The sequence below is a fragment of the Equus asinus genome, chromosome 10, assembly GCF_041296235.1.
Source record: "Equus asinus isolate D_3611 breed Donkey chromosome 10, EquAss-T2T_v2, whole genome shotgun sequence".
Lineage (NCBI taxonomy): Eukaryota > Metazoa > Chordata > Mammalia > Perissodactyla > Equidae > Equus > Equus asinus.
In genome coordinates this window covers 103220344-103292432 of record NC_091799.1, presented here as the reverse complement: position 1 = coordinate 103292432, position 72089 = coordinate 103220344, and positions in this window count along the sequence as shown.

Here is a 72089-nt window from a genome sequence, read left to right as displayed (position 1 = left end):
CTACCTTCCGTGCCTGGGGACTGATGTACACAGCCATGCAGAAGGCTCTTGGTAAGACTTTGTCTGGAGGTGGCACTTCCCTCCCTGCTCTTGGCCTCAAAGAGCTGGACTGTGGACAGGTGGGCATAGGTCGCCAGTCCAGGCCTCACTGCCAGCTCTATGGGACAATGTACAACCCTTGCTGGTTTGGGACATGTGCCATTCTTTTTCTCTGTTTTACCAAAAATTCTGCTTGAAGGTGAGGTTGAAACAAATTTGTAGGTCAACCCCCACCTCTATCCAATAAAGATATTTATTTATGAGTGAATATTCAATGGAACATTCATATGGAAATATGTAAGGCATACTTTAAAGGGAAGCTAGCACTTCTGAAATAAACAACTTTTTAAAAAACATAATGAGAATACGTAATAAATAAGCATTAATTTGTGCAAACCCAGAAGCAACTCACATCAGATTAGTATACACTTTCTTTTTCAACCTGTAGGATATGATATCTGTCTATTAAGACATAATTTAACCAGAGCAGGGTTTCTCCAAAAGGAATCTGGTGCAGCCAAGGAGAACTTCTCTGGGCATTCAGTAAAATCCAAGCTCCTGTGACAAGTAGGTAGTTTTGACCATGAGGAATTTGTATGATGCTTGCATAGACCTGGGCTTGAACCCTGGTTGTGCCACTTATTGGCTTTGTGACCTTGAACAAGTCAACGATTTTTCTATTCTTGGATTTTCTCATCTAAAAATGGGGATAATCACATGGCTTACCTCACAGAGACGTCGTGAGAATTGAATGAGTGAGTATATGAAAAGCGTTTAGAACAGTGCTTGGCGTACAGTGAGCACTTGATTAGTGTGAGCAATGATCCGTTTTCTTCTTCCTCTTCTTCTTTTTCGCCATATTATTCCATGTTTTGGCAGGGATGGAAGAACAATGAAATGGATTATACGAAACATGCTATAATCCCATTTAGATGCAAGTATCAGTGTATTCATTTTTATTGCTGAGTATTCCATTGCAGGCATGTGTTATAATTTGTTCATCCATTCACCAGTTGCAAGATATTTGAGTTGTTTTCATTTTGGGCAATTATGAATCAAGCCACCTACTTCAGGGTTTATACAATGACTAACCAAGAACGTAAGTTTCTCTGTGAAAAAAATCACCATGAGCTGTTGACCTTGACCCTGACATAACCATTCCCTTGGTCTGTGTTTTCCAACCCAGCAGACCCTCCATGACCTTCAGCTCTGCTCCAACATCCACACCGTGTTCTCATTATCTAATATGTGATGTTTTATCAGAAATTTAAGAAGTGATCCAGCTTGATTGCCTTCCATAGTTTCTTTATATTCATCTAAATGGAAATAAGGACAAAAAGGAAAAGGGGGAATTCGACTATGTCATGACAATGTCACAATTTTCTGGCTAATAATGAATATTTACTCTTAAGATTTCTGTTCTCCTGCTTCCTTTTCTCACTTTGCTAAAATTCAGTCCCTGTGTGGGTTATCAAGTGACTTTCTAATTTTCGTTTGTAATTTTAAAATTCTTTAATGTTCTCCACTTTTGTATAACCACACTGTTTTGTGAATATTTTATTAAGAGGTTCCCTTTCAAACCTATTTTGCAAAGAAATGCTTTAGCTTTCTCATTAATATTAATAGACTTTTGGTTGCAAAAGCCATCTATTGTATATCTAATTGCCAGTCTCTATGTATAGACTTAGAGATTTTAGCCTTATTAAAACATTCACTACAAAATTTTAGGTCTTTTCCTAACTTTTTACTCATGACTGTTGCACTAGCCCTACACACGATTCTATTTCCGCGGCCCAATGCTTGGGCCCACGGTGAGTCTGCGGTATTTTATTTCATTTTTTTATTATTTATTTATTTATTTTTTAAAGATTGGCACCTGAGCTAACATCTGTTGGCAATCTTTTTGTTTTCTTCTTCTTTTTCTGCCAAAAGCGCTCCGGTACATAGCTGTGTATTCTAGTTGTAGGTCCTTCTGGTTGCGCTGTGTGGGATGCCACCTCAGCGTGGCCTGATGAGCAGTGCCATGTCCATGCCCGGGATCTGAACGGACAAAACCCTGGGCCACCAAAGTGGAGCGTGCAAACTTAACCACTCAGCCATGGGGCCGGCCCCTGCAATATTTTTAAAAATGTACTGAATGAACTTCTGGTGCTTATTCTGACCACAAAAGAGGAGATGATCAGATGAGGTGATCTGGTGAGGCGGGGGAACGATCATTATAGGGGCCCTCTGCCTCTTTTAACTCTCATCTTTTTACACGATAGATGCCAACAAACTTTACTGGGCTTTCTTTCACATTTGCCAAGATCCTCAGGGCAATCCAGCATCATTTTGAGGCATCCTTATATTCTCCCTCATAGGTAATATTTGCCATATGCACGCTTCCAGCTTATAAGGAATGTAGGTAGCTCAAGCCAATTTAAAGAATAGCTCATGGGAAGAATTTGAGCCTCTGCTAGTATGCACAAGCCACAGTTACCCAAGTGCTCTGTGGATCTCCGGCTAGCTCATCTCCTAAGGGTTACAGCTTCCCTCTGGGCTCCTGGGAGCCGATGGCCAACGGGGTAGCTCTCCAAAGGATGTCAATCTCTTGAGTGCTTTTATTTAATTGGGAACCCCACCTCTCTACCTCACACTGTGCTGTAAGGAACGGTGTTCTCCACTGAGCTGGCTCCTGGGGCCAGCCCACAGGCTGGCAATGTTTATTGAACTGAATTAATTTAAGCTTCTTATTAAAAGGAACCAGCACAGAAGCTTTGGAATATGTTAAATTCATTCCTTTTTTTCAATTTGCTGAGTAGCCTTTATTCCTAGCATCACTCCGGTTTCTCTAACAATGGTTTCAAAACAGAATATCCTCATGAGATCCTGTGATCTTTAGTTCCTTTCTTTCACTGTACCACAGAGGAATCACTTCTCTCCATTCTTCCCAAACCTGCTTCTTTCTCGGAAATGAACCCTTTCGCTTGAAATTTCCTACCTGTACTCTGTCCCTAGCCTGATGAATTAACTGTACTTTTCAAGACGTTTCTTTGCTCATTGACACTCAAATGTGAGAATATGTGTTCTTTTGGATACAAGAATTAAAAGAAAACTCTCAAGTGCTTTTAAAATTAAATTTAAAATTAAATCATCTACTAAGGCAGTATTTACATACAGTAACATTCACCCTCTTCAAACAACAGTTCCGTCCCCCAGCTTCTACAAGCGCGGTCACGTAACCACCAGTGAAACTGAGATATGGAGCAGTGCCATCGCCCTGAAAGCTTTCCTCATGCCGTTTTATAGTCAACCCCTCCACTCTGCCCTTGCCTTTCACAATCACGGATCTTTTTCTTTCCCTCTAGTTTTGCCTTTTACATCATATACATTGAAATTCGTATAAATTGAGTTATACAGTATGTTGCTATTTCTAAGTCCTTCTATTGGCTAGATTACAGCGGCACAATGTTTCCACGAGATTTTCCTGTTTGGTTTTCGTACTTGGGTACAGATGCTGGGCATTGTTCCCAATAGGACTGCATGCCATTCTATTCAGCTCTTCTTTTGATGGACATCACAGTATTTGATTTGTTCCCATTACAATCATTGCTCCAGCCAGCACCTTTGTGCACATTCTTACACACAAGGGTGAGAATTTCTCATCAGTATATTTTTTCATGCCCTGTAGTTCAGACCTTTCTGCTTCATTTTGTTGGGAATGTCTTGTAAGCAGCATATGGCTTTTTTTTTTTAAAGCCAGTCTGATCACCACTCTTCCAGTGGGGAATTTCAATCCTGTCACATGTTGAAGCAGATGCTGTTGCTGCCACTGCCACATCCCCTCTGCTCACCTGCTTCCTCCTGAGCTGAAGGATGTCCCTGCAGGCTGACGTCTTCACCTCATGTCACTGTCATCCCTCCTCTCTCCTTGAGGGCTTTCTCAGAGACGGTGGAAATGTGCTCTGACACAGAGAGGCTCCATGCTGAAATGATGACAACTAGAGCCACAGGGAGGCAACCATAGTGGATGGGGTGGTTCATGAGTGCCTCCCTGGACGATGGGTGATTCTGCTGCTGGTTTCTCACGGCTTCAGAGGGTCCTCATTGGGACAGAGTGCGAACCAGCTCATCAGCGCATCTTTACTGGGTTTCTTGCTTTCCCTCTTTCTCACATATGCTGTGGAATCATCTCCCAAATGACCACTGCGCCTGCTTTGGAGGGGTCCACGCAAAGACTATTCTATTATGAATATTATCCCCTTATTTTTGTGTTTTCTGTTTACCTTGCTTTTTACAGTCTTCCTCTGTTTCTCTCTTTTGTGAGGTTGATCTAGTTTTTTTTTGTTCACGGTTTTCTTCTGGCTTGGGAACTATAGATTACATTTCTATTCCTTCAATGGTTACGTTAACCTTTTACAATATATATACGAAAATATAAAATTTTCTGACAAAGTATAAATTTATTCTCATTTGTTTTGTCCTCCTCAAAAAGGAAAGAACTTTGGTATGTTTTAACTTTTCCTCTCCCGCTTCCCTGATTATTTCTCCTCTCATTTCCCTTGTTACTGTTGTCAATATTTTATCCTCCTGATTTTTAAAGGCTCAGTAGTTAAGTTTACCAATCTATTTCATCAATCTTTATGCTCACGATTGTTTCTTGAATACCATTCATTCATCCTAGGTTTACTTTTCTGCTTTTTAAATACATATTTTAATAGTTTTAGACTATTATGTAGAAATGGTCAAGAGGTGGTGGTAAGCTGTCTTATTTTTTTATTCTGAAAATGTCTTTTCTTTCCTTTCACTTTAGAATGATAGCTATTTACCTGATATTTTCTCCTGTGTCGGAGGATATTATTGTCTTCTGACATCCATCATCATCCATTGCCATTCATGAAATATTAGCTTTCAAACTAATTGCTGGTTTCTTTGCAGGTAATCAGTATTTTCAGTTGGGTAGCTTTTAAGATTTTCTTAATATGACTTATGTTTTACATTTACACAGTGATGTGTGTAGAGATTCTCCACGTCTTTTTAATATTTTAAACTTCTTATCTCTTTTGTATAATGGATACATTTCAAAAATATTTTCTAATTCTTCAATTTTAAAAAATTTGTCGTCTAAATGTTTATTCTTCTTACTGGGTATTTTCTAATTCACAAGCTGGTTTGCTTGAATTTCCAGGAATTTTAATTGACTCTTTTTCATAGCTGTTACTGTTTTTTTGTTTCAGAATGTCTACTTTTTTTCATGAATGCTATTTCTTACTTTAATCTCTGAGTATCAAAACTGTCATTATTTTAAAGCCACTTTTTATATTTTTAAATTATTTTTATTTCATCTGGGGTCATTTCATGTCTTGGTGGTTAATTTCATTGGGCATCATTCTCAGCTTTAGTGTTTCTGACTTTTGATTGGGAGGTTCATCTTGATATTCACTCTCCTCTCTCTTCACCTGCCCTGTCCAGTCATTCTGTGGTAGCCTCCACCTTCCTTCCCCAGAGCCCACTGTCCAGGACCAAATGTGGTCCTGATGCTTTGGATATACTTGCTGTAGTCACGAACAGTCTTGGGATGCTAAGACTCAGATTCTACTTGCAAGCCTGAGTCAGCTCCCTCTCTCTTTCCTAGATAGCAGCTCACAGCAGCCCCAGCACATTTGTTCCTGTTTTCATCCTCCCTTCATGGGGAGAGGAGTCTGATCCCAGTCAGCTCAAATTGGGAGCTTGGCTTTGATCCCCAACCACCTAACAGTCTCACCCTCCCAGATGTCTGAATCTGCCCTCAGAGCCAGACAACAGCAGGTGCAGGTCAGCTTCCATTTCTTCTTTGTGTTTCTTTTCCTTTTCTGGAGACAAAGATGTTTGTCCTACTTCTGTACTCAGTTATGTCCTCCTAATCTTCTTGATTACCTGTTCTCTGTCATTTCTATGTGTTGTTGGTGGTAGAGTGATTGGAGATTTGATGTGCAAACTTACCACACCAATTTGGGCTTCGTTTTTTTTTTTTCCCTTCATGAAGAGTTCAAATGTGAACTGAATCACTATTCTCAGGTCACACACTTTAAGTGAGATAAATGAACATTAATGAAAGAATACAGCATCAAAGTATAATCCTAAATTCCTGATTTTAGAATGATGTTTTCAAGGCAGCTGATTTTTCATGATCCCTAATAGGGTGTGGGGAAGTCTCTAGGGACTAATGCAGGCACAGTATTCTTAGAAATTCATGGGTCTGGCTTACTTGCCAAGACACCAAATGGCTTCAGGGGAATTTACACTCTGATTAGTGTAAGACTTTAAAAGATAAATCTGTAACTGCTGCAGAGAAGCAACAAAATTAATGGCTGGCCATCTGGCTTGGTTTTATTAACCTATTTGTTCCAACTGTGCTTGTTGGCTTCTGAAGATAGGGCAGATGAAGATGAACTAGGTAGAAGGAATTTTTAAAGGACTTCTGAGATTTTTCTCCCTCCTTCCTTAAAAGAATTTGTGTAAGACTATGGCATTGTGTGAAGTATTTATTCATTTAGAGACACTGGTTGCATCTATCATGTGCAAGGTGCTGCTGAACACAAGGCAGGAAACACATGAGAGAGCCACAGCCCTTGTGCCCAAGGCCCCAGGAGGCGAGTCTTGACTGAGTGCTGACTGTGCTCCGGGGTTGCTTTCAAATTCTTACCCATGTGTTGGAAATTTTCTAACAGCTAAACAGAAATCTTTCCCAGGCCACGTTTAGGGTTTTCTTTTTATTTCCTTCTTTCCTTCCCTCCTTCCTTCCTTCTTGTCTTTTTCCCATCTTCCTTTCCCCTTTCTTTTTCTTCTCTTTCCTTTCCTTTTCCTTCCTTCCCTCTCTCCCTCCTTCGCTCCTTCCTAAGATACAAGATGTATTCCTGTTATGCCTCCTTCTGGGATGAAGGAATTTAGGAAGGGGCTGCCTACCCAAATGCAGGGTCTTAGGTCTAAGGCAGCAGAGGGGAGCCTGCTGGCACAGTTCAGCATTCCCCATCCTGCTTTATGAGTTGTTTGGCTGGAAAGATGCTCTCCAGGAAGAAGGAATCAACTACTTATAGAGATAAGGAGAGAAATAAGTGAAAGAAGAGGAGGAAAGAAAGGAGACAGAATGGACTCCACCTGCCACTGCTCTCACAGAATTTAAAAATTCTTCCCTTAATCAGCCTGTTGAGGTCTGATATTTGACCTCAAGAGATGGCCATTAACACACCCACTCCACTCTTGGCTTCAATTGCAAGGCAGGTAGTCAGTAGGTTAAAAGCAGGATGGATGAAAGGAGGTGGTCAGCCAGATTTGAGCAGCATTAAGGGTTATGTGGGGAACATGGACCAGGGGCTGTGGGATCAGCCTGTAGATACTAGGGCCATGGGGCTTGAGTGTCCACGGGGCTGGGGTGTCCATGGAGTTTGGGTATCCATGGGGGTGGGGTGAGGGAGGAACTCTGGATTTGCATTTGGAAGAACCAGGTTTGAGTCTTACTTTTTTCACTTACCAGATGCCTGATGAGGCAAGTCAAAACTGTACAATGGATAGAGCTGTCTAACTTATAGCCTGTGTATAGATTAAACACTTCCTGCTGAGTGAAAGACCTCTGCAGAAAGTGGAGATGACTCAGCCATTTGAGGTTGGTCTCACAACAGGGACAGTTTGCATCCAGGCCACCGAATTGGGAAGCTCATTCTGAAGAGTTTTTCATTTCTTTAGGAAATGAGTGGTTTAGGATCTCCTTTTTTGTTCTTCCTGCTTTACTGTTGGGCTCACAGTCACTGATGTGACCTAGAAGAAATACGATGGCACTTAAAGGCTATGTCTTTAGGAGAATGTAAGTCAAGTTTGGAGTTTTCTTTGGATTTTTTCAGCTCTGTTTTTTGTTTTTGTTTTTTCTTTCTGACACTTTTCTTAAGAAGAGGGACAATAATGAAGAAAGGTCAGACAAGGACAGAGAGATGTCATTCGTTCATCAAGTATTTGATTTGGCTTCTACTGTACATTAGGGGTATCATGGTGGGGAGGACACTGACTTCAAAGCAAACAGGATGGTGGGTAAATGTGGAGACCACGAAGTAAGCAGGAAGTTGCAGGTAGGGATGCATGGCATGAAGGACATTGCAGCTGAGGCTTTTCTATTTCTCTACCACCTCCAACGCTGTACTTTGTTCATTTCCCAAGGGACATGAATTTGTGTCACAATAGTAGTGACCACTATCAATATCACTCATAATGTGTGTCCAGCACTGTACATGGATTTTCTCCTTTACGCTTCACTGTAATCCTATAAGGTAGGATCTTCATCATCTCCATCAGAAAACTGAAACATTAGCTCACTTGCAGAAGGTCATGCAGCTAGTGAGGAACTGAGCAAGGATTCAAATCCAAGCTTGTCCCCACAGTCTGTGTGCCTCACAGAGACGAGTTGCACAAATGTGGGTTTTGGAGGGTCTTGAGATCAGTGTGTTGGGTGCATGGGGGTCTTCTGGGATGCTGTGATCGTTGCAAAGGTAGCTGCATCTGCACACAGGGACTCCGATGGGCACCTCCGGAAAGACTTGACTTCAAATGGTATCAGGCTTCCTCCCTGGTCCCCACTCCCGTGCTCCCTGTGGGTATACATATCATACAGTCATTTTTACCATCATGCTTCCTGATACCATGCTGGGATAGGAGCCATTATAGGGAAAAGTCCACCATCTCTCCTTCTGTAGAGTGACCGCTCGTGTGTCTGTGCCTGCTAGGCTGGGCAGTAGCTTTGGGGAACCCAGGGATCACCCGCTTCTCCTCTGAGACATGAACAGATGGGCGAAGAGTTTTCAGTTTTTATTTTGGGCATAGATCTGCATATTTATGTACACTCTTGAATGTGTATGTGTTTACTAAGTTTGCGTCAGCTGCTGTCCTCAGATAACCCCCTCTTGACTGTAATGAGGCCACATTTTGTTTTCTCTGTGAATAAATGAGATCCAAAATTATCCAACATCTGCAGAGTTTGAGCTGACACGATGCTGCCTCCCCCTCTCTTGTCTTTTCCAGAACAAAAACCAATTTGCCACTTATTCTGTTGATTCTACTTTTTGAAATGTCTATAGGGATGCTTTTTCCTAGAGAGCGAATTTCATGGCTTGTGGTATCTCTTCCTCAAGCTTTTTAATGGTTTTGTTAAGAAGGATTGAATTCAATACAACTTAATAAGCAATTACTGGGGCTCTGCTGGGTACCAAGCTCTGAAGATGGAGCATGGAGTCCAGCTGGTAGAAGCTGGACTGGGCTTCTCCAGGCAGCAGGTGCCCTGGGTCCTGCATTTGTCCTGGCCTTCCTGTCCCAGGCCTCACACTCCCATCTCTAGTCACACCGTAGACAAATCCCATAAACTCTCTGGCTTCCAGCTTTGCCTAAAATTAGAGGCAGGCCATGGTGAACCATCTATAAAAAGCCGGGATTCTGGATTTCTTCGTAAATTTTGTGTCGAATTATTTGTGAAATAGATAAAATTTCCTCCTGCCTCTTAATTCAATAGCCTATGGTACTTTCGAATGCGTATAACTACTGTAAAAGGCAGAGCGAAAGTTTGTCAAAAATATGCATGTGATAAGATTCAGAGGTAAATAGTCACTTTTTGTATGAACTAGCTCATAAATTTTCTCTCATAGGTGTTTCAGCTATTGGTTCTATACTATATGGAACCAATATTTATAGTCTGTATATGGACTATAAATGATATGTCAGCCAGTTTCTATGAGTTTGCAGTTAGTATATGGATATATTTAGAAGTTGATTGTTTTATGATTATATCAAACTCAGATGTCAAGTTTCTCTCATTATCCTCTAAGAGAAAGCTCCAGAAATTCATCAGAAGGCATAGCCATTTTCTTGGTACTAAAACTGGGACAGAATTCACACTGTATTTGAAAATAATAAAAAAATTATTTAGACATTTAAGTGAATCATGCCTTGAGAAAACTCAACGTATGAAGTAAAATAATATTAAATGGGTTTATTAAGATAAGAAAATCAGAATTGCCTCAAGATTTTAAGTAGGGCTTCTCCTAAAATATTTAAAGTACCTTTTAAAGCCTTTTTTTGTTTTTATTTGAGATTTTTAAAGGTTTTCCAACATTCCTATTGAGATATAATTGACAAATAAAAATTCTATATCTATCTTATATTAAACTTCACAGGAAAAGAATGCATTTTGTGACAAGAGATCGACCCTGCATTCTACAAAGTTTTACTAAGTCAAGGTAGTCTTCTGCCTTCTGCATTCCAGATCGTTACAGTTGTCCAGGGAACATCTCCATTCTTCTACAAACCCTGTGGAAGCCTGTTGGGGCTTTGTTATATGAGGCCAGCTCTAATTTCTCCAGACCTTTTATTTCCTCAGTGCAGAGAGGGCATTGCTGGCCTTGCCTTCGTTTTCTCAAGCCTCTCTGACGTAGAGGTAACCTGGAGGAACCCATCCCAGGCCCACTGGATCAGGACTCTCCAGCGGAGGATGCAGGAAGCTGAACACATGGCAAGAACCCTAGTGATGCTGATAACCCTAAATTCCAGAAACATAGTTTTAAGACACTCTCTCTGGGCTGTAGGTGAGCTATGTCATGGCAGGCTTACCACCTGGCTTGGTTCAGATTATAGAGTCACTCTAAATTCATGCTGACCCAAAGGGAAGGGTAATAAAATCAGTTAGGACAATTGAGAGCAAACAGAATCCAGGGATTTCAAATGACTCTTAGCTTCCAACTCTGCCTTGAAAACTTGTAGCACCTGCCCGATAGAGTAAAAGATAACATACACAACAATGATGCAAATGGGACATTAGTGCTGGACGCCATTAATGAGCATCTCCAGGCAACATGGAAAATATACTACGTGTAGGGTCTCTAATCCTCTCAAGAACCTCTTATATCCCAGGAAACTGAGGCTGTGGTGGTCTAAATAACTAGTGCACAATTATATACTCGGCATAGGGAGAAGGATGGAGTGAGAATCCTTCTCAGGTTAATTTCAATTTCCACAATATCTTGTTGCTTCTGACACCATAATAAAAAGGCTCCTAATAATATCTTACATTAATAGGTGCTTTATAATTTGCAAGGGAATTTCACAAACACAACCTCATTGAACGTCTAGCAAGATGTCTCTTCTCCAGTCCACAAGAAGTCATGGCCATTCTGCCACTCACGTATTCACAAATGTCATTATCTTCAAGTAGAATCCTCTTCGCCTTTATTTATCCAAATTCTACTCATCCTTTAAGGTCTCATGCAAGTCCCATTTTCTTCACTGCAGCGTTCCACACCCAGTCCTACTTCTGATCTCTGAATCAAGATGGCATTGCTGATAAGTTATCTGCTGTTTAACATAGGGTTTTACTGTGATCTGTGCTGTGTACTTTGTTCTGACTATTTTAATCCATTTCATTCATTCATTTATCTCATCTGACTGTGATCCTTTCTGTATCCTCAGTGATATTCTGGGTTCTTTAACGATGGCCCTCATTTTCGTGATGCATCTGTGTCCTTCCCAGTGCCTGCAACAGCACTGGACAGGTACTTATTTTTTCTGTTTGATAGATGCTCACCAGTGCCAGTCTGCCAAAACAGGGCTTCCCAACCTTTGTGATGGGAATGGCTCCCACATTCCCTTGTTGCCGCTGGAGCCCCAGGCCTCTCAGCTGTTGCTTTCAGCAGACCCAATATGTATGCTAATAGAATGGGCAAATATAATTTTCTGCGGGTGGTATGAAATTAAAAACATTTAAAAAGTTGAGGGGCTGGCCCCGTGGCCGAGTGGTTAAGTTTGCACACTCTGCTGCAGGCGGCCCAGTGTTTCGTTAGTTCGAGTCCTGGGCACGGACATGGCACTGCTCATCAAGCCACACTGAGGCGGTGTCCCACATGCCTCAACTGGAGGGACCCACAACGGAGAATATACAACGATGTACTGGGGGGCTTTGGGGAGAAAAAGGAAAGAAATAAAATCTTTCAAAAAAAAAAAAAAGTTGAGAAGCACTCTGACAGCCAGATGACCAAATGTATCCCTGGTCTTTACTCGAATAAACCATAATTATATACAGAGATTCAGAGGGAGCTTAGGAAGATGATAAATATGTTTTAAGGAGCCACGTCTCTTGTAAAGTGCAAAGTCATGTATGATTGTGTTTGAGAGGTCAATGTGGATAGCAAAACTAGAAAATTCCATAATAAATCAGACTAGCCTCAGAAATGCCTGACGGCTATATTTTCTATTAATGTAGAATTGATTTCTAAGATAACTGTGTAAAGATACTGCTGTCTAAGCATAATGTCAGTACTGACTGTGAACTTAGAAAGAATGTCTCATTACATTAAAATGTTATGCAAATATTTAGAAAGGAAAACACAGCATACTCACAAAGGAATGTTCAACAGTGAAGGGTATTGGTCATTGGCAGTTTTCATATTATATATGTGACTCAGACTCACATGGGTCAAGTGGTTTTGACTGTGTGAGTTTGTGGACATGAGACTGAGATCAATAGTAACTCGGCAGAATGGGGAAGGTACAGGATGAGGCAACTCTGCGGGAGATGAACTGCCCTAGAGAAGCGCCTGAAAGACCGCGATCAAAGTGGACCTAGGGCTGTAGGCCAGGACTGGAGAAATGAATCTACTGCACTCAGGGTCCTGGTACCAGGAGCAGGGCCAAGTTGATGGCTAAGAGAACAGGCTGGCAATCAGGTTTAGATTCATCTGACATGTGTGCTGGATGCTTTAACACACACTAATTCTTAAGTCTTGCAACAACCCTGAAAGGTACATGTTAGCCCAGTTCCAATTTTCTTAGGAGAAATGAAGTCAGGATTGAACATATCCCAGGAACCAAGATCCGTAGTCCCACTGCAGAATAAACTGAATCTGAATAATGTGCCCCAGTCAAAGCATTGCTATGTTTACCAATAGCTGATCCTGGGCATCCATTAATCCTGAGGCAGGACACAGGAATGTTAACACTCATGCCTCCATCTTTGTTGATGGATCTGGATGGTGACTTTCTGATGGCCCCTTTCTCATATCTGGAGCAAGTGTGGGTTCACCCAAAGTCCAATATTCAGAGCATAGGCATAAAAAGTTTCTGGGATAAATTTTGAACTGCTTCAATACTTAATATCTTATGCAGGTCCTCAATTTCTCACACTCCTTTCCCCAAATATGATAGGCATCCTGGGGGATAAAGTGGAAGGACGGATGATGCCCTTTGAAGCTCCTCTTAGAAGCTACTCCTTGCAGGTTCAGTGTAAGAATCTATTAAGGTGTCTTGTATTGGAAATGGCAAGTATTTATGGAACCCAGTGGGGATCGTGAAGGAGAAGGGCCCTGTCTTAGAAGGAATTGACTTACCAGCAGGGAGGCTGGCTCCAGTCCCTCGATGTCAGCCGAGACTCTCTGGGCTTGGTAGGAATTTATTTACACGGACAAAATTGATGTCTTTCTGGCTATGAAGGATCCTGAATCTGTTGCCACTTGTGCAAAATTCTTATACTTAAGGTAGCCTTAGGTAGCTATATCTGGATGCTCTCCCACAAGGATGATTTGAAGGGTATAGATGGTCACAAATTCTTTATTCTTCCTTTAGAGAGGTGGAATGAGTTTCCCCTTCCCTTGAATCTGGGCTGGCCTTGTAACTTGCTTGGTCAATAGAATATACTGACGTGATGTATTGGGACTTCTGAAACTAGGTCATAAGAGATCATGTGGCTTCCATTTCTCTTCTCCTGGAATGCCCACTCTGAGGACTCTCTGTCTGGGGATGGAGCCTGCTTTGAGGAAGCTCAAGAAGTTCCATGGAGAGGTTCATATGGAAAGGAACTGAGCTTCCTGGTTGACAGTCACCTGAGTGAGCATCTTGACATCCAGCACAGTGGAGCCATAAGATAAGCACAGAGAAGCCAACATCTTATTGTGACTGCATGGGAAATTCCAAATAAGGGCCACCTAGCTGACACTTCCTGAATTCCTGACCCACAAAATTGTGGGAAAAACTAAAATGGTTATTTTAAACTACTAAGTTTTGGGGTGGTTGTTATGCAGCAGTAGGTAACTGGAACAGGTGGGGAACTGTGTTATCTTATAGCAGGGGTCACAGGCACACAGTGAGGAATCTGACCCAATTCCTCGCTCTTAGCATGGACTGGTCTCAGCCCTGGTAGACTGTGATTTTGGTCAGGGCTTAGGGGACAACCCTACCTTACAACCTTAGGATAACATCAACTTTAGTCATGAATGGCTTGGGTCAGGTCAAGCCAGAAGAGGAAGCTAGGAAGGATTGTTGAGATGAGTGGCCAGCAAGCTATCCAGACTTCCAATTGTGAGGTCATTTTCTTCATAATCTTTCTGTCCTACTCATCATTAAGGGAAGAAGCTGAAACCACAAGGGAGGAGGGCTTGTTCAAGGTTACACACCTGGTTGAGTACCCTGGGTTCATGCCTGTTTGAGTTCACTTATCCACCACTCGGTGATCCTTTCTAGATGGAGTCCCACCTTTTTATTGCCAGCCTACCTTCCAGAGACTGTAGTCCTGTCCCTGTTCCCAGAGGAGCCCAGGCACTTACTGCAGACTGCTCTGAGCTGATGGTCTGTAGGTCTCTGCATCTAAGTATTTCCCAACTGCATTCCTCAGCCCTGCGTTCCACTGGCCACTCTTGGCATCAGAACGACCCTCTCTGCCGATAGCTTGCTTGGACTCTGATCTGCTATTGCCATTCACAGTGGAAACTGTGCTTGGTTTACTAGACAGGATCTTTTCTCAGCATCTCCACTCACCCACCCAGCCCTATCCAGCTGAATGAGACCCCCTGGGTCTTTTCTACATCAGTAGAGTGGTCAGTACAGGTCTTAGATGCTTTTGCTAAGCCTCTGTCTTGTTTTGAAGAATCAGGATGCCATACAGATCAGGTTCTGACAGAAGGTCTCGGCAATATTTAGCACTGAACATTAGATGTTTTGTCATCTTGGTGACCCACATTACCTCATGGCTACTAATCAATTCCATTACTCCTGCTGCAGTTCAAAAAGAGGATGACCCTTGTCAAAGATCACTATTCGTTATTTAAAGCCATGTTGTCAGGGGGCCATTACTCTAATCCAACCCAGACAATTGAATAGCAATGTTCAAAGAACAGAGCAAGAATGCCATCTGCACAATGCTGCTTTGTGGCCCATGCTCTAAAGTCTCAGGACATCTTGATGCACTGAGTCATCCCTTGCTGGACACAGCCAGATGAATTTTACAGTTTTCACAATAATCACTCCACTCCAATAACACTTTGATTTTCCTGGGCCCCTCCAGTAACCTGATTGATGATTCTGGTTTCTGGCATTTCATTTGGTCATTTTCCTCTGCCAAAAGAGGGATGATTCTCACATAGGGTCACCCTGGAAGCTAAGGAAATAGTGCATATGGAAGGTCTGAAAACCATTTTGCAAAATGTGAATGTCTTCACATTTTAATTTAAATTATATCATATTTTATCAGTAGGGAAATTCCCCAATTCTCTGCATCAACAGTGACTGAGAAGGATCATTATATACATAGGCTGGAGTGAAAAAGCCCAGAAATTTGAATTTCCCACATTCAGTTCCCATTCTCCTGACAGATGTCTCTTATGGCATTATTGCCCACGGTGGTGGAGAAGACAGCTGTAGTCCATAAACTATCTTTCTCTTCCCATCAGAAGAAGAGACAATGGCTACTTGATTCTGGCTCTTGTGCTACCAGTAGAGGTTGTTTCCCATAGGCAGCGGCACATTGACTTTTAATTGTGGCTCTTGGAGCCTCCTCTTGAGGAGCTTAGAGGAGAGGTTAGTTTGGTCTGATTTTCAGCAGATGAGTTGCTGAATGGAGCATGACTAAGTGAGGTTGCCTGCCTAGTGCAGCAAGATCTGAGGACTCTGGTCCCCCAGCCCTGGCTGTCTGGGCTTCCTAGGAAAGCAGTTTCTTTCTCTCTAGGTTAATCAGGAAGCGGCACTCTCAGAAGTTGCTGGTGACTTGCATTATTGGACTGAGTTATAATTCCCCAAATTGGTTCATCCTGTTTTATGCTGGATATATTATGGGGAAATATAAGTCTATTGCCAAGCCATTTGCAAAATTGCTCTCCCAATGTGCTTGGCTGCTGCTGTCTTGAATAAGGAAGTTGATTTGGCTGCAAGTTTCAAGTGAGTAAAGTTAATTCATTTCATGGAAGATTGAAGACAAGAAAGAGCTTTCAGAATAATAGTCTCTGAAATTTAGAGAAGGATTATTTTTAGATTATAACTTACTTTAATGAATTTGATGCAATGTGTGTATAGGATATCCACAGATCAGATGCCTAGACGGTGTCTCAAGAAATCTATGATAGTGTCCTTGTCTCCAAGAAGTTCAGAAGTTGTAGAAGTTGTAGACACAGCACATCTGAAGACCAACAGGCAAGAATGGCAGGCAACATTGTGAGGCAGTGATTTGGTTCATCTCAATATATTTGCCTTTCTTCTCTCTCATTCGTCCTTTGAAGTCTGTTTCCCCTTCCCAAGCCCATGGTGAACAGAAACAAGGATTCACAGAACCCATGGGGTTAGGTGAAGATTTCCCTCTGAGTGGGAGAAAACACAAGAACCTTCTGATGTAGAGATCTAGAGAGCCAAGTGCAAGCGACTCAGAGAGGACCTGTCGTCATGCGTGGGCCTCCCTCCACCAGTGCACGTGCTCTCTGTCTCTCAGCTCTGTACTTCCACCCTCAAGAGTTTATACTCAAGTCATATCTTATCCTTGTTGCAGTAACAAGATGATATCTTCTCAAAAAATTCATCTTGTTAAAAGTTAAGCATTTTAAACTCCAGAAATAAGTTGGTTTGCACTTTTCAAAGGCACAGAGAAGATTAGATTACAAAATGTCTCTCCCTAGAAGTTGTCTTTTGATTCGTTCATTAGATCCTGTACCCAGGGTTATGCTCTTTTTAACACTAAACTATTTTTTCTCAAGTTATTGACTGGATGGTTGTATCTTCAGTGCTGGCAGCTGAGTCCCTCAACTGAGATCCCCAGAGCCCGGCCGGACTTCCTAGCTGCAGTACATGCTTACTGGATGCTGGCTGTTGATGATGTTTAGGAAAACTATCTTAAGGTGTTATTCTTTGTCCCAGAATATATTTATAAGCAACATGACTGAATCTCCAGGAAATCCTAAGGAATCTTATAATTTTAAAATAGAGAGACATTTGAGCTTAGAGAAAACCAGCATGAAAACTCCAAGTACTTTGAAACACAGGGAGACAAATAATTTAAAAGTCCTCATAGCATTGAACAAGCAGTTTCAGCACTGTAGGAAACAAGCAGTGTGTTATCAGCTCTTTTGCACATAGCAGATTAGAACAAAGTTCATAACTCTGTAAATTCTTTGTAGCAAAATTGCAGTGTTTAGAGACAAAAATAGCTGACTAGCATGGAAAGCAATTTTTGACACCTACTGTGATTGAAATAGAAGTGATAAAACTCTCCAAATGACGTGGGCTAAATCAATGAGGTCCCAGCAAAAAGTGGGGCCTTGAGTTTGCAAGAAAGAATAACTTAGAGCTGAGGCCCATCATCCCTGGAGAGATATTTGAAGTTGAAAATGAGTCCTTGACAGAAGGAAGTTATGGCATCAGATGGTCTAACAGTGCGTCCACTTTGACTGATTGAATACCCAGGAGATGGGGCAAGGGGTTGCAATGTGAATGCACTCTAGTCAGGTCTCCCTCCATCAGGGGCTTGCTCCAAGGGCCTGCCTGGCACCTGTTCATTGGCACCGTGTCCCCACACAGTGCCCGCTTCGTCAGCATCAGTGGCAGAGATTGTGCCTGATTATCGGGGTATGGGAAACAGCAAGCATGTTCCGAATATGCCACTCCATTATCCTTCACCACGGAAATCCACTAGGGAGGAGTAAGAATTCAATCACTAAATTAGGTTGAATTTTTTTCAAAGCATTCATGCTTATCTAAACAATGCAGGTGGAGACCCACATGCAAAGTATGCCACATTGAATCAGGACTGCCTTTCCCAGAAATGATCAATGCATCTTCTGAGGCAAAGTAAACAAACAAAAACAATACCTTTCCATTTAGGGCTTTAAAATATAATATAGTTATCCTTCAAAAACTTTATTGAGTACAAAAACAGTCAATCCAGAGAACTGATGTTTTACGGTGTCCTGCTTGAGTTAGTAGGTTAAAATCAGTTTACTTAGTATACACATTACTTAATTACTACTATATATTAAACATTAATAATATTATATATCTTAATAAATATTTATTATATGTATTATCTTAAAAGATGAGACGACTTATCTAACTTTATTTTTGAAACCAGGGGCAAATTGTTTTTAGTTTACACTAAAAAATGGAGGTCCCCATCTTCTGGCTGCAGGCAGGGCCCAAAGTGTTGAGGGCTTGAGAGCTTTGAGGCCCATCAGTAAACTGATAGCCAAGTGCTCTTCTTCTCAAGGCTTACAAAACCTTTCCACAACATTTGAAATAGTCTCTCTGAGCATTTCCCAAACAGTCAAGCATGAGGTTACTTCTGTGGAGGTCAGCACCCCATGGGTCCTTGGTCCCCTGTTGTCATCTATCTTGCTGGGGTACCCTGATCTCTGTCCCAGTATTTCTCGACCCACTGGGTTGTTTGACTTTGTGCTGGTTATGAAGTTATTGACTCTCAGTTCCAATCTTGCCCTTCTGTGCTGCACCCCTCAAAACTATGTTAGTCGTTAGCCAACTTAGCCAACTGGATCCCTGACAGGCTTTGTAGAGAAAGGGGGAGACTGGAGGAAGACAATACTTGCTCTTTTTTATTTGTTTCATTCTCATGGTCTTTAACCTCTCAAATATCTTTACCCTGGCAGTGACAGCTCCTTCCTGTAGAAAGCGTGGAATTCACTTTGTAGATTTTTTTCCACACTGGCTGAATGCATCTTATTGCACCCTTTGCAGAGACACCAGCACCAGGCTGCAGGCGCCCCCCTCCTCGGATGTCTGGATCTCAGGCCCATGGAGCCCGTCCTCTAAGCTCAGACACCCTCCTCTGAGGTCTGAGTTTCAGCTCTGCAGGGCTCTTTCTCCAAGCTTCCAAGTTCTAGTAATTCTAATTTGCCCCTCAGCCTAGTGGTGACTCCTGCTTCCTTCAGTTTCTACCAACATGACAGCTTTGTGGTCTCTTTTTGCCTTTTCAGTTACTTAGTTAACCGTTCTTTATACCTAGCTAACAATTCTCCATATTAAATTCTGTTACTTTAACTGGTATGATATCTGGATCTGACTGACATGGATGACATCATTAACGACTCTCTCTGAGTAAAATTCCTTTAGCAGCAATTTAGTAGGTAATACAAATTAATCTAGTAGAATTTTTTTTATAGTGCCTGAAATCATGCTCTCAATCTGCTACAAAAGAGTCAGAATGTGGGCTGTGGTCCACGAAAGCTGTTAGTGAAAAATAAATATATCAATCAAAACTCATGGTTACAAGTGACAGAAAATCTAACTTAAACAGAAAACGGAAGACATTGGCTCATGGACTGAAGCATCCAGGGATAAAACCCGCCTTCAAGCATGGCTGGATCAAGGTGCTCAACAGACATCATAACATTCTAATCTTGTTTTCCTCACTCCCTGCTTTTACCTGTCTCTCTCTTGGCTTCATTCTCAAGCAGGCTCTGCCTTGCGGTGTCAAGATCACTACCAGCAGCTCCAGGCTCATTCTTCTTCTCTCAGCCACCCTGGCAGAAGGATACAGTCTCTGCTTTCAACATCCCCAGCAAAAGCCCTGGGATGATTTCAGTGGCTCTGGGTGCTGCATCCATCTCTTCTGCAATCCCTGGTGGTGGGGGCAGGCCAAGTTCTGATTATTTAGGGTCCCATGACCACACTTTCAGGGAGTGAGAGGGAGTAGAGAGTCCGTTTCATCCAAACCAAATAGACTAGAATATGGTTGTGGATTCCCCAAGGAAAATCTAGATTTCGTGACCAGAAGGCAGGGAAGTGAGTGCTAGCTGCAAAAACAACAGATCTCTCTCACAGCAGAGGCTCTGGATTAAAGGGAGAGGAGAGGGAAGGACTCTTGTGAGACGCCACGCAGATCTCTTCTCAAAAGAACCTGCTTCAGGAACATGACTGATTGACAGACTCCGCTGCCATGCATGTGGACCACCACATGGTCATGCCAGCCACACTCCCCTTGGGCGGCTCCTAGCCAATGACTGACTATGATGGGAGTACCAGAACTGGGCCATCCCAGCCGATTGCAAGGTTTCTCTGTGGGGCAATGTCAGTTCAGGCACTCTGCATCCTCCTAGGTATGGCTTTCTCAGGACTACGTTGTAGTCTGAGACTTCTACTGCCCAGTCCTCCATTCTCTCTCTCCTTTCACAGGTATCAGACCAGCATCATGATCTGAAGGCCGATTCCTGCTCCCTCCCATTTATCCTTCATAGGCATTTCCCCTAACAATCTTTTGTGTGTATAATTATTTCTTGTCTGCTTCTCAGAGGACCTGAACTGACAAAGCCATGCATACATATTTCATAGCTCTGATTTTGTCCAATGGTTTGAGAGAGGTACTGGATTTCTGTACTAGTGATGATTCTGTTGGGGAAAGAAGAACACGGCTGAAAGCTAACTCGTCTTCTGTTGAAACTGTACATTTTTTAGGAAAGAAGCCTATCCTGAACAGTGCGGCCATTCAGCCACGTTCAGCTTTTCAACTTCTCATCCATGGTCTAGGCCACATAAAGTCAGATGTTCATCTAGTTTTATGGACTGTAGCAAGAGAAAGTGTTTATTGAATGGGCTTGGTCACTGTGAACAGATCAGAGAATTTTACCCAGGTTAGCTCGCTGAGACATAGGGAGGTGTTGACCTTCCTGAGCCCCTGGTAGTGCCAAACTGTGTAGTGAAAGTTTTTATGCTTTGCTTCTTAATGAAAAGTATAAATTGTTGGTAACCTCTGTGCAGTTGCTCAGGAAGTCAGAGGCTGCACGAGTTCCTGGCTCCGTCCTAAGTGGCAGATATGAAGCTGGTTGAGATAACAATTCCTGTATCTTTGTTTCAAAACTTTCTTCTCTGTTATATTTTGGTTGTTATTAACTCATTAGCACAGTATGCATTCCCATGAACATTTGTGATAAACAGTGCATTCCTTAATGGTGACATTCTTCTTCTTGAACATAAGTTAATCAAGAGTTTAAGCAGTAACCTAGAATCTAATCATTAAAACTGACTTAAATGATGGAGCCAGGCCTGTGGCTAAGTGGTTGAAGTTCCAAGCACTTTGCTTCGGTGTCCCAGGTTTGCAGGTTTGGATCCTGGGCATGGACCTGCTCCACTCATTGGCCATGCTGTAGAGGCATCCCACATACAAAATAGAGGAAGATTGATACGAATGTTAGCTCAGGGCTAGTCTTCCTCAGGAGGCTTGGCAGTGGATGATAGCTAAGGATGAATCTTCCTCACCAAAAAGAAAAAAAAAAACCTTAAACAAGCAAAGGACTTGAATAAACATTCTCCAAAGAAGACATACAAATGCACAACTGACATATGAAAAGATGCTTATAATCACTAATCCTCATGGAAGTGCAATCAAAACCACAATGAGATATTACCCCACACTGGTTAGGATGGACATTATGAAAAAACAGAAGGTAATGTTTGTTGACAATGATATGGGAAAATTGGAACCTTTGTACGCTGTTGGGGGGTATGTAAAATCATGCAGCCACTATGGAAAACAATATGGAGGTTTCTCAAAAAATTAAAACAGAATTACTGTATGATCCAGCAATCCCACTTCTGGGTATATACCCAGAAGAATTGACATCGGGATCTTGAAGAGACATCTGCACTCCCACGTTCATTGCAGCGTTATTCACAATAGCCAAGACATGGAAACAACCTAAGTGTCTGTCAACGAATGAATGGATAAAGGAGAGGTGGTATATACATGTATCCAATGGAATATTATTCACCCTTAAAAAAGAAGGAATCCTGAAATATGTGATGACATGGATTAAACTTGAGGACATTATGCTGAGTGAAATAAACCAGTCACAGAAGGACAAATATTGCATGATTCCACTTATATGAGGAATCTAAAATAGTCAAACTTATAGAAGCAGAGAATATAATGGGGGCTTCCAGGGGCTGGAGGGGAAGGAGAAATGGGGGCTTACATAAATGGGTGTGAAGTTTCAGTTATACAAGAAGAGTAAGTTCTAGAGATCTACTTGACAACATTCTACCTATAATTAACAATACTGTTTGTACACTTGAAAGCTTGTGAAAAGGGCAAATCTTGTGTTAAGTGTTCTTACCACAATGGAAAAAAAGAAAAGGAAAAAGAAATAAAGCAAATCCTTGGAAGCTTCTCTGTGAGTCATAGTCCCCATTTTCTCCTAATTGATGAAATTTCAACTTTCAGTTTAGGATGATTTTTGTCTTGGATCTGCCTATTGAGGCTCAGCGCATTAGGAAGATCAATGGGAGGGACTGGCGAAATGACTTCCCACCCATTCTCTCTCTCTCGCTAGGCTGAAGAATGTTTTCCTAATTAATAAGAAGAGCATTTCTCCTCTGTGGCCATGAGGCTGTGTCTATTTGAAACTCCCAGGGCACTTACAGGTGAAAAATAGAGCATCAGTAATTTGGTAAGAATTCAGAAAACAAAATTTCCTGTCTGTCCAAGCCAACAACTACATTTTTGTTTCTGTCCTTCCTGAGACCAATTACGCCTGAGGGTTATTCAAAGCTGCATTCCATTTTCATTGGCCCAGAGTAGGTGGCGGTCAAAAATATTTTGTAGTAAGTTAGAGAAGTCTGTGGTATTACTTGGCATTTATCTTCACAAACATGGACAAAATCCTAATAGAGTGTGCCACACGCTGTGTGTGTGTGTGTGTATGTGTGTCTGTCAAATTCAAGGCTCAGATGAACATGAAAGGTGAAATGACTGTCAATTTGCATAGTTTAACTTAAAAAGGAAAGCTTCAATTTTATTATGATTTCACATACTTTCTTCACAGATTGAAAATATAGTCCTGGAAATTAGGTTTCTAATAAAAACAAGGACATCCTTCTTGCTAAATTACAGTTGTCTTAAAAAGTTCCTCATCTTCCCAATGTGAGATAGATCATTTGACGTGGTGCTTAATCCTGGATTCCCTTTTCTTTGTCCTTGTCTCTGTCCTTTCTAGAAAGTATGATTTCTAGCTTCCTGATGAGTAGGAGTCCTACAATGTGGATATGCCAAGTACAGATCATCTGGAATTGGCTTCCTGTCCAAAAATACTGAGGAATTTGATATTCTTGAGGTTCTTCTACTAATGTCTGTAGATAAACTGATCATTTCTAAAGATCTTTCAAGTATTGTTTTTTAATATTATCTTCATAAACGTGCTCAGACAATGGCTCTTAATTTTGTGTTGAAAAAATTATAGTCAATGCACCAATGGAGAATCCTCAGTCCTGGGTAAAATTACTGATAGACGTGAAAAGCACACATCAGTCTTTGCCCCTAAATCACATTGGCCTTTCTTTTTTGGTGTGTCTTCCCCTGTATGTACTATTTTTCCCAGTTGATTAAGAAGCATAGACTGACTTTATTTTTATAACTGAAATTCAGAAAGACAGGGTTTACCAGCTTGATTGAGTTTGCATCCACACTGGTGTTTTCAGTTAACAGGGACATGCTAAATAAAACAAGCAAACAGTCTCATTGCATTTGGAATCACAGTCAAGCTCCTGTCTTCGTTTCTGTGGGTTTTTACTGCCAACTAAAGAGCGTATCCTCATGGTCTGAATGTTATAGGCTGTGACACAGCTAGATTATAGCTAAGAGCTAAGACCAGGGTGGCTGAGGAATGGTGGGTTGAAGGAATGCATACCTTAATTAGGGCTTAAGAGAGAGATACTGGAGTTAGGAATGTAAAATGCCATCTGCTCCATTCAATTTTGTATAGAATTTTAATTTTTATCAAAGTGGTACACGTGCGTTGTTTAAAAGGTTTACTCTTAGAAACATACGTAACAAAACAGTGGTCCTCTCTTCTACTGTTCCCTGTCCCTGAGTCCTCTTCCCTGAGGGAAACCACTTGCATTTCTTTAGGCTGTTTCTTCTGATATTTATGCCATATTTCTATTGCTTGAATTTCCAATCATAAGAATTTCTTTTGAGTCCATATTACCAAAGATGAGGATTTAGCACCTTCTTACGCACCTCTAACATACACTCACTTTCCCCGTCCTCCTAACATAGGTCTATGTCAGTTTTTGGTTAAACCAGTATTCAGAGGTTGTGTTATTATGCCTACAAGAGGGGCATCCACAACTGAGCTACACAATGTACTAGGGGTGGATCTCTTCTATTGTCCAATTTTTCCTCCTGGTGTTAATCATGCCACCTATGTCATTTAATTAGTTTTCTTTATATGAGAGGCTAGACTTGGTATACATACCAATCTCTCCAACAGAACTGTAAATTAAATCTCGCCCCTTCTGGTCAGATACGCTAGGGAATCTGTCCATTTTATTTCCTTTTTTCCTCCGTCTTCTCTGAAGTCACCCATCCTTCTCCTCCATTCCGGAGCTTTCTAGACCCTGCAGAGCTGGTTTTCTGAGGACCCACTTCAGCATCACCCTGGCATTCTCGTTGTCTCTCTCTCCTGTGTTGGGCCCCCTGTTTCTCAGCCCCATGTTTTCTTCTTTCTTGGTAAGCTCCGTCATTTGATGGAGCATATCCCCAGTGGCTTCCTGAGCAAGGAAGCACGAAGTAAATATTTTACAGCCCATGCATATCTTGTAATTTCTTTTCTAGGCATAGAATCCTGGTTTGGACATGATTTTTCCTTCCCATTTTAAAGATTCTGTTCGTTGACTTCTAGCTTCCAGTCTTCCCGTTGAGAAGCCTAATGCCATTCTGATGGCTCATCCTCTTTTGTTTGTTTGGGGATCATTCGTGCTCTGGCCTTTCTCAGTCATGTGCCTTGGTGTGGGTCGCTTTATAAATCCCTGGATTGGACGTTTTGTGGGCCTTTTCACTCTGGGAAATCATGTTCTTCAGTTTTACTAAATTATATTTATATAGTTTATATGATAATTCCTTCCCTTCTGCTATCTCCTTTTAGAAATTCTATTATTTAGATTCTAAGCTTATCAGATTGATCTTCTTATTTCCTGATACTATCTACCTGTTTTCCATTTCTTTGTCATTTTCATTCTACTTCCTGCACTTGAGAGATTTTTTCACCTTTTCTTCAAACTATTCTCTTCATCTCTTCTTGATTCCTTCTTAGTCCTGCACCCACCACCCCAAGTATGTACCTATTATTTTAAAAATGCTCTTTGTTAATTCTCTGATTCTTTATGATTATTCCTTTTTATAAAGTACCATCCCATTTTTTTTATGGATGTAATTCTTCTCTCATGAAACCACCTTCTGACAACTTTACTGAAGTCCAATATATATTGTGCATTCACTTCAGGTTTGGGATAAATCAAGGCAATAGAGCTTATTTCCATGTCCAAATCTACGAAAACTGTTTTTATTTTTTTAAATAAAAGAACAAATAAGAAGAGAGAAATGTCAGTGGAGTCAAGAATTAGAGGCAAATATATCTGTGCAAATGTAAGTGTCTAGCAATGGGAAGAATTGGACTTTCCCTAAGATGTGTGATAGAGAGCTTGGACCCATTTTATTTCATCCTCAGTCTTGAAGGTTGCACCTGACACCTGTATTACAAGCTTTTCTCGACATCCATCCATATCTAATGTATCCTTGACTGTATGGTTCCCCATCCTCTCCATACTCCTCGCTGTGCATCTACACATATGTATGTGTGCACATCCATGGGCACAGTGCTTTATCCATACCAGCATACACCTCATTTCTATACAAGTCTTTTTTTCACTGTGTTTGTAATATCTTTACAGACCTGTACCCGCCAATCATTCTCTGCGTGGGGAGTTTTGACCAGTGGGACCCAGCTCCAACTGAGAAGAGTTTTCTAATGTTCCCGGGCAGAATTCATCTTTTCCTCCTCTGTGTCTTGTAGCGTTCCAAATTTGAGACTTAAGATTTTAATGATGTGTTTAAATATGTTCCCCCCTGCAACTCCATGACCACCACAACAAATCTTGGTGAGCACTCTTCTAAGAATCGATTACTGATGCTGTATTATTTAATTGTCATGACAAGTATATAAAGGAGCCATTATTACTAACCTCATTGTATAGATGAAGAAACCAAGGCACAGAGGAGCTAAGCCCCCATCGTGTGGCCCTAAGCCACCGAGAGAAAGAATTTTAGAATGCCAGCCCAAGCAGTGTGATTATATATGCCACGTCCTTCACTAGGGCGCCACTGCCCAGCACAGTGCTCCACCTGAGTGAGCGCTCAGAAATGCTCGTTCATAGACGACTTCCTTGATAATACAATTTTTTTTTTTTGTCATTCAACATGCCTGGAAGATGCCAATTTTATTTTATGTTTTCCAGCTTTATTGAGGCATAATTAACAAATCAACTTGTAAGATACTTAAAGTGTACAATGTGGTGATGATTTTACATGTTACATTGTGAAAGGATCGCCCTCATCAAGTTAATTAACACATCCATACATCCATCACCTCACATATTCACCTTTTTTTTGTGATAACATTTAAGTTCTACTCTCTTAGCAAACTTTAATTATACAGTGTTATCAATTATAGCAACCATGCTATATATTAGACCCTCAGACCTTACTCATCTAATATCTGAAAGTTTGTACCCTTTTCCGAACCTCTCCCTATTTCCCCCAGCCCCAGCCTCTGGCAACCACTTTTCTACACTCTGTTTCTCTGAGTTTGACTTTTTTTCAGATTACACATACAAGTGATGCTATGTACTATTTTTCTTTCTCTGCTTGGCTTATTACGCTTAGCATAATGCCCTCCAGTTTCCATGTTGTTCCAAATGGAAGGATTGTCTTCTTTTTTTTGGCTGAATAATATCCGTTGTGTATATATACCATACTTTCTTAATCCATTCATCCATTGACAGACACTTAGGTTGATTCTACACCTTGGCTATTGTGAATAATGATCACATTCAGCATGTAGATACAGGCTGGTTGGAAGCCAGACCCTCAGGCAGTGGCTGGAAAAGTATGTAGTTGAGCCCCTTCCTGGACATGCTGGGTGATGGGCATTTTTGTTCGCTACCCCTGGATGAGCCCAGGTATACTGGATGGAGGCATGTTCCTGCGCCTGTTAAAGTCTGTTTCTGTTTGCTGTAGTGCTGTGGGACTCATGAATGCAAGCCTCATTGGCTGTCAGAGCCAGGCGCTGCAGGGGTCTGTCCCTCAGGCAGCAGCTGCAAAAGCTGGGGTGCAGATGTGTGTACAAGCTTCTTCCAGGGAGATAGCGGTGATTTGGATCAGGCTAGAGGGAGACGGCAGGGGAGGTGTCCTTCCAGCTCCCCCAGTCTCTGGGGAGGATTGTAGCCAGCCTCTGGAAGCATGCTAAATTGGAAACCCGGCCCTCAGGCAGCAGGTTTATGTTACACAGACAGCCCCGTTCAAGGAAAGACTGGGAGCTGGTGTTTCCATAGGCTTCATCTGTGCTGTGCCCTTGGCAGATTCCTGCAGTGGGGGCTCTCAGGCCCATGAACAACTGCTTCTTTGTTTCTGGTAGTCTGATGGGTATCATGGGTGCTAGCCTTATGGGCGCTAGATTCACGGGCTTTCAGATATAGATGTTTTGAGGCCCATCCCTCAGGTGGGAGTCTTAAAAGTTCTGCTCCTCAGGGAGAAGCTGGGAGTTGGGGGTTCCTTCTCGATTATACGGCACTGTGTGAGTGTGTGTGTGGGGGGGCAGTGTATGTTGAGAGGGTGTCTCAGCTTCTCCTCCTCATTTCTGTTTCTATGTGGGTGTTTTCTCTTTCTCCTGATGTATAAGTTACTCAGCTGGTTTCTGAATTTCTTTCAGAGGGAATTGCTCTGTGTGTGGCTATACACTCAGTGAGTCTGTGAAAGGAGGGGAGCCAGGAGCCTCCAATTTTTAAAAAGATGACAGACTTTGAAACTTCTTCGCAAATTGAAACTTCTTCAAATTAAATGTGTAAAGGGTTCTAGAAAGAATGGTGCTATCGTTGTGCTTGTTATTTATTTGTCGTATCAAACACTAGGCACAGGCTCTAAGCTCTACCCAGTGAAGTGATTTATGGAGGCAATTTATTCATTGATTCACGTTTAATACACATGCCAACAAACTATGGTGCTTCATAGTCTCAGTTTTCTGTTGATAGCTAGACCTGGGGGGAGCAATGAATCCCCATCTCACAGGTGGACGAGTGGGCCACCCCAACCATGCCAAGAGCAGGCTGCACTGTCAGCCGAGTGAGCGAGTCTCCACACCGGCTGTCACCCACAGGCAAAGCCATCACTGAGCAAGAGTGGTTCAACAGCCAGGCTCTTCTTTGTCAAATGCCCACCAAAATTTCTGTAAGAGCAAATAAAAATGAACTAACTACAAACATGGGGGCTATTTCTTTGACTCACATACGTTCTGGAACATGGACCTTTTTACTAACCCTATAATTACATATCTGTTCACCTTCATTGTAGCTTTAATTGCCCAATAGGTGCTGTGAGATGCACTGGCCGAGACTGATCTTGCCATACACAGTTTTTCTTGGGTCGGCAGTCATTTCTCTTTAATGAGTCTTCCTAGTAGTTGTGAGAAATAGTCCGATGAGATGACAACACTAGTGACTTTTTCCAATTATTTTATCTGTGAATTATACATTCACAACACTAAAGGATGGTCTGAAAGCCAGTTATGGTGGCCACAACCCTCTTCACACCATGGCATAGTTGAGAGAAGAATAGATATCAATGGAGGGATTTTTATTTCCTTTTCATCAGCCCTGATGTTGCTATTCTCACTCTGTGTTTACTGATCTCAAACTACTGGTATGTCTAGGTTTTGGACTGGCTATTTATACATTATGTGGATTCTTATTCCCCAAGTAAATGTTGGTGGCTGGTATCTAATTTCACAATGCCTACACAGAGGTGCAAGACTCTGGATTTTGCCCTCCTCGTTGCTAATCATTCATTAGAAGTGAATAGACAGAAGCAGATGCTCTAAGTATGCACCTGTGTTGGTGTGTAAACGGTCCTAAACTCCCTCCTGGAGCTTGTGTGCTCTTCCTGTTTCTTCAAAGACTTAGGAATTAGCTCCAGTCTCATCCAGAACAGTAAACCACATTTAGCGCAAACTGAGATACGTGTTTAATTGCAACTTCTGCAAAATTATCGGCAACGTAAAAGGCTGTAGCTTGTATAGCATCTAGAAAGAGAACCAAATAGTAAGAAAATTACCGTATGCCTAAAAATGTCTTTCAGACCAAAGACCAAAGGAATGCTGTCAATAAAATGGATCATGAATTCTGCCCGATGCACTCAAAGTTGTTAGACTGAGCAGATAAAATTAAGCAACACGAGGTGAGATATATGGCCACTTCCAACTCAGATTCTCTATGACTTAAAAAATTTGTTTATTATAAAAGTAAGACATACTTATGTAATTTATATTCCTTGCCACCTGTGATGGTTAATTAATTTTATGAGTCAACTTGGCTAAGAGATGCCTGGATAGCTGGTAAAACATTATTCCTGGGTGTGTCTTGAGGATGTTTCTGGAAGAGATTAGCATTTGAATCAGTAGACCTGGTAAAGAAGACTAACGTAGGCAGGTATCATCCAATCCATTGAGGGTCCAGAGAGAACTAAAAGGCAGAGGGCGAATTCTCTCTTTCTGCTTGAGCTGGGATGTCCATCTTCCCCTGCCCTCGGACATCAATGCTCCTGATTCTTGGACCTTTGGACACCAGTGGCCTTCCAGTTCTTAAGCCTTTGGCCTCACGCTGGGGGTTACACCAGAGGCTCTGCTGGTTCTCAGGCCTTCAGACTCTGACTGAATTATGCCACTGGCTTTCCTGGTGCTCCAACTTCCAGACAGCAGGTTGTGGGACTTCTCAGCCTCCATAACTGTGTGAGCCAATTCCTATAATAAATTTCTTTCTATCCTATAGATATTTCTCTATCTATCCTATAGATTCTGTTTCTCTGGAGAACATTGACTAACATACCACCAACTTGACCTTGGTTATATACCATGGTGTGGTATTTGCCAGACATTTCACAGATATTAATGCTATCTTCCACCTATTATGTGGACTGTGGTGACCAGTGTCATGCATAATCCTCCTATGTCTTCCAATGCCACCATGAATCCATGGTAGACATTTCAGAAATACTAATGCTTTATAATATATTTATGTTTAAAAGTAAATCAGATGAGTCAGTAATTCGTGGTCTGCTCTCAAGCTCACAGCAACATGGGGAGACACAAGAAAAGAGATAATTATATAATGGGCTACACAATACAATTAATGATAAAAGAAAGATGGTGTCATATAAGCCAAGAAGGAAAATGCTTCAAGAGGAATGAACTGGTCAACTGTGACAAATATTGCTGACAGTTTCAGTAAAATGACAGAGCTGTGACCATTGGATTTGGTAATATGGGGGTCATTAGTGACTTTTCCAAGTGCAATGTAAGTGCCATGTAGCCAAGTGATGGACAAGGAAGATCTATTGGAATGGGTGGAGGTGGGAATGAAATGTGTTTGGAGGCAATGCCAACACACCTGTTTTTAGAAGAAATGTGCTGTGAAGGACGGAGGAGACTTGAGGTGGGTTCGAGGGTCAAAGGAGGGTTTTTTAAGATAGAAAGATGTTTATATACTGAATGAAGTAAATAAGTAGAGAAAAAGAAAACTGATGTGCTGTGGAATTAAATTATAGAATGTACGTAAAACTATGAAACAAATACAAATGAGGGAGGGGAGTGTAGTGATAATGATTATCACTTTACAAAAATGTATTGTGGCCGATTATGAAATAACTTCATGTCACCATAGAAATCACAGATAAATATAAAATAATCAACCGAAACTACTCAGAAATTAATCGTTATTAAATAACTTGTTTTAATACTTTACTGTTTCTACCTTGCTTTTTTTATTTCAGTTTTTAATTCAGTATTAATAGTTAGTAGGGAAAGCATCCTTCACTAATCTTACAGTAGCTCCTTAATTATCCACCTTTGTTTATTTTTCCAAAAGAAGTTTGAGTCCATTTGTGATGTTATAAAAATATACTATTAGGATTTTAGTTTAATTTTGAAGAAATTTATAAATAACTTTATAGTAGTCATCCTTCCTACCACCATATCTCATATTTCCAAGTCATCTTTATTTTTCTTTAAGGAACATTTTCCCAGTTTTCTCCATAAAGGTCTTACACATATCTTGTTAAGCTAGACCCTGAGTATTTTGTTATTTTTGTTATCATGGAATGTTTTCATTATAATAATTGTCACAACATAATAGTTTACCACTGAAAGTAAAGGTTTTTTACTTAAAGTGACTCAGAAATTTTGAAGAGAGTTTTCTGTTAAGAGTATGGATCCAAACCACTACAGACAATAGAAAGATTGAACTAGACTTTTATTTGTATAATTCTTCTAACCTTTATCTAAAATCAATGCCTACATTTTTAGCAAGTGTTGAAGTGTACACACTGCATGGTTAACTATAGGCGCTACGCTGTGCAGTAGATCTCTAGCACTTAATCATCTTGTGTAACCAAAACGTTGCATCTTTTGACCAACATCTCCCCATTTCTTCCTTCTCCCCAGCCCCTCACTACCACCATTCTACTCTTTGATTTTATGAGTTTGACTATTCTAGATTCATCATATAAGTGATATCATGCAGTATTTGTCCTTCTGAGTCTGCCTTATTTCACCTAGCATAACGTCCTCCTGGTTCATCCACGTTGTCGCAAATGGCAGGATTTCATTTTTACTTTGAGGTTGAATAATATTCCATTGTCTGTGTATCCCACATTTTCTTTATCCACTCATCCATTGATGAACAATTAGTTTGTTTCCATGTCTTTGCTGTTGTGAATAATGCTACAGTGAACCTGAGAGAGCAGATCTCTTTGAGATTCTGATTTCCTTTCCTTTGGATATACACCCAGAAGTGGGATTGCTGGATAATATAGTAGCCCTATTTTTAATTTTTTGAGGATGCTTCCTATTGGTTTCCATATTGGCTGCAACAATTTGCATTCCTACCAATGGTGTACAAGGATTCCTTTTTCTCCACATCCCTGCCAGTACTTGTCTTTTTCTTTCTTTTTTAATAATAGCCATCCTAACAGGTGTAAGATGATATCTATCTCATTATGGTTTTAATTTACATTTCCTTGATTTCCTTGTTAGTTGTGTTGAGTACCTTGTCATATCTTATGCTAAGTATTCTTACTACTAAATAAATAAATAAATAAACAAGGTGAGAGGAAACTTTTGGAGATGATGGATATGTTTATGGCATTGTTTGTGGTGATAGTTTCGTGGGTGTATTTTTATCTCCAAACTCACCAAGTTGTATACGTTAAATATATATAGCTTTTTAAGGTCAATCACACCTCAATAAAGTGGTTTAAAAGTAAAATAAAAATCAATGTCATCATGTTGATTATTGACTCAATATATCATATTATGTGCAGTAAGACTGAATTTAGCCTTAATATAAAAGAAGTCATCTTCTCTTCCATGGTATAAATGTTTTTTGCTTACTCATTTTTAATCAAAAGTGTTTGCACTGGACTGCTTACGACCCCCTTCTCCCTAATTTATATGCTGAAATCCTAACCTCTAAACTGATGGTATTAAGAGGTTGGGTCTTTGGAAGGTGATTAAGTCCTGAGGGCAGAGGGTTCATGAATGGGATTAGTGCCCCCATAAAAGAGGCTTCAGAGAGATCCCTATTCCCTTCCACCACTTGAGGACACAGAGAAATGACACCGTCTATGAAGCAGGAAGTGGGCTCTGACCAGACACCAAATTTACCAGTGTCTTGGACTTCCAGCCTCCAGAACTATGAGAAATAAATGTTAGTTGTTTATAAGTCACCCAATTTATGGTATTTTTGTTATAGTAGCCCAAATGGACTAAGACAGCATTATTTTCGCATCTCCTTATACATTTCTCAAAGGTTAACTATTCAAGCAGATAGACTATAGGATTTGAACTTCATGGGGTTGTACACCATGACCACGTTTGATCCTTTTGTTTAAAGAGTCTATGTATACCTTTTGCAAATACTCCTATTTGCAACAATGTATTTTTCTGAAGGACATATTCCCATACGTGACGAAAAAGAAGCACAACCAGATGTTTCCTTCTTGCTTCACTCCGAGACTGAGTATTGCAACATTGAAATGGCTAAAATATAATCAATGCACAGGAGACTAGTTGTAAACAAATCTCTAGTTGGCTATCAAGGAGCATTTAGTTGACACAGACGATGCACAACACACCAACGTTGAACCACAGGTATTTGCTTCTCTGCTGTTGTCAATGGCATCAATCTTGTCATCACTGTCTGGTGGCAAGCCAGGGTGCTGGGGAAGTTAACTTGCGTTTCTGTCATCCCACAATGACCTCCATAGGATCAAGTCGCTGACAGATGTTTATCCCAAAAACACAAGGTGTGACACATGAAAACTTATTTTTAACATTTATTATCTGCAACTGAATAATTCAAAGTCTCTCATAACCCAAAGCACTGTCAAACATTAAAATTTAAATTCAGAGAGAATTCAGAATTCGCTATGGCAGAATAGCAATAAAGTAGAAGCTTGTGAATGCTTTCAGTGACGTTCTCAGGGTTCAAGTTAAGCTCATTCACTCTTATTTTGTTCATTGGATTCTAAATGGAGTGGAACAATGCAGGAACGCTGGGCTGAGAATGGGGAGACCTGGCCCAGCAATGCGGGCTTAGGAAGCTCACTTCCCTCTGGGTCTTCACCTATGAGAAGAAGGTTGTGAGAGAGACGGCAGTGTAGCAGGAGTGGGGACCATGGGCCTACGGCCCAATTTTCCATGTAACTCACCTGTGCCTTCAGGGCCTGCTCAGCTCAGTCTCATGTATACCGCTGCATTTGGTGATGGAGGGTCCCTGTGCATGCCCAACTTCTTGGCTTGGTGGATTAGACACCTGTGAGAGTAAAAGTTTGTTTTTGAGGAATTACAAAAGCCCCTTCTGGCTACACTGAACTTTGGGTTTTCTTTCTTGATAATCACATAAGAAAAAAAAGATTTTATAAAACCAGATGATTTTAAATATTGAGTCCTATATGTCAAACAAATAATTTTTTGTCAAAGACTGAAGTGAGAAAGCTTCTCATATCAGTATTTTAATAATTTAATATTTGCATTAGATAATTAGAATTGCTTAATTATTTGCTTTGGAAAATAGCAAATATGCCCTTAGACTATGAATTTTTCAAAATTGACAGTGTAGATGCTATCAGAATATGCTTTAAGCTTTGATATATTAATAAAAATCTTAGTTTATTAATATGAATACAACCATTATAGAAATGACCCGAGAGGTTAAAGACTGGAAATGGATACCATACTGATTGTTCCTAAAAACACCAGCCTTAGTTTTACTAGCAACACTTTTTGGCCCCGTTGTCTTAGCAAAATTTATATTGATCGAGGCAGAGCTAAATTGCAGCCGGTCCCTTTGCCATCCACTCTGAAGAATGAAATCTAAAGGAGAAAGCTTTTACCTTTCAAAACATTTCCCTTTATGAAGTGATCTTATTCCCTTATGAAACTTTCTTATTCTTCATAGTCAGCTGTTATAGAGCCTCTTAATATCTGATAAACTCTTAAACGTGAGCCACCTGTCAACAAGCCTACCATGTACCCGTGATGATCATTGTTACTATTTTACACCAAAGGAAACTGAAGCTTGGTGAGGCTCAGAAATTAATTAAGGACTCCAAGGAAGTCAGGGGCTGCGTTGGGGTTTGAATGTAGTTCTGTCTGACTTCAAAGCCCAGATCTGTGCCATTTGCCACCTACCTCTCTCCTCTCCGCTCTTAGCATCTCAGACTTCTCTCCCCTCACAACAGCCCTGCGAGGTAAACGTTAAGTGTCATTATCTCAGGCTCACAGATGAGGAAGCTGAGTCCTTGTGTAGAGAGGTGGTTTGCCTAAGGCCATATGGCTGGTAAAATCGTAAAAGTCTAGATTGTGATCTATTTCCCAACTCTTCCAGGCTGCTCACTTCTTGCTATGGATGCAGACACCCATGTGTGTCTTGGCTTGGCAGACTGGGTAAAATGCCATGCTAAGCTTTCCCACTGCTTCCAAGTGGGGCTACTTCAGCCCCTGCCATAATATAAGACCCAAGTATTTTGTTAATAGATTAATTTTCATATATTTTTGTTTTTTATTTCTTGCAATGTCCTATAGCCTGAAAGTAAAAAAAATGTTTTTAAGAATGCTTAGCTGATAAATATCTTCATTCTAGTCTTTCATTAAGATTCATCCTCATCCTGAGTGAATAAAACATTTAACCCAAAGCAGGGACATAGTTGAACTGCCTGGGACAGGTACTGGGGGCTGCAGTGGCGAGAGGTGAGGGACAAGGAACGTGGAGATGCAGAGTTAGACTCAGGCTGGATTGTGCACGGGCCTGTGCACAGCTTGTCCTTTCCTTGTCTTCCAAGTTTCACCAGCACCTGTAAGTCAGATATTGCCCCAACTTATACAAGAGGAACCAAAATTCAGAAAGGTTATCATATTATTTGTTAGCTTATTCACTCACTTTATTCATTATCCATTCATCCATCTATCCATCATCCATCAACTCATCCACCATCCATCCATCTATCCATCCAACCCTCCATCTACCCACCATCCATCTATCCACACACACACCACTCATTTACCATCCGACCATTCATCCATCCATCTATTCATCATTCAATAAGCAACTACTTAGCAAACACTATGTGTGAAGCCAACATCCAGTCTTTCTTATTTTTCCATGATAATAAGAAACACCTGGGACACTTGCTAAATCTACATCCCCCAAACTTTGTCTGTTCTGAGTATGGTCCCTGGATCAGAAGCATGGATATCACCTGGGAGTTTATTAGAAATGGAGACTCATGGGTCCCATCCCAGACCTACTGAATAAGAAGCTGCGTTTTTGCAAAACCATTCCTCCTCTTAGTGATTTGAATCTGCAACAGAGTTTAAGAAGCACTGTCTTAGGTGGTCTTTGTCATCAGAGAAGTTAGAGACGTACTTTTGGGCATCGCGGAGGTTTTTGATGTCCAGAATGGTGTGGGGATTCGTCTTTGTCCGAGAAGGCTCTAGGACTTTCTTTCTGAAAGTGGACTCCAAGGACTGTTCCTTGAGGAGTCTGAACTCAAGATCAGCCCCCCCGTTGTTAAGCCCCCAATTCTGAATTCAGGTCCCCTACCCTTCTCTGAGCCCTGCCATAACTTCTATCTTTGTTTTGTACCATTGCTGACCCCGTGCGGGGCCTTTCATGACACTTGTTAAGAATATTATAGAGGACTTTGAATTAAATGGCAAATGTGGTCTTTGCAACAGTAATAACTTCCAAAATTTGGCAGTGCATTATCATAGACTTCAAGGAATATGAACAGGGGAAAATGAATGATAGTTTACTTAATTCAGCAAATCCCTGAACTCGCTACCAGCAGGTAAAATCAGTACCATAAGAAACATTTGGTAATGAAGTACATTCTAGATGTGGGTAAGTATACATGCATGTGTGCATATGTGTGTGTTGAGAGAGATATGTGATATTTATTTAACTAGTTTTGCAAAGATATTTTTTGCCAATTTTATATAACACACCAACAGCAGTTTTCTGTGAAATGTCAATAAGCAGGGAAATGACATGCAAATATTGATGAATGTCCTTTGGAGAAGTTAGTAACTACGTTGTGTTAAATACTTGTTAAATTAAAGTGGTTCTGATAGGCTTTTATTTGGAAAACTAAATCTTGATTAATATTCATAGATCCACACTGCTAGGATGCACACATGATTTTTCTGGACTCTGGCTTCTCTTCAATAACTAGCATCTTCATTTTTATGACACTTTTCAGTTTACGGTACAATACCACTTGTAGAAGAGGAAGAAACCAAAGGTCACACAGGTTAGGTCATTCACCCAAGGTTATAGAGCTAGCAAATATTAGAGCTGGGATTTGAACTCAGATTTTCTGCTACTTCTCTAAATATTCACCTGTATTGATCATGTTGAGGATGCTGATTATGATCCTCAATTCTGGAATGTAAGTTATGTCATGTTTTTAGGATTTTAAAATGTGAAGGTTGTTTTACTTGGCTTGATTCACATTTTACAAAAGGCAAACCCAGGGCAAAAATCAATTGGAAAAACATTCTGTTATTTGTAAGGTACTTAAACAAAAGGCTGTGTTTAGTAAGCCAGCGTTCAATTGAAGCACTTCAGGGCGGGCTTCGCACCCCAGCCTCTGCGTTTCCCCCTCGGTGGTTTCCTTATATTTCAGAACTGGATTATGAGGGAGTCCTTCAGTTTTGCTCAAACGAACCTCTGGGAATTCTTGAAAATGAGCTCATATATATGAAGGAATTGTTTCTGATTGACAAACCCTAATAAACAACATCTGTGATGTTCTAGAAACGAAAATAATCGCTCATTATCTCCTTATTCTAAATAAATGCTTGTTCAAAGCTGCTCCAAATTGGAAACCTTCCATTGTCATATGTCTACTTCATGAGGCAGGTTGTGAAACGCAAGCCACTCAGGACCATCCTGAAATGTGGAGGCTGTCAGGCCACAGGGACTGTCCTCCGTCACCACAAGGGAGAGCCACTCCCAGGGGCCTTGCAGCACCTGGGCTCCCAGGCTAAATTATTCTACAGTCTAAGTAAAATCCAGATGTTGGCTACAGTTTCTCAGCCCTATAGGGTGGGAGAATTTGCCTTGAATCTCCTGGTCCACCCCACTGTCTCTGAGCAATTGTATAGCTTGTGGGAGGCCAAGCTACCCATGAAAGTTCCATGAATTTCAAGGAAACCTATCAGGTTCAGAGTCTCCTTGGTCTCCTGGAGATGGCTTCTCCTGTGCAGTGTCTGTACTTAATGTTGCTCTCAGAACTTCATCAGAAGATTTCCTCCACTTTTTTTTACCTTCTAACTCCTTTGAATGTTCCCTCCCTCCGGTTTTAACTTCCCTGGGCCTTTGCAGCTGCTGTTCTCTGATAACCACCATTCTCCCACAGCATCCTGTCCTTTCATGGATGCACTGCCTTGTCTTTTCTCTTTGAGGTTATCAGTATTTGTGATTTCTAAGCTTTATGCTCCCTGTACCATGTTGGCACTTTTTTGAGTTCTTGTTGCTGTTGGCTTTTCTCTTTTTTAAAAAATTTTCTTTGTCTTGGTTTTGTCCTTCTGTTTGGAGGCTTTCTTCAAATGACTGATGATGCTTGGTTGCCAACTTTTATTTGAAAAGGAGCTGATAAAAACCTGATTAGATGTACCATGCAAGTGAGTGCCTTCCTGAGTGGGGCTGTCCTGCAGGTTGTCATGATGGAACACTCACTGTTTCGCTGGAGAACCCACAAATGTCTAGGCCTTTCTTCTTGGGCTGGTCAGTTTTCTCAGGAGGCATTTGCCATTCTCTCCTTCCTGCCTCATAAGCTGGCTGCCATTGCTCTAGGCTCTGGGTGTGGATGAGGGCACAGGGACACCAACATGCAGTTTCTAGACTTGGCGAGAAGTCATAGTTTCTTGTATTTGGCGACATGTAGCTATTTCAATGTAAATAAATTAAAAATTCACTTTCTCAGTTGCCCTAGCTGCATTTTGAGCACTCAAGGGCCAGAACTGACAGCTCAGATATAGAACATTCACTTCATCTCAGAAGGCTCAAGTGAGGAGCACTGCTCTAGACTTTCCGCTCCGTCTTCAAGAAGGCCACTGCACTTGGCTGGGCCTGGTCCCCCTCAGGTTAGAATCTCTGTGTTCAACTTCTCCAGGAAGAAAACTCCAGCGTTTGGCTGGTGTGGAGACTGGGGTTATGCTTCTCCCACAGACTGATATCAGATGTTCCTCCGTAAGCTACTGACCGTGTTCCTGGACTCTCCTCGTTCTGTGACATGGCACAGCTTTCCTCTTGTGTTCCCCCACTGTAGGCACTTAATTTACACTTTCTCCATTCTCCTAAGTCAGTTACCACTCACCCCTCTGCTCTCCAGCTCCCCAAAGTGTATTGACTTCTTTCATTTACTGTTGTCTCTCCTTCTGTTTGCTTTGTCTTTGTGGTTTCATGTGCTTTTTATCCCATCATTCTCCTGTAGCAGGGGCTCCCAAGAAACCATAGGTTGGCATGTGGGCTCTACTCACTATGTTTGAATGGGAAGCGCTGTCACTTCTTATAATCTGTATCAGAGGCCTTAGGCAAGGCAGTGAACTCTAAGGAATCTTTTGCCTCCAGCGAAAGAAGGTATAATTATCACAACTCACAGCTGAAGCTATCGAAGGCCCAAGACTTACAATCAGTACCAGAGCTGGTAAAGAGAACAGACATGAGCCCCAAACCCTAGTCTCCTGCTTACTAGTTTGGAAGGTGAGCCTCCCTTAGTCATTAGGTTGAACCTGATTCCAAATGTTTAGTTGGAAGGAGGATTCCCATGGTGTGCACTATCTCAGCCATGTTAAAATTTCCTCTTTCATTGAAGATGAACTTCTTTTGGATATAAGCAATGACTGAAAGTTAAATTTTGGTTTTAGTAGCATGCCACAAGAACTACCACCACCCTGGTATTCCAGGGTCTATCCATCTGTCCATTCATCCATTCAATAACCATTTATTTAGCAGGTTTAGGTGCCTGATCTAGATTCCACAAAATAAAAAAGTCACTGATAATAGCATACCAATTATTTTTAAATGACTGATAATGTAAACATCCTTAGAAATAGTCTATTTTCTCATATATTTTCATGAATCCTCTACATTCTTTTACAAAATTAACGAATACCATTAAGATAGGACTTAGACATAAAATGTAGATTAACCCAAATTGTGAAATCATTGGGATCTGAACAAATGCTTTTCCTTCAGTACTTTTTGGATGTCTTAAAAGTCTTCCTCTCTATTAGTTCCTTCCTGCAGCTGATAACTACATTTATCTTCCAGATCAATGCTCCTCCAAGGCTCATTCTTTCACTCTCTCCCTCGTTTCCCTCCCTCTCTCTCCTTCTCTCCACAGCTTAGCTTCTGCAAGGTGGTAAGTTACGTAGACTGCAACTCTTTCTTTGACTTGAATCTTGGCTCCAGAGGACTCATTCTGCAAGTATTTCCAGCTGTATATGGCAGACATCTGGGGCTATAGATAGAATGCATTCTGACAAATATCAGAGGTAAATAGTTAGACGATTCCTTCCATTAACCAACAATTCTATTAATATCTAACTCTCTAGTCTGTTCACCACCAACAGCTCATTTCTCTTCATCTTTAATTGTTTCCTGAGGCCTTCTATTCCCTCTGCTTGCATTTCAAGTGATGCTTTCCTTTGCTGTCTACCTAGTAGAACAATTATATCTTCTATTTTCTACACGTTTCCTCTGCAACCTTGCCCTCATCTCGCTCGCTGTACTGAAACTGCGTGCTTAAATGAGGATCAATACCCAACAATCAGCAAATCCAATGGTCTTTACATAAGCCTCCTTTTGGATCCCTCAACAGTCTTCAACATTGCTAAGCATTCTTTCTTTAACACTGACTACTCTTTTGTATTTTATGATTCTAGTTCCTCCTTCTCCTCTTAACTCTCCGGTACTGTTTCTACCGCTTCTCTTACTGCCCTCCCCTGAGATTCAGATTTCATCACCTTGTTTTCTCTCCCCACAATCCTTACCTCTGAGTACTCAACACTACACCAGTGACTCCCAAATCAATTTCCAGCCCCGACGTCTACTCCCAGCTCTTGTCCCACATCTCTACCTTCATCATGGGCATGTGCACTTATGCTGTTATATCCTACTGTTAACTTTAGCACATCTGAGTTTGGGTGCATGTTCTTTTCAAAGGCACTTCTCATCTCAATTTTTCTAATGCCCTCGTTGTTAGCATTCTCTAAATCCTTTCAGGTTAAACTTTGTTATTTTTGACTCTTCCAGCTCACTCTGTGTATCCTATCAAGTCTTATTACCTTCTTCCACCTTTTTATTCCTTTCCACGTTATTTCAGTGCAGGGTATTATCACTTCTCACTTGTGCCTGTGCAACAGCTTTCCCCTTATCATTTCTTGCCCCTCATGACATGCACTAACATAACCTTCATGAAATGACGCTTCATTATATCATTATTCAACTCTAAAATGTTTAATGTTCCCCTATTTTCCAGAGGATAAATGTCAAATTGGTTTAGCTTGGGGTTCAAGGCTTCTTGTAATCCAGGACCAGACTCTCTCTCTTCTTTCCCTTCCATGAGCCTCACCTCTTGTCAACCACCCCATGAAATTCTTCTGTTTTCTTAAACTTCCAACTTTGCTAATCCTCTTTATCCTACTAAATAGGAATTTCCCCCTCCAAATCCCCCTCCCCACCTCTGCAAGGCCAGTCCATCTGTCAAGGCTCAAATCAACTGCTCTTCAGCTTGGACTTCTTCCCAGAGCTCTCCAGCACACTGCGGTCACATCCTCTACACTCAGAATAAGCATTCCTTTATGTTCCTCCAGATCATTTCGGTCCCTTTTCATTTCTACTCTGCCTTCTGTCAGTATGCACGATTCTGAATTTCTGTTTGCCAAGGGACCATGGGAGAGATTTTAAATCCTTGGACTCTGAATGAAAATTTATATATCTGTGCTTGTCCTCAGGAAATGAAATACATTGGACAAGCCAGTGTTTACTGGCAGGTATGGGCAGCAACAAATGAATCAAGTATACCAAATAATAAAACAACCAGTAAATATTTCAGTTTACCTAAAATACAGCTAGAAAAATGTTAATGGGAATAGTGGTGAACATTTAGTGTTGCCAGCTTCTAAATTTTACTCATACCTTAAAGCATACATCTCTTTGGTATGTGACTAAATATAAAAGCATGGCAAGATTAGATGAAGTTCAAGATCAATAAAGTTAACATGAATCTTGCAGTTTGGTCTACATCTATAAATTGAAGTAACATTTTAATAGAATTAATCAAATAGAATTCTTTTCCACAAGAAAGAAAAGCCTGCAAAATTGAGCTTGCCTAGATTTTTCTTACCTATAATGAACAAATGTTGTGGTAAGATGACTAATGTATTCTTTTTATTATTGTTTGAAGTCCTTTATTCTTTATAGGTACCAATGAAATAGATGCCTATGGAATTTGATGTTAGCTTCCATTTTTAGGCATGTTAGACCTCACCGGTTTGCATGTGAAATGAAGTCATTAACAGTGTTTGCATGACTAATGTCAGAACTTCTTTTCCTTCATGGGGGATTGAAATATTTCATTCTTTGGAATTCATTGCTCTTTTCATGCAGGGGAGTCACCTTGGACCACCTGCTCCCCTCCCTTGTGCAAGTTTCAGGTTTCTGTAAGTTGCTTCTGCATTTCACTAGCAATTCCTGTGGATTAGAGAATGAGGGACATTCTATTAACAATCATGCTACAAATTCCGTCCTTAAAACTTGTGTGAAGAAGAAAATTAGTAACCAGAAAAGGACTTAAGTGTATTTATAGCTTTTTAATAACTTCCCTCGTCACCGGAAACCAACTGTCTCTTTGGTGCATGAAAAAAAGACATGACAGGTCAGTGATTTTAGTCTGCCCAAATAGAGTTCCTTGGAAAGAAAACTGGAAGTGGGGAGGCAAAAAGGCAAAACAAACATATGATGAGCTTGGTCTGAAAGCCAGCAAACCCACTGCAGATGGAGGACATGCCCTCCGTCATCCCTTCGACTGATAGTCCCATGATGCTGTGCTGTCCTGTGCCACATCACTTACCCCCAAGCCAAGACTTGTTTTTAGCAAAATGCAGTCCATCAAATGCAACCTTCAGTTGCATATTCCTCTTTGTGAGTTTCTGTGGGACTGCTTTGTCATGTTCCTTTTCCCTAAATTTGCTGTGCCCTTTCCCTGAATCAGAAAAGACTCTTCAGAAATTCAGCTCACATTCTGCCCGTGTTATTCAGGTGGTGATAATAATAAGAAGAATGTGTAGCAGGTAGGTTACATAACTTGTTTTTATTTTCTGCCACAATTAATAGCTCTAACGCTGCCAGAGAGCACTGTTCAAAATGAAGGTTCAGCTCGGAGTGCTTCTTGTTATGTGCTTTAACCATCAGGATTCCATGTGTTCGTGCAGAAAGTGAAATATTCATAGAGAATAGTCATGGGAGGGGCTCAAATGAGAAAAAGTGGGGTGTTTTTTGTCCAGCAAGTGAAAAAGAAGCAGGCCAGGAAGGCTTTAAGCCTTTGTAGGGGAGGAGGACATTTCCTCTCCCCAAATGTGGGTTCGTCTGGCCGGAGAACGAATTAAATTCACATGAGACAGAATAGCAAGAGAAAATTAAACAAAGCTTTATGAGGAACCATGGCCCGGGGCCTTTCTTCCCAAAGGAAGAAAGGGCACCGAAGAAGTGGGGTGCACATAGTGGTTATATACCCCAAAACGGGGTGTTTCACATGTGACTGAAACGTCCCTCCCACAATAGTCACAAGATTGCCCTGTCGGCACAGTGCTTGATGGACACAGCAGGTAATGGTCTGCTATCTCGGTGGGCGTAGCAGGAGGCAAGTCTATGTCTGGAGCTGGGCGGTCACAGGTGAGCGCAGCAGCAATCGGTTCCTAGCCTAAGGAAAGATGCTTAATCCCTAAGGAATGCCAACATTGGGAGGGGGAGGGAAGTCAGTTACAGGAGGTTACCAGACTAGCACAATAAAATGCAGATTTTAAGTCCTTGCCTTTGGTATTGATTAAGAGTTTTTAGAGAGAAGGTCATCTCCTTTCTTCTTCCTGGTACAGAGAGGGAGGCACTTTTACACATAGAGATTTACCTTACAAATGTAAACGAGTCCTAACAAAGGGCAAGTTCCATTCCTCAGAGCCTCCTTCCCTGTCCCAGTTTATCAAAAGGAACCAGCCTCAAATAATCCTGATGCCAAAGAGACATATCTTGGGGTGGCCAATTCCAGGTCCCCACACCTTCAACAGTCTTTGCCCCTGTGTCTTAACTCAGAGTGGTTAAGTTCAGTTTCATGAAGTCCTTCCCCTGTCCATATCACCTTGAACTGCTTCTATTGGCCCAAGCCAACAAGATACTGGGAGCCAAGCTGCAAAACGGTCAACTGTTGGATCTGCAGTCAGAGGGCTTTCCACAGCAGCAAGTAGGAAGAACCTTGATATTTAGGTTATTGCATAATGAAACGTTTGTTTTTCAAATCACACCCAATCTTAAAGGTCTTTTCCTTCTCTTGGCCAGAGGAAGTAGGCAACTGATGGAGGACACACAGCTGAAAACCAAAGGGTACTGAAGCTTTGTGCCAAGGGAAAGAGAATTCATCCAGGACAGGCATCCCACAGTGGTTTTGGGAACAAACACAATTCATGAAGCAGTAGGGTTGGGGCTGAATCTGTGTTAAGTGAACTTTGAGCAAGACAGGATTTTTCTGAAGATGGCAATGAAAGTCTGGATAGGAGACATGGGATTGAGCAGACCAGAGTGGAACAAGAACTGTGCAAGATGCAAAGTGGATCAGCGGAATCAGGAGCAGATATGATAAAGATCAGTGTGGAATGGGCCATGAATGAGAGGACTAGAGTTTTACTGTATTTCCATGATAAAGAGAAATCGGAAGTCCATGCGCTATTATTTATAGTTTGCTGTGTTTCATGATAGTAAAGATAATTAGGGTAAACCACAGACTACTTGTTTCATAATGTGGAGCACCGTCTGCATGAAGCCTCCTATGGTCACTAGTTGAAGAACTTCTGCAGATCTTGGTATGCGTAGATTTTCCTCCCTGACAGCCTTGCTCCTGATTTTGTGCAGAAGCAATTAGAGGAGAGCTTCATCATCCTCTTGCCACCAAATCTGCCAGTGGCCTGAGTCTATACCCATAAATTCTGCCGTCTCTCCAGTGACCAAGAATGCATTCTCCTTGTCCTGGCAAAGTCCACTCTCCCCTGTGTACTCCTCTCTTTCTCCTTTCTTCTGGAGTTTTGCTGCTGAAATTACTCCCTTTACACCTTATATAACGAAATTTTAATTTGTACAAGTTCATTTGCATCAGCATATGAAAATGGTGTATTTTCTCCCTATAAAACACCTTTCCCCTGTCATAATTATCCCTCCAGCTACTACTCCATTTCACTGTGACCCTTCTGAGCAAATTTGCTAAGAAGAGTCGTCTCTTTCTGCCACCTTCTCACCTCCCATTCTCATTTGAGTGTACTTCGAGCAAGACTTTGGCCCAAAAATTCCACTGAAATCGTCATTATCAAGGTCCCTGACAACTTTCACGTTCTCAAACCCTATGGTCTATTCTAGTTCTCAGCAGGATCTGGTAGACTATATGTGCACTAATGTGCCAATGTGTCATGAAATATATCCCAAAAGAGAAATGAAAAATCTGATATTAAAGATAAAGTGGATATAATTTTAAAATTTCTTGTAAATCACCACAGCTTCAAACTATCTTTTGCTAATTTCTCAGTGCACAGTCGTGTGGGTGGATATCAATCTGTACTACTGCCAGAAGTCTTCTCATGATTTCTAGTGTTTTGGACTGACTCTTGTCAAACCTGATTAGACTAGCATCCTTTGCCTCTTCTGAAGGCTAAAGACGACTCCTTGGAAACCTGGCCTTTTCCCTCTTGGTCATCTTGTCTGCACTGTAAGCTTTGTCTTCAATACCTGCTTTCTCATGGAATCTTTTAAAGCCAGCTGTCCATTCTGTGAAGGTTTACTTAGTTGAGACTTGATTATACCCATAAACCTATTTACTGACATACGTAAATTGGCCACACATATGACACCAATGACAGCATTTGTTGAGGGTGAGCAAAGGAGTGAGGATAACCTGTTAACTCCTCAAGGTGGGGACATCATTCCATTTGCACAATGCCCTGGGTCTATGCCCATGTCATATGTGACTGCCTGATATTGGGCTGAAAGGGGGCAAAGTGTCAATCCACATATTAAATATCATTCAGGCCAATATTCTTTCTTTTTTAGATACAAATATATACATATAAATTATAAGGTTTCTTTTTTATTCCAGTGTCCCATCTCACAAATCCTTTTTTGCTGTGTATCTGCTTTGCAGACCATTGCCGTAAGCGGCTGGGTGCGTGGGCACATTGTCCTGAACCCTGCAGCTGTTCCTCATCCCCAAAGTACTGAATGCACTTGGGAACTATACTTTCAAAAGTTTCCCAAGTAATCAGATACAAAGCCAGGTTTGAAAATTAGTATTTTTCCAATCATTGTCTTTAATAGGTTGCTTTCTCTCTCGCTCTCTTTTTCTAATAATACCCTGTGGATTAGTCTGCTAGGGCTGACATAACATAATACCACAGACTGGGTGGTTTAAACAACAGAAATTTATTCTCTCACACTTCTGGAGGCTGGAAGTATAAGATCAAGGTATCTCAAGGATGGTTCTTGCTGAGAGCCTGCTTACTTGTTTGCAAATGGCAGACTCTTACTGTGTCCTCAAGCGGCTTCTTCTCAGTGTGCATGCAGACTCTTACTGTATCCTCACTTGGCTTCTTCTCAGTATGCACATGGAGAGAGACCTCTGATATATCTTCCTCTCTTTATATGGACACTAGTCCTACTGGATTAAGGTCCCACCTTTACAATCTCATTTAAATTTTATTATCTCCTTATAGGCCCTATCTGTCAATACAGTTATATTGGGATTAAGACTTCAATATATGAATTTTGGAGGGACACAATTCAGTCCATAACATCTTGGGATAGTTAAATTTTATGTGTCAACTTGGCTAGGCTACGGCACCCAATTGTTTGGTCAAACACTTGTCTAGATGTAGCTGTGAAGGTATTTTGTTGATGTAATTAGCATCTACAATCAGTTGACTTTAAGTAAAGGAGATGACTCTCAATAACATGAGAGGGCCTCATCCAATCAGTTGAAGGCCTTAAGAGCAAAAACTGAGCTTTCCTGGAGCAGAAGGAATTCCACCTCAAGACTAACAGAAATCCTGCCTGAGTTCCAGGCACCCCGGCCTGCCCTGCAAAGTTTGGACATGCCAGTCTCCACAGTTGCAAGGGTCAATTCCTTAAAAGCTATCTATCTATCCTATTGGTTTGGTTTCTTTGGAGAACCCTGACTGATACATACCACTTTTCTTATTTTAAGAGTAATACATATTCACTAAGTTTTATAATAAATATAAATAAGTACAAAGTATAAGCTAAAAATCAGCCATAATCCTAATGTGCAGAGAGATAGGGATCCTTTACATTCTGTTGTTCCTTCTTCCGTTAGCATAATAAAAAGTCCATGAAACATGAGGTTGCGATTGTTTATGTTTCTCTTTTGTTACACCATGAGCTTCCTAAGAATAAGCACTCTCTGTTGTGTGTTTTTTTTACCCCATTGTGTAATACACTATTTAGCACATTATAGGCACTTAATAAACACTTTGAATAAATGGCTAGGAAATGGGAGAAAAGATCGAAAAACAGATAAACTATTAGATGAGTGAATAGATACATGAATTGATTAATTTGGAGAAAATTCAAGCTTAGAGTTATGAATCAGCAAAGGAAATGGGGAAGGGAGCTGTCCCTAGGAAGTAGAAGGACTGATCTGACACACAGCATTGGAGGTGGAGTGAATCTGTACAGGCACCAGGACATAGGACTCAGCCATTCCTTACAACAGGGATCAGCCCCATGAGTAGAAGACAAGGAATAGTCCAGCTGCAGCATTTGTTTGGCAAATTCAGCAAAAAGACGTAAAAGAATCAGCTGAGGGTACTGACAATGTGAAGTTCAGGTTAGATAAGAAAGAAAGTGAAGGCAAGAGGAGTTAAATGATTAGCTGTCTAAGATTAAAAAAACAAATGCAGTGGGAGAAAGAGAGGACAAGAGGAAGAGGTTAGGTTTATGATATCTTGAAGTTCCTACTTTCAGGTGTGAAGAATTTCCAAGTAATGACAAGATCCAGGATGTGACTATGAGAACCAACCACTGTTGGTAAAATGGAAAGAAGATCATTGAGGCCAAAAAAGTGGAAAAAACTTTGAGGCAAGCATATTGGATGGACTTCCCAAATGGCATTGAAATTACTCAGGAAGATGATAGGACCTAGAGAGAACAAAATGATTAGGAACTAAACATTAAAGTCTTCACTAAATTTTGGACTGAGCCAGAAAGTCGGAGAGGTGATTGAGAAGGAATAGCAGCAAGTCATGGAGCCTGATAATGGTCTGGGAATTTTCCGTGTGGTTAAAGAGAAAGAGTCGAGAGGATGAGATCTGGCCCTGAGGTATTTGGGATGAGTGACATCAAGTAATGTTGAGAAGGTGCGATCCTTTGGATAGAACTGGTTTAACATAATATAGTTTGGTTATTTATTGAAATTTGCTTCTGTAGTTAAATGTTACTCAGAAAGACTGGATCACAGGACATTTAAGAGTTTTATCTTGTTTTATTTTTAATGGGTCAAAAGAGCCAGATCCTATTTTGACACTTCTAGTCTGGATCAGTAGGCATCACGTTGATTGAAAGGATGGGAGTTAGGCAACATAAGAGAACTTTGGTTGCCCAGAGTAATGTAGTTAAACTTACAAAAGAAAGGCCAAAGGAGAAGGAAGGAGAATTGAGGGGAATCACTGCCTCTTTTCTTGTCGCCTGCAGTTAGCCAGGCCGGCCCTTCTCCACAGGTTCCATTTCTGTATCAGGTGAGGTTTACCATTGGTGTGAAATGCTCTACCGTTAATCTACATTCTCAGCTCTTCCTTGGACACTTAAAAAGAACAAATGCCATGATAACTTTGGTCAAACAATGAACCAAGTACTCTTAAAATACATAGGCTAATTTTAACATTTGTAAAATCTTTGTTTTTTCAAAGGATTCTATGTTTAGCTAACTTAGTCATAGATCTATTTAGAAAAGGAATGTGTAATTTTATTTTTTTATTTCAGTAATTTTCGAAAGATCAATTTACAAGGAGAAATTTTTTCCTTAGAAAGAGAAAAAATTTGTAGTCAGCCTTGTGGTCAGACAACCTCTTTGTCTGATATTTGATATTTTTGACAGTAATTTTCTGGGCTTATAATTTGCTAATTATAAAATGGTCCAACAGGAAATCTATGAATTAGGTGTTGGTTTTACTGCTGAGCACACCATGGCCAGGGTTGGGCAATAGGAAAGGAAATAATTCTTATAATAATTACTTATTAGAACACACTGAGTTTATTTGCATCAGTATAAATGCAGAATGGATAAATCTGGAAAACTTATTTGGTTCATAAAGTACTTTGATAGGCAATTTTTGTTTTTTATTTATTTGAATTATTTTTGGGGAAATTCTTTGCATAACCTAAAAGTTAGTACTTTGCATGATAATGAGACTTTCTTAAACGTCTAGCCTACAGAAGTTGATCTTTTCTTAAGAGTTCAGAGTCTTTCTATAAATGAGGTGTTAGAAAGTAAAAGAGCAGCCGATTTTATCTTCCCCAGTTTAGACTGTAGGAGGGTTGACATTCAAGGAACTGAAATGTCACTCAGAAGCCCAGGTGTGCTGATTCTACTTGCATGTTTAGCCAAGAATCCAGATGGTCTCTCTGAAGCAGAACCTTACAGATAGTCGTGGAATTCTAGACTCATAGGATCTTACTGCAGGGAAATCACTTGCTTCAGACTTCAGTTGCTCTTTTTTCATCAGATTTTGATCATTCCTTTAAGATACTCAAAGAAGGAAAACATTTCTCTGTAGTGTACTTTTAATTTTATCAGGACTTTAGTAATTCTTGTCTGGAATATTGATCTTCCATAAGCTCCTCTCCATCTTTGCAAGCGGAAGGTCCAACTGCTTTTTAAATGCTTATAAACCTAGTACTTGAAATATATTTGAAGGCTACCTCCGTCAATAACTGTTAAGCGTGACCAACTATTTTAATTGATGTCAAAAATTCCAAATGGTGACAGGGAGTTAGTGAATCACACTAATACAAGTGACGTAAAGTCATTTTATTTGTATTATTGTTCTAGTAGCAATTGTGTAATAAAAATGGAAAAATATCACCCCATACTGGTATCAGTGCGTATCACATTATTTTGCTTAATGTATAAAATGCATATTATAGAGTATTTATTCTCTGAGAAAAGAAGTTAGATATTTGGATGAGCCTGGAATATTCTGGGTAGTTAGGTGATTTACATTTTTAACACCCCTTTTCAGATTAAACAAATGGAAAATAATGTCCTGGTTAAACTTCCTTTAGAAACTGCCTTCCCGGTTAAGCTTCCTTAGAAGCTCTGCTTCTAAATTATGGCGCGGTGTCTTCTAATTAGAATGAACTGAGACTGCGATAATACGTGTTCAGGTGTGTCAATTTTCTCGTCAGGCTGACCGTGGCTGTGAAGGTCATGAAGCAGGAAGGTCGAATGCCATAATGGGGTGATTGACAACTCATAGAGAGTCTTGTTGAATTGCCTCTGCATGTGGTACAACCTGATATGCCCTCATAAAAGTGATTCATCTCTTAATAATCCCCTTTAAAAATATTTTGCTTATGTCTGTGGTCTCGAGTGAGCCTTTGATTTAAAATTTTATATCCTTGCTGATCCTCATCCTTTTAAAACTAAAAAGAATGGACATGATGTTTGCTCAGTTTTCTAAAGCACATTTGGCTTCCAACTATCTATTTTTAATAAATCATTTCATTTTTAAGATCGGAAGCAAAGATATGGAGTAAATCCTCACTAATTAAGATCACCTTAAATTGAATTTTGAGCACTTGTGGAAAAAGATATATTGATGATTATACTATTAAGAATGAAAAAGTTGGCCAAATAGCTTAATAGTTGAAATGATACTTTGGAAGACGTATTTAATTTACTTAATAAACCGTCCTCAAGTTCTAGAGAGGCATTCGTTTATATACTCCAGATCAGAGCCACAGTCCTACAAGAAATTTTTCTCTTCAAAAATTTTTATATGAATCAATTCAGATAGTTTTTCCACACTCTTTGGAAGCTCAGTAAAACTTAAATCCAAAAAGGAAAAGTCATCAGCGACAGCATCCCTCATCACTTCCCTGGTAGTTTGGCTGTGCTTAAATCATCCAGTTAAGTCCAAAAGGCCAAAATCTCTGAAAAATAATATTTCAGAAGGGCTGGCAGAAATCTGTGAGTTTGGAAATACACTGGCATAGAGCCAAAGTTTAGGTAAGATTAGAAACAGTTCTAAATTTGGGAACCCCCATGTGGCTTTTTCACCAGCAAATAGGGGAATTTGTTGATAGTCTTACATCTATTTTAAACCTAGTTTTACTGCTATACTGGGAGAAAAGTCATGACCAAATAAGATGATCTTTTTGTTTTCTGTGCAGAATTAGTGTTTTCTTACTGGTGATGTTCTGTGAAGACTGTCCTCATTTCCCTTGCTATTTCCAATAGAAGCAATATTTGTGGTCAGTTGGTTAAAAGACCAATGTTTCCTGATGGAAAGTAAATTCCGAGAGAAGACATACTTTAAATCCTTAATGTTTCCTAAGTCTAGACAAGTAGTCACGATGTTTGAAGACTGTGAATGTTTAGCCCCGGGTACAGCCACCATATTCTGTTTTTCATTTTTCTTCAATTTCTGGGTTTTTTTGTTGAAGTTAACGTTGTCACAATCTTTGGCTTTTCTTATCCACATAGCATGTTTTTGTCCACTTATACTTCTAAACCTTTGGTCCTTTTGCTAGAATTGCTGATGGCATTCTGTAATTGTTTGACAATTCAAGCCTGTGGGGAATTGCAGACACATAGGAAGAATTCCGAACCCCAGTGGTGTGTCCTCCACTGGATAACAGAGCAGGGAAGAATAAATTAGCAACTGTCTCTGTTGGATATCAGTAAAAAGACAAAAAGCAGTTAGGAAAATAATTAAAGTCTGCCAAAAAGAACATCTAGTAATAGTGCTTTATGACTTTCCCCTCCGAAGAGTGCTACTTTCAAACTATAGACAGTGTAAGAAACCTCGATTTATGTTAATTTCCCACTGTTTGCCTTCAGCTCCCCAATCTGCAATACATTCATGAATAGCAGAGTACAGTCAGTGATAATTCTGAGTTCCCAAGGGTGTAATCAATTTTTCCTGTTCTAAAATAGGTATACAGAGCTTAGTTTCCATCTCTCCTGTTGTTTCACTGTTGAATTACAATGCACTACGTTGCATATAAAACACCTTATGCTGGGTTATGAAAACAGAAAGCTACAATAAGAATACTTGAGAGATGACAGGTGACTCCCAGAGAAGACAGGTACGGTGGGCGTGGAATGAATATGTATGGAAACTTGGAATGTGTTTACTGCAAGTGATAGAGGAAAAACAACAGTCAACATGAGAAGGGAATGCCAACGAGAAGAATAAAGAACTGCAGGCTGACTCATACTGATTGTACATGGAATAAGAGCAGCCCATGAGTTCCAAAAAATTTTGTAGGGTCTAGAGCTGCCTGGTTAAATGGTCTTGAAAATTCTCTTCCTGCCAACTACCTCAGTCCAAAAAGGTCACATGTTCACTCAGTCTTATGTATTCCTGTCCTCACCAAATCTTGGAAGACTTTTACTCAGATATGTAACTGTTTGTGGCTTCATATTTCCAATATGCGTATTTTTGTTTTTTCAGAACATATCCATGAGTTAAAGAATAGAAACCATACTTTACATCTCATACAGCCAGTTGGGACTCTTGCCCTCCTCTTGCTTTGACACAGAGGGTCATCCCTCTGATAGGCAGCTGAGGCATGATGGTGGCATTGAAAGTTGCCATTGTCCCCTTCTATGCTTGACCGGCAGACAGACATGGACCAATGATGAGCAAGGTCAGCCACAGTGGGAGGTATGAGTGGTTCCAGAGTTTTACCCTGATTGTCAGGACATGCATTAGGCTCTGCGTTATGTCTAAGTTGCATGTTCATTGGAATCATCCCAGGTTGTTGCATAACCAGACAAGGCGCTTCCTAGTCTGTATTATTTCCCAGTTATCTGAACTAAGCCTATGACATACTCAAGTAATTTCTTAGCCTAGTTGTGAAGGAAAGAGAGAACCTTGCCTCAGCCACCTTTTATGCTTTGAAAATCTTTATTGAGTTGCTCTCTCAGGCTTCTGTTCTCCCATCGTCTGTCATCAACCATTGTTGAGTGGCTCACCAGGCATTGACCTCTGACCTATGCATGAAAGGGGGTTACAGAGTTGTAGGTGCCCAAATAACAGACACTAGACACCAGGTAGGACTGAGAACTACAAGGAACACCACAGTAGTTTTGTGCAAAATGATTGCCTGAATGTTGGCGCAGAACAGAGGAGCTGCTGAAGTCCAAGTGGAGACTCCTGTTTTAGAGCCAAGGAGTCTGCTCTGTCCTACAGGAACAAAAATGAATGGGGTAAAGTCTCTCCCCTTAAAGTCTCCCTATCTAGCAGTGGAGATTTGAGAATCTATGCCTGCTTATAACACAATGAGAAAAAGGCTGAGTCAGAAGCACACACAAGTATTCTTGCATTAGTTTCCTGTGGCCGCCATAGCAAAGGACCACAGGCTGGGCGGCTTAAACGAGAAAAATCTATTTTCTCGCAGCACTGGAGGCTAGAAGTTCAAGATCAAGGTGGCAGCAGGGTTGGTCTCTTCTGAGGCCTCTCTCCTTGGGTATAGACGTCCGTCTTCTCCCTGTACCTTCTCATGGCCTTCCTCTGTGCGTGTACGTGTCCAAATTGTCCCTTCTTATAAGGAGACCAGTCCTATTGGATTAGGAACTACCCTAATGACCTCATTTTAACTTAATTACCTCATAAAGACCCTATCTCTAAAAACAGTTGCATTCCGAGGCATGAGGGTTAGGACGTCAACACGTGAACTTTGAGGGGACACAATTCAGCCCATAACAGGCCCAGAGAGTAAACATGTGAAGGATCAAGGAATGTTGTCCCAAGGAGGAGCGGCTTGACTCAAATTCAAAACATGGCTAGAGTTTTCATGATTATTTCTTCCACCATGAATTGAAAGACCCTCCTGGGCAGGCGTTTCATCTTTGGATTCCCACCAGCTCTTTAAATACTACCTTTATGTAGAAGATGAGTTATTGAATGAAAATTACACCACTCCAGGCCTGTTCGTGTGGCAGCATCAAGAGTGAGGATCGAAGCGGCAGAGGCTGCGGAAGCCCAGGCTTAGAACGGCCATAAAGTTGCATTCTGTGTGGTGCGGAGGCCGTGCCACTCTAGGGCCAGCCCGGCTTCAGGGGATTGAGAACTGGCCTCCTCCCCTTACGGGAACAGTTGCAATGTTGCATTGCAGGGGGTGTGGATAGCGGGGGGGTGGGGTGATTTGTGGTCAGTTTTGCAAATTACCACAGAGGTTATGTGCTGCTATAAATTAGAGCTTGTGCCAGTGATTAAGTGATATATAGTACACAGTGTTTTAACGGATTTGCTATAAAATCCGATGGGAAAGAGTTTGGGTAGGTTGCTAAGTTTCTCTCTTTTAACATGCCTCAGTCAGGTGAGGATTTATCCTAATAAAAATATCAACTCCCAATCTCATCCAGACAACCACAACTATAACTGTTTTTCATAATTATAGTTTAAATAAGTAAGAAATATTCAAACAGTGTTGGAAATTACAGAACATGGAAAAAGTTTGAAATAAAAAGTATACGTCACTCTCGTCTCACAAGTTCCTCTTAATATAACCACCATTAGCAGTTTCTTGAGATTTTTTCCCAGAAAACAAAGACAAAAGCAGACATTTTGTTTTCTTTCACTGGCTGTTTTCACTTCATATATTTGTTAGTCTTTTCCTGTCAGTACAGGTGAAGCTCCCCCATTCTCCATGCTGAGTATTCTGACATCCGCATTTCTCATAATACATTACCATGTCTTCTATCGATGGATTCTTCAGTTCCATGTGATTTTTGGTGTTATAAACAATGCCACAGGGACATCCCTGTACATATATACCTTTGCGAAATTTTTAAAAACAAGATCTATGTAGGAGGAAAGTCTAGCAGATTTCTAGAACAAAGGTTAAATATATTTAATATTTTGATTTATATTTGCAAATTGAACTCCAGAAATTTTGTACAACTACAAAATTCCACCTGCACATCCCGAGGGTGTCTATTTTCTCAAACTCACATCAGCACCAGGAGTCGTCGATATCCTTCCCCTTTTGACTATCTGGTTGCTTTAAAAAGAATGGCACATCATTATTATTTTTGCCTTGCATTTCTTTAATTTTGAATGAAGCGAAGAATTTTTCGATGGTTATCAGTTATTGATGGTTATTGGCCAGCTCCTTTTCTGTAAGTGCCTTTTAATGCCTTTTGGCATCTTCTCATCAGCCTTTAATTATCTTTGCCTTATTGATTTATATACGCTTTTTGTAAGTTAAGAAAATTAAACCTGTGTATCCAAAAATATTCACAGTTTATCTTTTGCTTTTTTTAGCATGTGATTTTTAAAATTATGCAATACTAATTCACAGAAAAGAATAGTGAATGGTTAGCAAACACTTCTCTCTATATTTATACTACAAAAGTTTTAAATTTTTGTGATGTCAAATTTACTAATATGGCTTATGGATTGTGTGTGCTACCTTTAAAAGCCTTTATTACTTTAATAATATAAATAATTTTATCTGTGATTTTTTTCTAGAATTTTTGTAATGGCAATTTTTTAACTGTTTACACTTTTATCCAAAATTTACTGCGGTAGAGTGAGAGGAGGTTATGCTTTTCTGTTACTTGAACACATAACTAACTGCATTAACAACACTTATTAAAGAATTCCTCTTTTAAAATTGATTTTAAAAGACTCCTTTATCATAAACTGAATTCCCATGTATTCTAGGTCAAATCTATACTCATTTTTTTTTACTGATTCATTTTTTTAGCAGTAAATTGTGTTAACTCAGTTTAATTTTAGCTTAAAGCAGGGCCATTGGCTGAGTGAGGACACACGTGTTTGTGGGGAGGAGGGCAGGGAGAGTGTGGGCATGAGTGGGTGGTGTGAATAGATTGCAGTCAAAATGAAGATTCAAACAAAAATGAAATGGAAAATTTGCTGTTTGGGTCTTCTAGGGATTATCAAGAGAGATGTGTTTTTAAAGATTCTTACCCAACCTTCTTCAGAGAAGGACTGCCCTCTAACACACACACATTCAGATGCACACATGCACACACACACTCACACAATGTACTTTTGCTTTAGCAAAGCAGAATCCTGTACATGGTAGCAAGGAAAATGTGAAGCTATAGCACATGTGTTGGGGGATCATCGTGTCTTTGTTTTTCATGAAATCTGCAGATAGTTCTCTGTAATGTCAAGTTGAGGAATGCTGTCAAGTTAAGGAGAGTCGCTCTACACCACTTGACAAAGAGTTGCGGTGCAGAGAGCCAAAGAGGAGAGACCTCTGGCAGAGGGAGTGCGTGCATGCTGAAAGGGAAAGGCTGCTCCCTTTTTCTCTTCTTTAACACACAAGAATACTGTTTTTCAGCTTCCCTTGCAGTTTGGTTGGGGCCAAGTCCTGAGTCCCACCAATGGGACAAGGGTGGTAGTGATGTAGACCACTCCTTGGCCTGGCCATGAAGCCACCCACGTGGCTCTCCGCGGTCTCCTCTCCCTTTGGGTGTCAACCATGGCAGGCTCATGCTGAAGATGGGGTATCAGTAGAGGAAAGATCCTGGGCTGATGAGTGTAGTCCTGAGAGAAAGCCTCCCAAGTGTTACTGGATGTGCATGTAAGAAAGAAATCAGTGTGGATCGTGTTCATCCCCCAAGATTTGGAGCACATCTGTTTTAATATCCAGCATCAATCACCCTCACCAATACAACCCAACAGTACCTTTGAAAACATCACATTCTTTTCATAGATATTTCAGGGCAGGGCTATATCTTCAAATTTCATGCCTAAGATACACCAGCTGAATGCTAAAGAAACCTGCTTATAGTTACACAGTTTTGAGGGTATGTGGAAAATCCACTAGTTAGGACCACAGCTCTGTCATAAGTGAAGATTTACACCAGGAATCAAAGGCAAAGAGTGACTCAGTGTGTCTTTAGGTCAGAAACACTATTTTAAACCAAAACATGTCCGAAGCCTTATGTTGCTTCCCTCTTTGCTTTCTCTAAGGCTACTGTCCAAAAAATAATACTCACTTTCAGTTATGTCTATGCTTTCCACTCAATTCTGAAGCTTACACAAACATTAAGCATTTCTACTCAGCGTTTGAACATGTTTTTGAGTGTTTGAAAGTGTGTGTGTATTTGTGTGTGTGCGCACACATGTGAAGGATTCGGGGGTGGAGCTAGAGAGGACGGCACCCAATATGAGTGGAAGAAGACTCTTTCCGTTGCGGGTAGAAGAGTGAAATTTTTGTACATGAATGGATGGTATGTCCGGGGAAGAGAGTATTCACTGAATATCCTTTCGAAGAAGGAAAGATGGAACAGAGGGAAGGAAGATGGATTCAACAAACAATAGCGTCTTGCCCAGGGGAATTCACATCATAAAATCATGGAATTTACCCACATAAATCTATGGAATGAAAAGTTGGTAGCCAACTCTAAAGAGACTAGATTCTCCTCTTCTGTGCTGCCCTTTAACATCTATATGTCGAAGAAGGAAGGAGAATGGGTGGGCATTACAGGTCATGACAACATTTCTGAAATCTTACACTCATGTTGCTTTCTTTTCACTTCCCGTTGTCCACTCTCCTCCCTAACCTTCAGCCCTGACAGCTGCCTTTGACATCTGTCGGCAGTGACACAGAAATCCAAGTAGAAAAGTCCAACACCAGTGTTCTGTTGCATAAATTTGCACTATGAAGTATTGTTATTTTTATCATGATTCTCAGAAAATGTACCCTTCACAAAAAGCCTTAGGGCACAGAAAATAAAAATCTCTAATTAAAGTATGAACAAGAGATATCTGCACACTCAGGGAGCAGGGAAGGGTCTCCCTCATCACGTGCTGTAAACAGATGGATTTGTCAGCTGTGGTCACATTCACAGAAGGTCAAACTCTAGGTGTCATTTCATCTCAAGTAGATAAAGTAAACACAGTTTTACATTTTGTGTGTAATGTTTTTAAGTGATAAAATGGGATCATATTGTCAGGACATACGAAAATATCTTGAGAGAACATCATTTTTTTCCCCGTCTGATTTAGTGTTTGGAATTCAAGGAAGAGTAAAAGGAGTTATTTTGGTAACTTTAAGGTTACCTCTCTCATTTGAGCACCAGGGAATTTCAATAGAAAGGGATGTTCAGTAGGGCTATCCATAATGTAAAGATGGAAATATGGGGGCAGGGGAGACCAAGTCGGAAAGGTAAATGGATGAAGACTCCTAACCTCTATTGCCTCATGGTAAACAATTGGTGATATAGTTTCTTCTTATTTATCAATTCCTCTGGAAAAACTCTCTGAGTCGGGGGCTGGCCCCATGGCCGAGTGGTTAAGTTCCTGAGCTCCGCTGCAGGCTGCCCAGTGTTTCATTGGTTCGAATCCTGGGCGTGGACATGCCACTGCTCATCAAACCACGATGAGGCAGCATCCCACATGCCACAACTAGAAGGACCCACAACGAAGAATATACAACTATGTACCGGGGGCCTTTGGGGAGAAAAAGGAAAAAAAAAATCTTTAAAAAAAAAAAACCTCTCTGAGTGGGAATTAATGATTATTGTCCACATCTAGTAGACAAGGCAAAATTGAAATAATTCACCATGTTCATACTATGTGTATAATTTAATTTTGTTATAGTAAAGCTTGTAACTATAACAAGTTTTTTATAAAGCCTCTCAAACTTTACTTGGAGCTCTTGTTAAAATGCAGGTTCTAATGCTGTAGGTCTGGAGTGTGGCCTGAGATACTGCTCTCAGCTTCTGCAGCTGATCTGAAGACCAGGCTTTGAATAGCAAGGCTGTAGGTCATGAATTCTTAGACTGATAGCTTTGCCTTAGGATAACTACAATCTCACTGACCCCAAGTCATAAGCAATTCATAAGCATGCATGTATGTATATTTTTCCTGAGAAGTAGGTGCTGGCTTTCCTGGTCTTCTCTAAGAGGGTGCACTCTCTAAAGAGGTCAAGAACTCCTGGTACAGAAGGAACCTAGGAGAGGGGTGAGCTGGATATCTAATCTGGAAAAACTGGTCATGCCCAATAATCACTTATGCGTTACTATGAGAAGAGACTAGTTATGTGCAGATAAGATGGAAAATGCAAGTTTAGTGACAGGTTTGTAAGAGGGAGGTACCAAGCCTTCAGCTAGCTATTGGAAAGTCTAAAGATAAAGCAGAAGTTCAGGGAAGAAGTGGTTTCCTTCCTATTAGAATCATGTGGCTACTAGTGAAACAGGCCCGGGTGCTGGCTAAACCAGTGGTCATTCGGTCTGGCTGCAGAGTGGACTCATTCTTTACCTATCCTTAGGCTGCTCCTAGAGATCCTAGGTGGGGATGTTAGTTGCTTTGGACTGCCATGACAAAATACCGTAGATGGGTGGCATGAACAACAGACATTTATTTGTTCAGCTCTGGAAGCTGGAAGTCCCAGATCAGGGTGCCAGCATGGTTGGGTTCTGGTGAGCACTCTCTTCCTGACTTGGAGATGGCTGCGCTCTCACTGTGTCCTCACATGGCAGAGAGAGAGAGAGAAAGAGAAAGAGAGTAAGACAGAGAGAGAGGTCTCTTCCTCTTCTTACAAGGCCAACAATCCTATTGGATTAGGGCCCCACCCTCATGACTTCCTTTAATCTTAATTACCTCCTAAAAGCTCCAGCTCTAAATACAGTCACACTGGGGGTTAGGGCTTCGATGTATAAATTTCAAGGTGACAAAATTCAGTACAAGGCATGGGTATGTCCAGAATGGGGCATTTGCCTTTCAAAGATCCATGGCTGATATTCCTGCACAGGTCAAGAATCATTCATCTAGACCAGGACAACAGGTGAAGAAAATAGTTGTACCAGAAAACAGAAATACCATTAAAAACTGACAGGTGTCAGTCAGACTCAGGAATGTACTGTTGGCCTATTATTAGGATGGTATTTGGGGCCCCTGGAATCCAGAGTACACATTTTGTGAGGGTATTGGGGTTTTATTACTGATCAGTTGAGGGAGAGGTTAATCCTGGGACAGGAAGTGAGGATTTGAGAAGGCGACACTTACACTAGAAGAAAAAAAAATTATTCTCCAGGATCAGGGATCTTGTTGCTGGATTCTAAGGAGTGGAGAACTTTGGAGGATTCCAAGTGGTAGTGATAAGAGCACATGGCGAGCTCCCCCTTGCCATGAGAACTAGTCCCAGAAACAGCTTGGAGCTGAATCTGAGGTCAGGTTTGCCGAGGTGTTCCAGGGTGGCCACATCCAGCAGCAGAAGTGTTACTCTCGGCTTAGTCCTTAACTTTTGTCTCCTCCATCCCCCAGGACTAACTCAAGCTCATGAAATGATGTTCACAGCAGAGCAAAGATTTCACGAAGGTCAGCCACAGCAGCAGAAATGACCCAGTGGCATGATGAGGAACCTAAAATAAGAACAGCCTGAGGACTCGTATTGGCATGTGTGGAGCACTCTGTAGATGGAGAATACTTTGAAATAAGCAGGTGGGGGAACATCGGAGGGGAGCAATCTTTATCACTTGGTTCATTGAGGTCTCAGGCTATCATGATTTAGGCATTAAAAATAACTGTGACCAGGACGCTCAGGAGAAAATAAAGAGGAACAGAGACGCTTCTCACATAGTTGGAGTGAAGTGATTTAAATTAGGAAAGAAATTTGGGGGCTGAAAAGAGAGTAACTTCTTCACCCAGTGAATTAGGTTGAAGGAAAAAAGGCCCAATATTTTGAAACCTTAAATAGGTCAGAAGCCTCTACCCATATTTAGGAAGAAAATGCAGAAAAAAGAGTATCCACCCTTCCAGGCCTTTGGGTGTTTCCAGCTCTGCAGCCAACGTCTCAAAAAGAGACGAGCTCCAGAAGGGTGAAAGGAAGAAAAGAAACTGGAGAGGAAGACCAGAGTCTTCTGAAGATACAGTTTATGTGCAAAGGAGCCACATCAAGAGAAAATCTGTAGGGCAGCTGGTCAAACCTGTGATGTTTCAGATGGAGAAACTGCGGGAAAAGAGGTGAAGTCCTCTCTCCAAGATCTCTCAGAGGATCAGGGGCAGACCCAGGACTTTATATGAGACCTCCAGAGTTCTGATCCCCCAAGACTCTCATGTATTCATAGGATAAGAAATCTGAGTTCAATGAACTTGTCCACTTTTACGATTTTGTGTTTTATTTCTCTGAGCTGCTGAATTTTGTCACTAAGCACTGTTGAGTTATGTGCTAAATATTATCCTCTCTTTCCCTTTTTTCCATGCACAGCTCCCTCTTGCCCTTGTATTTTCAACCTTTTCCTTATGACTAGTTATTTTCCATAAGTATAGAGATATATTTAAGTCCAAATATCATTTTAAAATTCTTTTTTGGTGCAAGAATCTCCTTCTGGGGTGACATGGCCTTTTTCTCCACAGTCAAGGTTCTGAGAAAAGCAGTCTAATCTTACCATCTCTGTCACTCTTCAATGAAGGACATTATGTTCTTCAAGTCACCACAGCCTTCTCCTGGTAAATCCAACGCCTCTTTAGACTGCCCATCTTTCTTGTTCTCAGTAGTGTTAAATGTGCATAACCAGTCCCTTCTCCTTTCATCGCCTCTCTTGACCCCCACGATGTCACTACGGGTGTTCCTCCTGCTTCCTGGGCTTGTTCTTGACTCTGCTTGCTTTAAAGGCATCTTCACTTTTTGATCTCAGTCATTCCAGTTGTTTCAATGACAATTAGCTATGTTTTTCTAAGAAATCTGTATCTTTATGGGAATCTCTCTCCTGAATTCCTGAGCTGGTGTTCAGCCCTTTACTGTGCATTTCTACTTGGACATCCTGCCAACCTCTCATTCTCAACCTGTCCAACGTCAAAGTCGCCGTCTTCATCCTCTGCCTTACCCTAGATAAACTTGCTTTTCTTTTAGTGTCCCTTAAGTGATTAAAACAAAGGCTAGAGTTTCTCCTTGATTTCTCTTACAGCCTACAAGCAATAGTCAAATTCTATTGAATTTAGTACCTATGGACTCCTCTGGCAAACTGTTTTTCCATTATCGTAACATAGATCACCTTTTATTTAATTACCTGTTTAGTTGTCTGAATTTCACTGTTGACTGGGAATAAGCTCCATCTTGATCGTTTCTGGTTCCTTGTTTTCCTCCTCAGTGCCTAGTATATAGTGGCCACTCATAAAATATTTTTTAAAAATTAGTTAATGCTTTATGTTGTTTACCATAAACCCTGACGTCAACTATCTTCAAAGAAAGTCAGCAAAATAAACACAAGGCTAGTAGAATCTCCAAGGGTATGGCTAGATAGGAAATTACCTGCCAATTTACATTCAAGGAAGACTGCTTAGTTTCCCTTTTCATGCTGAGATATGAATTAGAACTTGTTTCAAATAGGTTCCTCATTAAAGGTGTTGCTTACCGTATTGAATAATTCCTCTTGGCAGACGCTGAGCCAAGCTAACAGGCTCCCTGAGGGAAAGCAGATTGGGCTCACCTGAAAGTTATGTGTTCGTGGCCAGATGATTAATTAGAGCACTTGTTCTTGGTACTTTCATAGAATTGTAATCAATAACCCATATGATGTAGTTATCTTTCCATTGATGTCATTGTGACAGCAGAGGAATGATTTCTAATGGCCCTATGGCAGGCTGTTCTTGATGGAGGGGTAGTCACCTCAACAAACATTTAGGAAAGTGAAAGGCACTCGCCAGGTGCTTTATTGGGGAAAAGGAAGATGTAAAGTGGTAGGAATAACATTTGAACTCAAGTTGCTTACAGCCCAACAAGGGAAGCAGGGAGTGTTAATTCACGTCCAGATATTATTATACAGTATGTGGTATCTATCATGAAATATTCAAACAGTGTTCTGGCCATTCATGGCAGGGGAAATTACCTATAGTGCCAGATTCAAGAGAGTCCTCATAGAAAATAAAATGTTTTGTGGTTCTTGAAGTGGGGCTGAATTTCCATGAGTGGCCACATTGGGAGGAGGTGGTCCTCATGGGCAGAGATGACAAAAATTACAGATATAGGAAAGTATGGAATGTTGCCAGAAAACTGAGAGTCTGATTGGAATTCAAATTATTGTAGAGAAGGCATGAAAGATACAGTGCACAGAAATGGAGTACCTTGCAGTGTGGCCTAAGGAAAAAGTTACAGGAAATAAATGAGTTGAAAGCTCATATTTCACCCTGAAATATACTCCATAATGCATCTGTCTTTATTTAAAAATAAAAGACTATTTTATATAACTTATCATTGACTAAAATAAGTACATCAGGAAGATTCTGGAGTGCATCTTGTGGTTCTGAGTACCCCACGGCACATTGCCACATACCCATGGGGTCTCCAGTTTGAGAAACATGATATTTTATTTACTTATCAATCTGTAAAGCTTATCATGTGCTATAAGCTACTGACTTTAAAAGAGTAACTCATTTAATTCTCAAAACAAGCATATAAGGTAGGGACTATTGTTATTCCCATTTTACAGAAGAAAAGGAAACTGAGACTCAGGGATGATAAAGCTCTTGCTCAAGATCATACATCTAGAAGACAGAGGCCTGGGATTCAAACCTAGGAGACAGAGCTCCAGAGACTGCTCTCGGACCACTAACTAGAAAGCCTCTATTGAAATTATAGAGAAATTTGAACCTTATTTTGAAAATTAAAATGAGACATATAGCTAGACTAATACATATTTAAAGAATCTAAACTTGTCACTGGTGTGCAAAGAGTATTTTTCTTAACACTGTTTGGATTTATTTGCATGTGTATGTTCATATGTGGTATGTGTGTAAACACACATAAATTGCAGTTTTAAATGATTTGAACTTATAGGTAATTATGATTTTCACTCAAAATATGTAATATTAATTGTTAATGTAAATGCCATCTGACCCGAATGTTTTGGGGCAATCAATTGGCTACAAATGTGGGAAGTGTACAAAGTAATCTAACTCTAAAAGTGCAGAAGAGATGCTCACTATGTACAAAGTTGTAGCATGGAATGCTATCCCTTGAGACTCATTAACATTGGTGACAAGATCCTTGATTAGATAGATGCCTGCTGGATATAACCCATAGATTACAGACCCTGAGGGGAGACAAAGCATGTTCCAACTCTGATTTGCCCGGAGAAGATGCCAAAAGATGGAATATGATCTTTATAGTTCTGTATTTTCTTGGACAACGATCTTGAGAATCTCAGATATTCCAGCCTCAAAATTTCCCAAGATATATCGCCAGAAAAAGATGCTGCTGATAGGCCATGACAACCCAACAAGGTTTCTGACCAGGAAAGTGGACTTTAGATTTCAGAGTATAGGCCCTGTTAATCTCCCCATGACACCAAGAAGGTTACAACCCTTGAAGGGAACTTGGACAATGAATAACTCTCCAACTACTACGTGTTGTTCAGAAACAAATAGGAAGTACATACATGAAGAAATAAGTCTTCCAATGATGGAGTCGACATTCAAATTATTTTATTTAAAATATTGTATCCTATGAATGTTACCAGACATGTCATCATGTTTGCCTGTAAGTACATTCAAATTGCTGGTTCTGAATCATCAGTAGGCAGTGAACATAGAGTTTATTTAGTTATTCATTTATTTGTACATTCCGCAAATATTTATTAGCACTGCCTGTGGCTCAGGCACTGCCCTAGGTGCTGAATCATGAGGGAGGAATAAGGATGCATATTGGAACTTTGACTCTAGGACAAGGAGAGAAGCAGTACACAATCATAATGATAGAACTGAAAATAAACGTGTAATATATTAACCTTTGGGGTCAAAGATGTGAAGAAAATATCCAAGGAGAGATGACAGAGTAGCAGGAGTTGCCTGAGGGTTGCTTGAATAGAGTAGACACAGAAGCCATCTGCAGAAGTGAGATTAAAGGTGAGGTCCACAGGACAAGAAGATGTGAAGAGGGTGGAAAAAACAATCCCAAGCAGAGGATACCACACACACAAAGGTTCTGGGATGGGAAAGGGCTGGGCTTCTTTGAATAATAGGAAGGAGGAAAGGGGACATCCAAAGGGAATAAGGTAGAAGAGGAAGCTGGAGGGTCTGACAGAGATCTAAGTCCTACAGAGTGGCAAAGAATTGGTTCCTAGATTTTTTTTCTCATATCTATATTGATGATTTAGAAAATGTCATCAGCCCCCACGGATTTTTGTCATTATCTTTATACTCTTGAATATGACTTCTTAAGCCAATTTTGCTGAACACTTAGAAAGCCATGGAAAAAAACCTTGGCCATTTTCCTAATTAATTTTTATCAGTAATTAGTCTATAACAGATCTTCACTTTTGCCTATTTTGTAGAATTGTGATATCTATTTTCTTCTCTCCTTTGAAAATTAATAATTATTACTTTCAAATAAGTGGCAAAAAGGTTATTAAAGTCTCCCCAGAGAGTGCTTCGATTTTGAGAAACATCACAAGAACAATCCAATTCTTCTTAACTGAAATAGAGAAAAAGTAAAGTGCAGTTCAAGATTAATTATCACCATGAGAAGACAGTGGGCTCAAGATGTAAACCTTGGACTGAGGCCAGATTTCACAGGTGAAGCAGAGGATGAGCCCTAGGGCTCACCCATGATCAGACTTAAGCTCCTAAGACATGGGAGTGGTTCCACCTGGGAGACAAACTTAGTAAAAATGCAATAATAGACTTGAATAATTGAATGCCACAGATGCTGAGATTCCTTTATTTTTTCACCGGTTGTTGGCTCCCATTGCCACAACACTTAGAATTTACAAGATGCAGGACATGGAAGGCCATCAAGTTAAATTCATTCTCCATCACTGGCTTGGGCTCTGCTCTCAACTGGAGATAGTTTGGATTGTGATCCTCAAGGACTCCCATTTTATCCTTCCAAATTCAGGATTAGAAGTACACTTGATTAATCAGATTTCCTGCTCCCTTTCGTCTAAGGCTCATTTGATCTTCCGCAGAGGAGGTGTTTGTTTATTTTTTTTTTTTAAGCAGAAAGGGCACCACTGGCACCTTACTACTTGAATCTGGAGGGCTGAGAGTATTGCAAGAAGGGTAACTTGCTCTCCACTGCTTGCCCTGATAGTTCCAGGCCCTGTGTGGTGTTCATGTGAGTTGCTGTTATTCCATTTCATCTTTGGTGTATACAGCTTAGGAGTGTGGGGGAAGACAGGAGTGAGACTAACAAAATTAACTTCATAGGAGGAAGTTGGGAAGTCAATATTTATTGAGGTCTTACGATGTGTCAGAAAGGTGTAAAGCATATTGCATGGATCAGTTTATTTAATGATCATAACTACCTATGATATAAACTATTACTATGTAAATTTTACATATGAGCATGTTAAGCAACTTACTCAAGATCTTACCTGGGCCTTTTGACTCCTGAACTCACATTATTAACCACTGGGCTCTCCCTTTTCTTGGGCTCAGGCAGGCATAACCCCTCAGCAGTAAAATCACAGAGGTTAGGATAACTTTTGATAAACAAATGGGACTTCATCAGACTAAAGATCTTCTGCAAAGCAAATGAAACCATGAACAAAACGAAAAGACAACCCACCAACTGGGAGGAAATATTTGTAAATCCTGTATCTGACAAGGGGTTAATCTCCAAAATAGAGAAAGAACTCATATAACTCAACAACAACAACAAAAACAAACAACCCAATCAAAGAATGGACAGAGGATATGAACAGACATTTCTCCAGAGAAGATCTAAGAATGGCCAACAGGCACATGAAAAGATTTTCAACATCACTAATCATCAGAGAAATGAAAATCAGAACTACAATGAGGTATCACTTTACACCTGTTAAAATGACTATAACTACCAATCAAAAAACTGCAAATGCTGGAGAGGTTCTGGAGAAAAGGGAACCCTCATACACTACTGGTGGGAACGCAAACTGGTACAGCAATTATATAAAACAGTATGGATATTTCTCAAAAAATTAAAAATCAGGATACCATACGACCATAGCCAGACAGAGAAAGAAACACTGTTATCATTTCACTCATATATGGAAGACACAAAAATACATGGACAAAGAGAAAAGATTAGTGGTTACCAGAGGGGAAAGTGGTTGGGGGTGGACATAAGGGGAAAAGGGGTACATTTATATGGTGACTGACAAATCATAACGTACAACTGAAATTTCACAATGTTATAAACGATTATGACATCAATAGAAAAAAAGATAACTTTTGAAATAAAGAGAGGCCCCAGAGAGCCCTCTTCATATGAAATTCATAAACTTAAGGACCTTAGGTATAAATTAGGAATTCTATAATCAAAATATTTGGTTTGCATTGACAGCTATGTGTTTCAGAGCAGGTCAGTGTCCTCAAAAACAAAGGTTTTTTGTTGTTCAGAACCATGGACAGAGGACCAGGTAATTATTAATTGATAAATTAATGTAAGAACGTTTAACGTGAGATCAATCCTTCCAGTAAACTTTTAAGTGTAAAATACAGTATTTAAGTCATATTTTTAAGCATATTACTATACAACAGATCGCTAGAACTTATTCATCTTGCATAAGTGGAAGTTTATACCCATTAAACAATAACTCCCTGTTTCTCCCCTACCCCCAGCTCCTGGAAACCACCATTCTATTCTCTGTTTCTACAATCTCCACTATTTTAGATACCTCATGTAAGTGGAATTATGCAATATTTACCCTTCTGTGACTGGCTTATTTCAGTTAGTATAATTTCCTCCAGGTCCATGTTGTCACATATGGCACAATTTCCTTCTTTTCTAAGGTTCAGTAATATTCCATCGTGTGTACGTGTTTATATGTATGTATATGCATATATCACATTTTCTTTGTCCATTAATCTGTTGTCAGACACTTAAGTTGTTTCCTTATCTTAGCTATTTGAATAATGCATCAATGAACATGGAAGTATATATATCTCTTCAAGATCCTAATTTCAATTCTTCTGGATATATATGCAGAAATGAGATTGCAGGATCATACAGTAATTCTATTTTTAAGTTTTTGAGGAACCTCCATACCATTTTCCATAGTGGCTGCACCATTTTCTGTCCCCACCGACAAGTATTGTACAAGTATTTTGATTTCTCCACATCCTCACCAACACTTATCTCTTTTTTCTTTGTTTTGGATGATAGCCATCCTTACAGATATGAGGTGATATCTTACTGTGGTTTTGGTTTGCAATTTCCCTGACGATTAGCAATGATAAGCATCTTTTCATTTGCCTGTTAGTCATTTGAATGTCTTCTTTAGAGAAATGTCTATTCAAGTCCTTTGCCTATTTTTAAAAACTGGGTTATTTGGTGTTTTTGCTACTGAGTTCTAGGAGTTCCTTATATATTTTGGAGCTTAATCTCTTATCAGATATGTGGTTTAGAAATATTTTCTCCCATTCTGTAGTTTGCCTTTTCACTCTCTTGATTGTTTCCTTTGCTGTGCAGAATATTTTTAGTTTGATGTAATCCCACTTGTCTAATTTTGCTTTGTTTCTGGTGCTTTTTACATCTTAGCCAAGAAATCACTGACAAGACCAATGTCATGAAGCTTTTACCCTATAATTTCTTCTAGGAATTTTACAGTGTCAGGTCTTATGTTTAAATCTTTAATCTGTTTTGAGCTGATTTTTGTGTATGGTGAAAGATGTGTCCAATTTCATTCATTGCATCTTATATTCAGTTTTCCAAGCACTGTTTTTTTCAGGGACTATCCTTTCCTCATGGTGTATTCTTGGCACATTTGTCAAAAATCAGTTGACTGTAAATGCGTGGGTTTATTGTTTGGCTCTATTCTGTTCTATTGGTCTCTATGTGTGTTTTTATTTACTTATTTATTTTTATATTTTTTGCTGAGGAAGATTTGCCCTGAGCTAACATCTGTGCCAATCTTCCTCTACTTTGTATGTGGGTCATCGCCCCAGCATGGCCACAAGTGGTATAGGTCCATGCCTGGAAACTGAACCCAAACCACCGAAGTGGAGTGCAGTGAACTGGACCTGTATGTGCGTTTTTAAACTGAAAGTTTCAATACTAGTAACAACAATGATAATTCTTCTTGTATGTGAATGTATATTTCAATATGATTATAAAAGTAATACATATGCATTGTGAAAAGGTCATACAAAAATTAGAATTCCCGGTAACCCTACACTTCATTCAACCAATTGCGTCTGCTTCTGCTAAAAGGTGCCTACGAGGAAGCATGAAGAACTTCAGATAATACTTTTCCTGTACTGCCTCTTTCTGTCATCCAAAAGCTATATAAAGCAAGTCTTAGTATCCCCACTTTATGGATGGGAAAATGAGACTCAAGTATTCAATTGTCCTATATTAGTCTTAGAATACTAGAATAAAGATTACTTTGATTAGTCTTTGTTTTTTCTCTTCCCGTCTTCATAGTTATGTATGCTTTTCTCATGTGAAACATGATAATTTCCACAAAAAATGATTCCCTTCATTGTCAGGCAGAAATGGGGAAGATGTAATAATTCACGAAATTAATTATATATTTAAATTTTTAATAGGTCAAGAATTTGAAGATTTCTAGCTTACGAAATTATGCTATCAAGTACAAATCATATAAAGTTTCACAATGAAGAACCCATTATATTCCTTTGTGTTTATTATCATTATTATTGTTAATGTTCTGTGAATAATGCCTTTTAGACAACATGATTAGAGAAAATAATCATGTTTAGGCTATATACTCAACATGACTTACATTAAAGTAATTATAAATTTAAATGCAATGACTTACCAATAAGAAATATTATGTTGCCGGAAGCAAATGGATAGACATATACACAGGACATCTCCATAGAGGTTTTCCTGTAATGACTGTTTATATTCTCCTGGCTTTGACTAACCAGATTTTCATCACAGTGAAATTGAAGAATATATGCTATTACAAATTTAGTCTGTATGAATAGTGTAATTTAGATTTTGGAACACTCCAATGAACACATTTACCATGTATACCAAGCGTTATGTGGTAAAGAAGGCTGGGAGGCAAATGAGTCAATCCATAAGAAATGACATTTTAAACTCTGGTACATTTAGGATATCTCTGTGAGTCTGGATAATTGCCAAATATAATGATCTCTTGACTATGATTTAACTATTGATTAACCAGGCATTGTTATAGGGACCACTGACCCAACCATCACGTAAAACAAAGGCTTGCAAAACATAAAAGATACGAAGAAAAGAGCCATTTGCTGTCATTTAAAATATCAGTTGGTACATGTGCACCTCCCATGAAAAAGAAGACATATTGTGCTCAACCGTAGCTTTGAGCTGTCCTTTCCTTTTGAAACATCTTTGGAGGAAAGAGCTGTATAGGGAGGTTTTATTTTCTATCTTTTCTGATTTCGTGAAGAAATGAATAGAAACAAAAATGACCAGGACTCCTTTTTCTGCTTCAATGATTTTTCCTTTGCTGATGAAGACAGTCTTAACTACAGGTTTATAATTCATAGCCATTAAATATTGTTCTTCCATTTTATGAAGCCAGTTTTAATATTTGATACTTTCTTAACTAAGAGGAAAATTCGTAAATATTGTTCATTGAAAATCCAAGACAGTCAAAAGGTTAAAACTATTTCATATTTTTCAAATAGGTAAGCTTATTTAAATAACTTGTCTTTTTTTCCTTAATGATTCAGTTTTACATGTTCTTAATTTTTTTTCCTTATTACTAAATTAGTTTTTACAATGGCAATGGGTAAACTTTGCACAAGCATGGGAAAATTAATACTACTGCTTTCACAAAATATATAGATTCTTTGTTATAAACAACTAACCATAGCAGAGGAATTCATTTGCTTCTTTGCAAACTGGCTCTGGATGCTTGTCCCAGAACTAAAAGGCAGACATCCCAAAATGTGCAAACAGATTGTACTCCCCAAGTTCAACTGCAAGTTTCTGTTATACATAATGATTAGGTTGTGAGGTCAACATAATAGGCCCATGCACCATATAGTCTACCAGGAATCTAGAACTCTACTGCCCTCGGGCAAGGTGGGGTGGTTGAGGAGGAGCTAGCGAGGTGGGTGGGGCAGAAGGGTGTAGCAGCAGTGCTCTGCAGGGAGGGCAGGCTGCCTGCCCATCATCCTCGGGTCCTTCTTCCTTGTCTGTACTGCTGACCAGGGTGAGACCCTTACTTTCCATCCTCCTTGGTCCCTAGGAGGAACCATATGCCCTAGGTCTTGCTGATGAGACATGAGAGAGAAATAGAAGAGAGGCTTCTGAAAAAGAGTGACTACAGCTGGGGCTGCCCCTTCTCCCATGTTTTTGTGCCTTGAATGTGGCAGTTCTGCACCTGATTGGAGCTGTGGCCATGTTTTTTGACGTGTGGGATGCCCCTAACATTAGTGAGCCCCTAAACTAAGACCTGCCGTTAACTTTATCCAGATTTCTTGTTCTAGGAGAAAAGTATACTCTGACTCATTTAAGCCGTGTTATCCAGCTCTGTTTCTTCAGCCGACAGCACTCCTGTCCAATGCAGGTCCAGGATGGACTCTTTGTCTCTCCTTTCCCCTTTGATTCCTTCTCCTTCCTCTTCTCCTCAACAAGGGTGTGTGTGTGCATGTGTGTACGGACATGCACATGAAGAGAGGTCGAGAATGTGGGGAAAGCCTCGGGAGAAGAATGGAAGAAGTTCTGCTCCAGGCCCTTTTCTCTTACCTTTAGCAATACTTTTTCTTATATTTGAG